Source organism: Watersipora subatra, chromosome 4 (assembly GCF_963576615.1).
Source record: "Watersipora subatra chromosome 4, tzWatSuba1.1, whole genome shotgun sequence".
Taxonomy (NCBI): domain Eukaryota; kingdom Metazoa; phylum Bryozoa; class Gymnolaemata; order Cheilostomatida; family Watersiporidae; genus Watersipora; species Watersipora subatra.
The window spans coordinates 14462381-14534469 of record NC_088711.1 but is presented as its reverse complement, the minus strand read 5'-3'; the positions used below and the strand labels follow the sequence as shown (position 1 = coordinate 14534469).

Here is a 72089-nt window from a genome sequence, read left to right as displayed (position 1 = left end):
ATTTGATCTCAGAACCTTCTCCCGCCTTGCCGCTCATCAGAAGACAAGCTAACCCTTTGAACTACACAGGATACAATGGATTCACTTGGCATATAGTCATTATATGGGTTAAAGGGTTTTAGTGACGTTGCGTGATTCAGTGTTACGCATAATGTCGCTAAAACCTGTTCTCATGTCTCTTATTAGGAGGTTTAGCAGTACGTATACTAGCTTACTCATATTAGCCGATGGCAACTACATTACCTGCCACTGTTTATAAGCTGTTTTTAATGCCCATACAACGCCGGGAATTTGGCTGGTATTATACTAAGTACACAAGTGTATCATGATGTTGACTACAATTTTTACACAGTTGTATCACATAACTTGGCTTTCATTACAGCGATTGTAGTTACTACTGGCTGCTAACCAAGCCTATCAAAGACATCACAGAGTATACTTTTGGGAATAAAATTGACGATGCAACCAACCCTCTAGTTATCTACTTGCCATCACATCGTTTATGGGAGGTAAATTCAAATGCCTGTCCTGTAGTTAGAGACAATCTCATTAGCATGAGCATCAGTGTTAGATTATGACTCGCTGTACATGAGCTCAAGTCCATTAAATGTAATTAAGGTTTTACTGTTATCAGGAATTAAGGTTTCTCACAATGCTGAGTATTTGCAAATTTTGTTAAAAGTTGACTTGCAACGAAATTCACATCACGGTTATTTGATATGAAAAGATTCACCATGTCTTGCTCTGTTGTGTTGTGTTGTGCCGAACTATTACCGACATCGATATAGACTATGCTTTGCACATGCGTAAATAGTCCATGCTCGATAAAATGGCAACTTGACAATTAGAGTATTTATTTAGGGATTTAGCCTGGCCAGGTTTATCATTAATATTTTCATAGTCACAAATACTGCATACACATTCTACCTAACACAAACAGGTAAGACGCAACATGGTGTCTGAAGTGAACTGGTAATAGCCCACTGAATATACTACCACCATCCTGATGCAAACGAGTACAATGCTAATTTAAGCTAATAAAAATAAATAGATAAAAATCTAGTCACAGAAGATCTACAAGACTTATACTAAGCTATGACTCGCAGGTTTGACCCTCCTAATGCACTGTTGTTAGATGAACATCGTGAAGAAGCGTTTCGGGTGTTCAAGAAACAATGGGAGAGATATGCTATAGTAAGTAAATTAAGCAAGGAAGACGAGGACTACCGTTCTGCATTGTTACTATACACAGTTGGTAAACCTGCAGTAAAGCTAGTAGAATCTAATGAAGAAGAACACACAACTGTTTCACAAATACTAGATATTCTTGAGTCATATTGTGTTGGAACAAAGAATGAACTGTACCATGACTTTGTGTTTGGTACTGCTGACCAGAAGGAGGGAGAGGACTTCGACACTTTCTTAGCAAGACTGCACAGTCTGGAAAAAGTGTGGAATTTTGAAAAGTTGAAGGATAGAATGCTGCGCAACAGACTTGTGTTAGGCATTCAAAATAATGACACAAGAAGAAAACTGCTGGCTTCTACTGAGCAAACACTTGAGTCTGTAATTAAGCTATGTAAGAGTGAAGAACGTGGTACTACTACTCTTCGAAAGATACAAGCAGAGGAAGCAGTTAATGTGAATGAAATCTCAAAGAGAAGTCATCGTTCCTTTAAGGACACAAAATCGGCAACTAAGTTGGTGGATTGCAAATACTGCGGCAGGCGGCATGCTGCCAGAAAGGAATCTTGCAAAGCTTTTGGCAAGATTGGCAATTTTTGCAAGGCAGAAAATCATTTTGAAGCTGTCTGTCTTAAAAATAATGCTGGTGTGCATGCATCGACACATGCAATAGCAGGGGAGACTAGTAGTCATGAATCAATAGACCAGATCACAACAAAAAGCAGCTCTCAAAAGGTTTTTGCATGCTTGGTTTTGATAGACTCAGCGCAGAGGCCAAGTTTCAGGTGGACAGTGGCTCGACTGTCAATATCTTGAGACGGAATATGTTACCACAGGGGGTACCAATCACAGCAGACAAAACAATACTAACTTCATGGACTAACAATGTGCAGACAGTCTTGGGTACCGCTAGGATAATGATTCGTAATCCCAAAAACAGCAAAAAGTACAAAGTGACGTTTCATATTGTAGACGAAGAACGATCACTCATTTTAGGCTTAAGAGCTTCTGCGGCTATGGGCATGATAACCATTAACCAAGGAAATATCAATGCTATGAATACGGGTGGTCAGATTGACATCTTGAAAGAATTTCCAGGTGCTTTCGACGACAAGTTAGGTTCTCTACCTAGTGTTCAGCGCTTGAAAGTGGCAGGAGAAGTCAGACCACATGCCTCACCAGTGCGCCGCGTGCCACATGCTATACACACAAAGGTTAAAGCTGAGCTAGATGCTATGGTGAAGAAAAGAGTAATTGAGGCTGTGGATACACCCACTCCTTGGGAAAGCAATATGGTAGTGGCAAAGAAGCCTAATGGCAAGCTGAGGATATGCATAGACCCACAGAGATTAAGTGAAGCGTTGCAGAGGGAATCTTACCTTATGCCCACATTGGAGGATGTACTTCCACAGTTTAAAAATGCTCGACTGTTCTCTGTAGTAGACTTGAAGGCTGAATACTGGCATGTGAATCTTGACGAAGAATCATCTCTACTGACATGCATAAACACACCTTTTGGTCGTTATAAATGGCTACATCTGCCGTTTGGTCTGAAGGTATCTTCTGAGATATTTCAGAAACAACTTTATCGTGCACTGCAAAGTTTAGATGGTGTAGTCTGTGTAGCTGATGACATTGTAGTGATAGGCTGCGGCTCAGACGATGTAAAAGCGCGCATAAATCATGATGCAAGAATGAGATTGCTTCTTGAGCGCTGTGGGGATTTAGGAATTAAGCTAAGCCCAGACAAGGTACAGTTATGTCAGAAATTGATTAAGTTTTTAGGCCACATAGTAACAGACAAAGGGTTACTGCCTGATCCCATGAAAATCAAGAGTGTGGCGAAAATGAAAGAGCCTCAAAATGGAAAGGAACTGAAGAGTTTTTTTGGTTTCCTTGAATATCTATCCAAGTTCCTCACCAACCTAGCAGAGATTGCAGTTCGTCTGCGAGAGGCAAACAATAATGGAATTTGGAACTGGACCAAAAGCTCAAAGTGAGGCCTTTTTGGAAGCCAAAGCACGAGTAGCAGCTGAGCCAGTGATGCTAAAATACTATAATCCAAAGAAAGAGTTGACTGTGCAGTGTGATGCTAGTGACAAGGCTATAGGAGCAATCTTACTACAGGATGATCAACCTCTTGAGTTTAGCAGTCGAGCTCTTCGAAATGCAGAGATCCGGTACGCTATCATCGAGAAAGAACTTCTAGCCATTGTATGGGCCATTGAAAGGTATCATCAATACCGTAAGTCCTCATGCTCAAGCCGCGCGGCTTGTGCTCAAAAACAGATAAATCACGAAAGAAAAAATAATCTTCCAACAAGCCGCATATGCCCACAGACCGCGGCTAATGACAGAGGTTTTGTCGTCCTTGTCCCCTTCGGGAGCAAGAGTGTTGTGACGGATTTTGCTATACCTCCGTCCTCATGAATAAGAAACCAGGTTACATCAGTACATGTGAAAAAATTTTTCTTTTACTTCCAAGTTCGAATTAAAATTCCTAAACCCTTGCATCAAGAACTCACTTGCCATGTCTCAGCTAGATTTTTATTGCACCGTTAAAGGGTGGCACGTTTATGGAAAGATGCCGGTCAAGAATGAAAAGGTGTTAATAACCTATGACTTTGGACTGTGGTAAGTTAAACATGAGCGATAAATTCTTCTTTAGTCTAAGGTATTCCATAAACATGACCTTGAAAATAAACGAGTAGGTCGCCAAAACCCCGTACATAAAAGTGTATCATGACTGCGATTCTATGGTTATAGCGCGGAACTGAGCAATTTATCTGAGTGTTTATCGTGAAGCTGCCCTGAGCCCCACGTAAACATTAACAACTTGGCTTTAGCCGCGGCCTATGACTTTGAACCAGAAGCCGCGCCCAATGACAAGCCGCGTGGCTTGAGCATAAGGACTTACGGTACACATATGGCAGGCACACAACTGTACTTTCAGACCACAGATGTCTACAGAGAATCATGCACAAACCTCTCAGAGATGTCAATAAAAGACTGCAAGGTCTACGTATGCGGCTTCAGCAGTATGATGTTACTGTAACATACCACCCAGGAGCGGAGCAACATATTGCAGACATGCTTAGTAGACACGGATGTCACCTGAATGATCTAGCAGACAATGCAAGGGAGAATGAAACAATAAACTGCCTCACAGAAACTGTTCCAGCCTTAACTGAAACAATAGCTGGTCCATGAAAAAAAGATCTAAAAATGGAAACTGCAAACTGTCCGACTCTACAAGCTGTTATGAAAGTTATAGCGAAGGGGTAGTCAGGAGAGACAGACAGAATAAACATGCTAGCAAAACCATTTCATAGCATGAGAGATGAGATGGCTGTGTATGATGGGCTTGCCTACAGAAGGGAGAGAATTGTGATTCCCAGCTCACTGAGAGCTGAAGTAAAACAAGAACTACACTCATCCCATCAAGGGGTCAAGCCACGCTGAGAAGGGTTAGAGAGTGCCTCTACTGGCCTGGAATGTCGGCTGAAATTGAAGACTTTATAGCCCAATGTGACATTTTTCAAAGATATAGTGCAAGACAACAGAACGAACCATTGATGAGGACAGACTTACCAGATCGTCCATGGCAGATTGTGTCTAGTGATCTCTTCACATGTGGTGAAAAAGAGTATATGGTCACCGTCGATCACTCTAGCAACTTTATTGAAGTAGATAGAGTTGAGTCAAAAGACACTAGAACTATAGTAAAGAAATTCAAAGGAAACATGGCTCGATATGGTCTTACTGAAACTCTTATAACTGACAATGGTCCTCAATTTACATCAGAATTGTTTGAAAAGTTCACTCAAAAGTATGACATTAGACATCAAACCTCAAGTCCACACCATCAACAGGGGATGGCAAGGCGGAATCAGCAGTCAAGACAGCAAAAAGACTAATAACTAAAGCTAACGAAGATAGTACTGATGCCTATTTAGCGCCACTAGCCCGTAGAAACACGCCTCAAGAAGTGCTTGAATACAGTCCATCTCACCGAATGTTAGATCATCGTTGCAGGACAAGGTTGCCAACTACTGCATCATTACTAAGCCTATCAAATCCAAATACTGATAGTGTAAAATCTGCACTTGAACACAAACAATCTGTAGACAAGGCTGTTTATGACCAGCACAAAAAGGAACTAAAACCTCTGCAGGATGGGGATGTAGTTCGGCTTAGACCAGTGACCTTGAGTCAGAAAGTTTGGTGACGTGCTCAAGTCACACAACGTCTGGATGAACGATCTTATATGGTACAACCAGAGAGAGGAGCTCCTATTCGTAGGAACAGAGTGGATATTAGAAAAGTCCCTCATCCAACAAAGTCTGAACCAGAAATACTCAGCATTCCTGAAACAACAACATCAGAACCAGTGATAGACAACTCAACATCTACCAACACTAAAGAGAGGGAGGTATCAGAGGCAACGCCTATCAGAATCACACGCTACGGAAGAACAATCAATCTTCCTCGTCGCTACCTAGAGTAGCGGGCTGTCTTTTGGACAGCGCTGTACATACTATATTTCTCTACTACTTAACTTACATATTATTATATCAATACTCATATCTTACTCAACTTGCTAATTACTAGCGTCGATCATATGGACAGTCAATGGGGAACACAACAATCAATATATAAACAGTTCTCTACATAACAGATAGACTCAACAAATTATTAAGAGAAAGGAGGATGTTGTGGCGAACTATTACTGACGCCAATATAGACTATGCTTTGCACATGCGTAAAAAGTCCATGCTCGATAAAATGGCAACTTGACAATTATAGTATTTATTTAGGGATTTACCCTGGCCAGGTTTATCATTAATATTTTCATAGTCACACATATACTGCATACACATTCTACCTAACACAAACAGGTAAGACCCAACATGTTGTAGGTGCAAAACATGTGGAAAGGTGATTACAAGCTCTTAAAAGCTCATAAACGAACAGAAAATCGCAGCCTCTTTCCAAAACGGCTCAAATGTGATGTAGTTGTGAGAGATGGTTTCTGTTTACACTTTCGTGCAACCTTATTCGTCGAAATATTTTCACAAATTTACTTCACGCATTCATTAAAACCATGTCTATTGTTCTTACGCGTCTGTTTTATTGTCATCGTAATGCTGTCACTTTTAGCAGTGATATCCTATAACTTACCGTAAAAATTGGTTTAATTTTTTAGCCTTAGTTTGAAGGAGTACATATCATTGTCTGATAATCATGATGAGCCTGTCGATCACCTGTGATAATCGAAAAGTGCTGCAAAAATTATTTGCGAAATATTGGGTCACGTGATCAGGTTACGACTTGACGATTGAATAATGCCGAAACAAAACTGTAAAGTAGCGAGCATCTATATTTGATACGGGGTCTTCGGTAAAACCCGAAGTGTATGTCATAAACTAGTGCTACAATAAGTTTTATATTGAGCTTTTTATTGGCATTTCAATTCACGTGAGAACATCACGTGACAAGATAATAACCAAATTTCATGGCTACGCCATTGAAATAAAGAGATTCCAATCTACAGCGGCTTTTCGTTTTTGAGCTTTTAAGAGCTTTTAATCACATTTCCACATATTTGGCACCTTTAACCTAACAGAGTAAGACATGGTAAATCTTTTGATACCAAATAACTGTAATGTGAATTTTAATGAAAGTCAACCTTTAATGTTAGGGTCGCGTGAGAGACGTTATTCCTTTTAAAATAATGTAGCTTTACCATTTATCATTATAATTATTAGAATAACATCAGTTTGCAACACCGCAAATTAGTTTTTTGGAGTTGTGACTACATGCTTTGCGCTCTAGCTTATCAATAATAATATCATTGATGGAAATCAATGGAAATCTGCAATCAACAATGCTGAACTATAACTGGACTCCATCGTATATTATACGATGGAGTCCAGTTATAGTTCAGCATTGTTGATTGCAGATTTCCATTATTTCCCCAACATTATTGACATGTAATATGTGTATGCATATTCAGGGCAACAATTTCAGTAGACAATTTATATAATAATACATCAGGGCAACAAGTTCAGTAGACTGCATATTTGGAGTTGTTATACAGTATGAAAGACAACTCTCAATAAACCTTATGCTGCACGTGAATCTGTTCCTGTAGGCGGGTGATGCAGCTAGTTATGATATGTAATTATGATATGAAACAATTATCTGAAGGGCATTGTTTTATGCTGCAAGCTAAAGAAATGCAAAACCACGAATTACCATTTCATCGGAAAAATGGAAATACCAGCTAGCAAGTGACTCGGCGTTTGAAACGAGGGAATAAAAGTTTTATTTGATTTTGCGGTGATCAGTGATCTGTTGACTGATCAATACAATAATAATAGAGATGATAATAGCTATTTAAACTCTGGAGACTTCGAATATATAGAGAAAAGTGATGAATATGGTCGCTCGGACAATGATAATGCTATATCCACTTGTGCTGTTGTTGTGAATACTAAAAGGGTGCCTCATAATAGCAATTCCAATACAAGCAACACCCGTGCTGCTAGCTCTAATACACTGGTTACTACTACTGAGGGATCAGAATATGGATCATATGTAACCATGTAGGCTTGTAATTGTTGGAAAAGTTTTACTGGCTTAGATGGTGACAAACCTTCATCACTCTACAATTTTTCCTCTCATTCAGTGTCCAATTGCACACCCCCTGCTGATACTCTACCGTTCTTCCTTCTTACTGAGCAACGTAGAAGTAATTTGTGGAAGTTTATAGTAGTAGAATCTAACAAGTATTATGAGTATACGCACGCAGAGATGGGAGTTCTGCAAGCATGGTCCAAACTGCATTTATGGGAAAGTGCTGCAGTGGAGCGACTAAGGGTATTTATTGGACTGTGTTTGAACAACGGTTTGTGACAAGCTCCAAACAATGCAACTTACTTTGAACAAAAAGCATCACAGCCAAAACCATTCAGTAAATTTCGGTTAAGCCACGTATGGTAATTTAATAAAATACCGATTTTATTGAAATTCCAACGAAGAATTACATGGTTTTATGTCGTTTCTGGGAGACTTTGATGCGGCAAAAGGTTAATATCTATGATTACATAATTGGGTGTCAGAGCAGCGCTAACTATTTTTACAGAGTTGTTAGTCTTACGCTGTTAACGACAAAGTAGTTGCCTATCACAAGTTCATTTTAGTTGCAATCTCAACTAACTCAAACCACTGTGTTTCTGAATCATGTATAAGTGATACATACTTTACTGTAATAGTCAATAGTCAGCTATCGATGTTAACTGTTACATCAACAGGCTATGAAGATTGTGTGTTATGGTTTTAGGGTGTAAGCATTAGTGTTGTCGTATGGGATGATGAAGGCTCAACGGAAACATCCGTCATAAGATATGATGAAGTAGACATCTTCCGAATAAACTTCAACAACGCACTTGATGGCGTTGAAAAGATGTACTATGAAGATGGTCTCAGAGGTGATGGTCTTGTGGAACCTTCAACGTAAGTTTAGTGAAGGCAGTTGGATATTTATCACTTTCTGATCTCTCCTTATTTTTAAACTAATAACTTTTTTAACTGCTGAGTTGTGTGTAAAACAATTTTCATCATCGCATCAATTCCTTGCCAGCCTATAGTCCAAGTAAAAAAGGGATAAAAACGAGTGATAAAATGGACCAAGGGAAAAGCTGAAACCTACCACTAACATATGAATGGGAAGACGACTTCTTTCTCACAATGTCATTTTTGAAGCGCGTTTGCCTCATCTGTCAATTTACAGCTGCTTTACCGGAAAATGGAAATGTGGAAAAAAATTTATATAGAAGTAATTCTCAATATACTTAAAAATAATGTGTTTTACATTTTTAGTAGGTGGTAGATCATTTTGATTCAGGTCATTTCATAAGTAGCTCTCAGGCTGATAGGGTATGCGCACCCCTGAACTAGACGAATAGACCTTTTACCTGCTTAGCCATAATGATAATAACTCACCTCTTCCATTGGCCTGTTGCCTGTAGTTTAACAAGTTGTCCTATCTACAGGCAACAATACAACATGTACTATTGCTACATGTACATGTACTACAACATGTATTATTGCTCACATGCCTAGCAAGTACAAACAGGTCTACAGGGAAGTTGCTCCTAATGAGAACAAAGTTAATTTTCCCAAGAATTTTCGCGAAGCTCATAAACTTTATTGCGATTAGACCTCATAAGGTCAGAAACGATCTAAAATATACGTCTGTTAACAATCGTTATTTGGTGACTTGTATATTTAGATTGGTGTTTGCTGTGTCTGGAGACTGTGTTGAACCCACCACAGAATCAACAACTACACACGTGCCAACTACATCAACTACTACTCCAACAACAACCACAACAGCGCCGACCACAACTACTACACCCACAACCACAACAACACCGACAACAACTACAACACTACCTACGACAACTACTCCAGCGCCCTGTACCAACCTTAGCCCTACTCGCCTTGAAATATATTTTGTAAACTTTACAAATCCTGGCGACCTGCGTGCTACCGGACAAAAGTGTGACCATAGTTCTCAACCTAATAAAGATCTTTGTGATCTGACCTTTGACATTTGCGTCAGCAAACTTGGGTTCAGGTAAAGTCTTTTGTAAAAAGCTGTTGCTAGAATTTATATGTCAAGGTTATTTATTAAACGCCTTAGGCAGCCAATGGGTTCATAATGTACCAGAGAAGGTTTTAATGATTTTATAAGATATCACAAACACAAAATATTAAATTGACCATTAATTTTTAGTTATCAGAGAAAGGTGATGTTTGTATGCTTACTTAATGCCCGAGCTCTAAGCTTAACCATAACAGTAAAAATAGTAAGTGAGAGATTTGTCATTGATTCTTTTGATTAGACAAACAAAAGAAACATGAGCACGCAGGTAAAATATCAACTGTGATACTTCACTGAGTGTACCTGCTAACTTACTTCGAATTTCACTTTTATATTAGAACTGATGTAAGAAACATGCAGTCATATCTAGTATACATTCAGTAAATCGAGATACGATGCTCCGACAATTTTCTGAATAGTTTGTGATGTTGTCTGAAATAGATTTGTGAGAGCTCACAAGGATGTCAGTTTTCATCAGAAATGATGAGTTATTTTTTACGCAAATCTTTTGATTACTTGCTGCTCTGATCAGACATTGTGGTTTGCTTACTTACATGTACTTATCTGACCTACTTAATTATATCATTGTGAAACTATCTACTTCTGCCTTAAATAACTGGCTGCCTTCTAAGACAACGTTCTCTTTTTATGAACCAGGAACTGCAAATACTACAGATTCTATACGCCCATTGTCGCAGAAGCTACAAGCATTGACTTTGAGAACCACCCAGCAAATGGATGGACAAATCCCCTTGTTATTGATATTGTTGATCCATGGGAAGTAAGTACATAGCTTACATACACAGTAGTCTAGTGTAAGTAGAACCTTGTGACTATCTTAAAAGCACACCCTTGATCTATGCGAGACATGCCCTGTTTTTTTAGTATAATTATTTGTTATAATCGATGTATGTCAGTTTTACACACGTTTTGTATTGGTTGTAGGGAGTCAATGTTTACATAACTCCATTTGATGATGATAGCGCAGAAAACAAGCGCATCTCTCTCGACCAGATTGATGAGCTCGACTTCACTTATAATGAGAGAAAAAGCAATGAAACTAAAGTAATCATTGAGCGGGGAATTCGAAGAGTAAATAGTACGATGTAAGTTACTCTTTACATGCTTTGATTTATCCTTGACTCGGATAGCCCCAGTAAGGACGGTAGCAGGTAAACTTTGACTATTCCTTAGCTAGCGTACCCCTAGCAAGAACAGTAGCAGGGAGACTTTTTTAGTTCTTAACTAGCATAGCACTAACAAGAACAGTAGCAGTTAGACTTTTTGTTAGTTCTAACTAGTATAGCCCTAGCAAGAACAGTAGCAGGTAGACTTTTGTTATTCCTGGGCTAGAATAGCCTGGCAAGAACAGTAGCAGGTGAACTTTGATCAGTCCTTAGCTAAGACAGCCCTAAAAAGTACTGACGTGGTATTGGTAGTAGATGTGGATTAGTCCTGAGCAGGTAGAGCCTAGCAAGAATGCTTTAAGAGAGTCGTACCCAAAACTGTAACGAAATGGTAGACTGTTAGCCCGTCCAAAACAGTAATGGTAGATTGTTAGCTCGTCCGCAACAGTAATGGTAGACTGTTAGCCCGTCCACAGCAGTAATGGTAGACGGTTAGCCCGTTCTCAACAGTAAATTATACAAAGGGAAGGGTGTGATATTATTTTACAAGCTGTCACTGATGTATGACAAAATACAGTTTACTTTAGAAGTTTTTATATTTACCATATAAGTACATTCCTTTTATTCCAAAACTCATCACTGATCTATTTTTAGACTCACTCTCGCCATCAAAGCAGATTGCCCGATAATACCTGCGTGCGTCAACACTACAGAGAGCACTCTTTGTGATGCAAGTCTGTGTGATGATGCTTTCATAGCTAATACTCTATGCCCTATAACATGTAAACGCTGCAGGGTTGTCAATAATGTTAGTGGGAAGCAAGCAGCAAAAGCAGCACCACAGAAGGCTCAAAAGAAAGAAACGGTACGTCAAGTTTCTTTTATCAAGTCGTTAAGAATAAAATGAACAATTTGCAAGAACACATGCTGAGTAAAATATTCGGAAGGCTTAATTTCATGCATGTTTTTATGGTTCAGATGGAAGTTTTACCGCTATGTGACCAGCTTCAAGATGATGTCTTATGCGTTGCGACGATCTGCTCACACACACAGTTTGCAGCTTCTTGTCCTATTACATGCAATTTATGCCGCCTGCCTGATCATGTCATCCAGAAACGAGAGCTTTCTAGGACCAATGATGAGAATCCGGTAAGCATCTAGTTGATGCTTTATATTCAAGATATCGGGTATCTCATACTTCTTGAAACTTCTGTAAACCTTTTATGGAGGTCACTACTTTTCAGATTACATAAGTCATCATATGTCATTTAACAGGTTGACTCCAACTGTGATGGTAGTGAATAAGCTAGAATAGGGACTGCTGTCTCACCTGTGGAGCACTTGCTGTTTTACCTTAGTCACGTTTTGTAGACTAACAATCCCTTAGCCGGTTTGTGCGGTGTTGTTGTCATCATATGCAATAACTGTCATAAAACCTGTATTTGAACGCCACCTATAATTAAACGCCACCTCTATTTGATCGCCACCTCTATTTGAGCGCCACTTCTGTTTGCCCGATACTATTTGACATTCTTAATCTTCACGAACCCATAGTAGCAAGTGATCCGTAGAAAAGTGTCCACAAGACAGTACTAATAATGACTCGATTACACCAATAACAATTAATTCATTAGTTGTTTTTGTTTGTATTAAAGTCTATTTTTCAGCTGCAAGTCTTTAAGTTTTTTCGTTAGAAACTTTGATTGCTACACCTTAAAAATAATTAGTAACTGTATCAAGCCATTAGTGGTTCCTTTTTAACACGGTTTTGACAATTCAAAATGACAATGACAAAAACGTTTTCGCATTTATGATGGAAAATGTGCTACTACGTATTTTGTGTTGAAAATGGTACCGTAACCTTTTGTATCAAAGTCCAGTTTCCAACACCAATTCTTTAGATTTTCTCGTTGGAAACTTTGATTGCGACACCATAGAAATAATTAGTAACTGTATCAGAATAATAGTAGTTCCTTTTTAACCCGGTTTTGACACTTCGATGTAGATGGGAAAAAGTTTTCGCATTTACGATGGAAAATGTGCTACTACGTATTTTGTGTTGAAAAGGTACCGTAACCCTTTTCTATGACGTTACATCATTATTGCTCCATACTTGTATGTTGAGATACTTATATCTTAGTAAACTAGTTCTTGTATATTCAGCCATGAAAGAATCAGCTATGAAAGGGTTAAATTTATCTTTTCAACATCCTGACAAAGTGTTCAAAAAATACAACACCTCCTTTTTTGAACGTCACCTGTAATAAAGCACCACTTAAAGGGAAGGATTAAAAAATAAAGCGCTATGGCGTAATAATAATGGTTTTACTGCAAATGCACAGTTATTCCCCAGCAAAATAATTTACTGGCGCAGTTGGTACTATGCTTGCCTACTCAGCTGAATCTGTGAGTTCAATTTATGCAAGATGCATTTTCTTTTTTAATCTTCAAGCGCGGCTTCAGATGGACGGACGCGGCTCTTATTATAGTAAAGATTATTGTTTTCTTCATTCCTTTAACAATAAATGCTACAACCTTCACCTTCATCATATCATGCTTGTTAAAGTTGCTAACCGCTTATTATATAATCCCCCAACTCATCGCAATTGAATCTGCTAGTACCCTGGCAGTCTAGTGAGCTGTGAGAGATCATGATGTGTAATAAGTATACACACAATTATTCCGAAATACTGCAGGGTGATTATGGTTGGCAATCGTTAGTGTGCATAGCTGTGAAACAAAATATCTGAGTTTGATTTCTTTGCGAGGAAAATTGTTTCCTAATGCTGTAAGTGTGGCTTGAGGAGTGTCTTTATTGGTCAACGTTTCTTGTGATCTTTTTTAAGAAACAGCATGTTCAAGCATCAGGAAATCCAGCGATAGTCGCTTCATTAGGAGTTATGTTCCTTCTTGCTTTGACAGCTCTTATCGCTGTATGCAAGAGAACGAGGTAAGCAATAGCACTTTTGCTTGATTTGTAATGGGTGAATTGTAGGCATAGTGAGAGTATGGAAATAAAACTAAACTAGTGGAGGTCATCTAGATCACTCTATTGTTAGCTCTACTTGTCAAGGAAAGGCTATCTACAGAAAAAGAGTTTACGCCTGCAATTTTTTTTGAAATTGTATTCTTTGGTATCATTATTTTCTTGCATCAAACTTGATGTCATTATAAGGTTTCGACTGCTTATGTCAGCTTTTGGAGTAACTTGATATATAACAAAGTAGCGAGTATGAAAATTCTCCACGTGTTGAATATGTAGTTCAAAAGCGAAATTACGGTAATAACTGTTCTTATAGTTATTACCGTATGAACTTAAAGTAATAACTGCTTTTACAGTAGTTCAAACATGGCAGCATATATTTGTGAATGAATGTATGAAATAACACGCTATATCATAAAATGTATCACCAGAGGTTCCTTCACAGAAAATCTAAGTGTTTTATCGACTTAAACAGCTACTTATCCTAAACAATTCTAAACAAGGAAATGCTACAGCTGATTGCTCCTGCGTTTTATTAATTGTATGAGACTCAGAATCTGTCTTTCTATATAACCAATGCTTTTGTGGGTGCAAACCTCTTCTGTTCAGTTCATTTCTCTCTTTGTTTCACATTAAATGAATATTTCTGTTTAATTTATTGCTGATGTATGCGCAGTGTCATCATGCATCTACTAAAAGTCTGTAGAAGATAAGACGGAGTTATTTGTTGTAGAAGTGTGAACGCTTAGTAGAAAGCTCGGAAGAACATACATGGATATGATCTCTCTCTGATCCTCTCCTTCTGAATCAGATCTCCAAAGACATCCTACTTTTACTGGACTTCCATATTATACATAAATAAAGCCAAATCATTTTGGCTGTAGTAATAACCTAAGATATTGATATTTGTTTGTATACATAAAAATTTAATGTTATTTCCAACACAATGGTTTACAGAGTCATTCTAATTTATGATTGGTCAATATATAAAACACTGATGAAACGTTTGTATGAAATTTGGATGTTTGTGAGAGGAGCTTTGGTAACTGAGACAACCATACGATGGGATCAGCTCTCTTCTTCAATCTCATTTGCATTCTGTATAGTTGTGCCGATTATCATCTCCAAGTCCTCGATTGCTTGCTGCAAAAGAAGATGGAGGTCACATGCAAACCCACACGCTGGGTGGCTACCACTTCACTATTGCGTCTACTGCACACAACTTTAATACACACACTAGTATGATAATCAGACAACTTGTCACATCTACAACAGTGCTGTCATTAATGGCTGCCAAAGCACTTGTCAAACACCTGTAATATTCTGCTTTGGTCAAAATAAAATGAGGCTTGTGATGCTTTTGTTAAATACTCTCACTGTTCTAACGATACGCCAATAAATTTCGACAACTTACAGCCACTGGTAAGCTAACTAACTCAATGATTAGTCACACTGATCTCACTCTGATTTCATACTGTCACAGCTGCTCACCACATCGTTTATAACTTTATATGATTCCAATGTGATAGTATAAAAATTGTATAAAATCGTGAAGATCTCTTTGCTTGGAGCTACATGTTGTGAACAAGCGCCATGTTGGGAAGCCTAAATTTTAAGCCTTCAGCTACCAAGCTGCCATATGTATGTTAGTTTTCAAACAATTACTGAGTTCCCATGCTTCAAATGGATTCGGAGTTTCTTCCACTCGGAATCACAGAAACAGCAAAATCCGAACGGATTCGATGCCATTTTGCTTCTTGAAATTTGTGCAAAGACAATTGCAGTGAGATTGCTACTCTGATATGACTAATAATGACTCGATTACTCCAATAACAATTAATTCATTCGTTGTTTTTGTTTGTATCAAAGTCCATTTTTCAGCCGCAAGTCTTTAGGTTTTTTGTTAGAAACTGATTGCGACACCATAAAAATAATTAGTAACTGTATCAAGCTAATAGTGGTTTCTTTTTAACCCAGTTTTGACAATTCAAAATGACAATGACAAAAAAGTTTTCGCATTTATGATGGAAAATGTGCTACTACATATTTTGTGTTGAAAATCGTACCGTAACATTTTTATGACCTTACATCATTATTGCCCTATACTTGTATGTTGAGATACTTATATCTTAGTAAGCTACTTTTTGTATATTTAGCCATGAAAGATTCAACAGTAAACGAGTTAAATTTATCTACTCAACATCCTAACAAGGTGTTTGCAAAATATAACACAGTTATTATTATTTTAAAATATAACACCGTTATTATTATAAAATATAACACCATTATTATTATTTTAAAATATAACACCATTATTATTATTATTATTTTAAAATATAACACCGTTATTTGAACGTCACCTGTAATAAAGCGCACTCAAAAGGAAGGGTTGAAAAATAAAGCGCCATGACGTTCTAATAAAGGTTTTACTATAAACGCACAATTATTCCCCATTGTAACAAAATAGTAGACTGTCGCATTTAGTAGTATGCCTGGCTACTCAGCTGAATCTGTGAGTTCAATTTATGCGTGATGCATTTTCTTTTTTAACCTTCAAGCGCGGCTTCCGATGGACGGACGCGGCTCTTATTATAGTAAAGATTATTGTTTTCTTCATTCCTTTAACAATAAATGCTACAACCTTCACCTTCATCATATCACGCTTGTTAAAGTTGTTAACCGCTTATTATATAATCCCCCAACTCATCGCAATTGAGTATACTAGTACCCTGGCAGTCTAGTGAGCTGTGAGAGATCATGATGTGTAATAAGTATACACACAATTATTCCGAAATACTGCAGGGTGATTATGGTTGGCAATCGTTAGTGTGCATAGCTGCGAAGCAAAATATCTGAGTTTGATTTCTTGCGAGGAAAATTGTTTCCTAATGCTGTAAGCGTGGCTTGAGGAGTGTCTTTATTGGTCAGGATTTCTTGTGATCTTTTTAGAAACAGAATGTTCAAGAATCAGGAAATGAATCAAATAAAGTGAATTCCTTCTGATTTTTTTCAGAAACTGAAGGTTCAAGAATCAGAATCAACAACTACGCATGTGCCAACCACAACAACCGTACCAACAACAACAGCCAGGTGTCAAGACAGCATGCCCACAATTATTACAATCAACTTTGTGAACTATTCCAACCCTACTGATTTAAAATCGAGTGGAATACGCTGTGACAGCTTTCCAGGATCGGCCCCGAATGACATGTGTGACATAGTCTTTGAAGTCTGTGTCAGCGATATTGGCAAAGAGTAAGAAAATTTAAATTACATTGTTTTTGTACAGAAAATTAGTTTCGCAATGTTTGTATTAATAAGAAAGCAGTTGGCAACAATAATTTATTTGTCCATTTGCATATTTAATTCTCACAAGTATCAAGCAAAATGAAAACAGAAAACGTATAATAACTGTATTTGTTGAAAATAATATAGTGTTGCTATAGCCAAGATATCATGTTGCAAAACTTAATATATAAGTATAGATCTCAGTGTTAATAAATCTCATTGTAAATCTCTTTTTGTGCACTCTTTGGATAGTTATAGCATTTAAAATCTAGCAACAAAAAATCTGTATCACAGAGGATTTGATCTCGGAACCTCCCCCCGCCTTGCCGCTCATCAGAAGACAAGCTAACCCTTTGAGTTACACAGGATACAATGGATTCACTTGGCATATAGTCATTATATGGGTTGAAGGGTTTTAGTGACGTTGCGTGATTCAGTGTTACGCATAATGTCGCTAAAACCTGTTATCATGTCTCTTATTAGGAGGTTTAGCAGTACGTATACTAGCTTACTCATATTAGCCGATGGCAACTACATTACCTGCCACTGTTTATAAGCTGTTTTTAATGCCCATACAACGCCGGGCATTTGGCTGGTATTATACTAAGTACACAAGTGTATCATGATGTTGACTACAATTTTTACACAGTTGTATCACATAACTTGGCTTTTATTACAGCGATTGTAGTTACTACTGGCTGCTAACCAAGCCTATCAAAGACATCACAGAGTATACTTTTGGGAATAAAATTGACGATGCAACCGACCCTCTAGTTATCTACTTGCCATCACATCGTTTATGGGAGGTAAATTCAAATGTCTGTCCTGTAGTTAGAAACAAATCTCATTAGCATGAGCATTAGTGTTAGATTATGACTCGCGGTACATCAGCTCAAGTCCATTAAATGTAATTAAGGTTTTACTGTTATCAGGAATTAAGGTTTCTCACAATGCTGAGTATTTGCAAATTTTGTTAAAGGTTGACTTGCAACAAAATTCACATTACAGTTATTTGATATGAAAAGATTCCCCATGTCTTGCTCTGTTGTGTTGTGTTGTGCCGAACTATTACCGACGTCAATATAGACTATGCTTTGCACATGCGTAAATAGTCCATGCTCGATAAAATGGCAACTTGACAATTAGAGTATTTATTTAGGGATTTAGCCTGGCCAGGTTTATCATTAATATTTTCATAGTCACACATACTGCATACACATTCTACCTAACACAAACAGGTAAGACGCAACATGGTGTCAGAAATGAACTGGTAATAGTCCACTGAATATACTACCACCATCCTGATGCAAACGAGTACAATGCTAATTTAAGCTAATAAAAATAAATAGATAAAAATCTAGTCACAGAAGATCTACAAGACTTATACTAAGCTATGACTCGCAGGTTTGACCCTCCTAATGCACTGTTGTTAGATGAACATCGTGAAGAAGCGTTTCGGGTGTTCAAGAAACAATGGGAGAGATATGCTATAGTAAGTAAATTAAGCAAGGAAGACGAGGACTACCGTTCTGCATTGTTACTATGCACAGTTGATGAACCTGCAGTAAAGCTAGTAGAATCTAATGAAAAAGAACACACAACTGTTACACAAATACTAGATATTCTTGAGTCACATTGTGCTGGAACAAAGAATGAACTGTACCATGACTTTGTGTTTGGTACTGTTGACCAGAAGGAGGGAGAGGACTTCGACACTTTCTTAGCAAGACTGCGCAGTCTGGAAAAAGTGTGCAACTTTGAAGAGTTGAAGGATAGAATGCTGCGCAACAGACTTGTGTTAGGCATTCAAAATAATGACACAAGAAGAAAACTGCTGGCTTCTACTGAGCAAACACTTGAGTCTGTAATTAAGCTATGTAAGAGTGAGGAACGTGCTAATACTACTTTTTGAAAGATACAAGCAGAGGAAGCAGTTAATGTGAATGAAATCTCAAAGAGAAGTCATCGTTCCTTTAAGGACACAAAATAGGCAGCTAAGTTGGTGGATTGCAAATACTGTGGCAGACGGCATACTGCCAGGAAGGAATCTTGCAAAGCTTTTGGCAAAATTTGCAATTTTTGCAAGGCAGAAAATCATTTTGAAGCTGTCTGTCTTAAAAATAATGCTGATGTGCATGCATCGACACATGCAATAGCAGGGGAGACTAGTAGTCATGAATCAATAGACCAGATCACAACAAAAAGCAGCTCTCAAAAGGTTTTTGCACGCTTGGTTTTGATAGACTCAGCGCAGAGGCCAAGTTTCAGGTGGACAGTGGCTCGACTGTCAATATCTTGAGACGGGATATGTTACCACAGGTGGTACCAATCACAGCAGACAAAACAATACTAACTTCATGGACTAACAATGTGCAGACAGTCTTGGGTACCGCTAGGATAATGGTTCGTAATCCCAAAAACAGCAAAAAGTACAAAGTGACGTTTCATATTGTAGACGAAGGACGATCACTCATTTTAGGCTTAAGAGCTTCTGCGGCTATGGGCATGATAACCATTAACCAAGGAAATATCAATGCTATGAATACGGGTGGTCAGATTGACATCTTGAAAGAATTTCCAGGTGCTTTCGACGACAAGTTAGGTTCTCTACCTAGTGTTCAGCGCTTGAAAGTGGCAGAAGAAGTTAGACCACATGCCTCACCAGTGCGCCGCGTGCCACATGCTATACACACAGAGGTTAAAGCTGAGCTAGATGCTATGGTGAAGAAAAGAGTAATTGAGGCTGTGGATACACCCACTCCTTGGGAAAGCAATATCGTAGTGGCAAAGAAGCCTAATGGCAAGCTGAGGATATGCATAGACCCACAGAGATTAAGTGAAGCGTTGCAGAGGGAATCTTACCTTATGCCCACATTGGAGGATGTACTTCCACAGTTTAAAAATGCTCGACTGTTCTCTGTAGTAGACTTGAAGGCTGGATACTGGCATGTGAATCTTGACGAAGAATCATCTCTACTGACATGCATAAACACACCTTTTGGTCGTTATAAATGGCTACATCTGCCGTTTGGTCTAAAGGTCTCTTCTGAGATATTTCAGAAACAACTTTATCGTGCACTGCAAGGTTTAGATGGTGTAGTCTGTGTAGCTGATGACATTGTAGTGATAGGCTGCGGCTCAGACGATGTAAAAGCGCGCATAAATCATGATGCAAGAATGAGATTGCTTCTTGAGCGCTGTGGGGATTTAGGAATTAAGCTAAGCCCAGACAAGGTACAGTTATGTCAGAAATTGATTAAGTTTCTAGGCCACATAGTAACAGACAAAGGGTTACTGCCTGATCCCATGAAAATCAAGAGTGGGGCGGAAAGCCACAGTTCTAGCCATATTATGGGCCATTGAAAGGTATCATCAATACCGTAAGTCCTCATGCTCAAGCCGCGCGGCTTGTGCTCAAAAGCAGATGAATCACGAAAGAAAAAATAATCTTCCAACAAGCCGCATATGCCCACAGACCGCGGCTAATGACAGAGGTCTTGTCTTCCTTGACCCCTTCGGGAGCAAGAGTGTTGAGACGAATTTTGCTATACCTCCGTCCTCATGAATAAGAAACCAGGTTACATCAGTACATGTGAAAAGAATTTTTTTAACTTTCAAGTCTGAATTAAAATTCCTAAACCCTTGCATCAAGAACTTACTTGCCATGTCTCAGCTAGATTTTTATTGCACCGTTAAAGGGTTTCACGTTTATGGAAAGATGCTGGTCAAGAATGAAAAGGTGTTAATAACCTATGATTTTGGACTGTGGTGAGTTAAACATGAGCGATAAATTCTTCTTTAGTCTAAGGTATTCCATCAACATTACCTTGAAAATAAACGAGTAGGTCGCCAAAACCCCGTACATAAAAGTGTATCATGACTGCGATTCTATGGTTATAGCGCGGAACTGAGCAATTTATCTGAGCATTTATCGAGAAGCGGCCTTGAGCCCCACGTAAGCATTAAAAACTTGGCTTTAGCTGCGGCCTATGACTTTGAACCAGAAGCCGCGCCCAATGACAAGCCGCGCAGCTTGAGCATAAGGACTTACGGTACACATATGGCAGGCACACAACTGTACTTTCAGACCACAGATGTCTACAGAGAATCATGCTCAAACCTTTTAGAGATGTCAATAAAAGACTGCAAGGTCTACGTATGCGCCTTCAGCAGTTACTGATGTTACTGTAACGTACCACCCAGGAGCGGAGCAACATATTGCAGACATGCTTAGTAGACACAGATGTCACCTGAATGGTCCAGCAGACAGTGAAAGGGAGAATGAAACAATAAACTGTCTCACAGAAACTGTTCAAGCCTTAACTGAAACAATAGCTGGTCCATGGAAAAAAGATCTAAAAATGGAAACTGCAAACTGTCCGACTCTACAAGCTGTTATGAAAGTTATAGCGAAGGGGTGGCCAGAAGAGAAAGAGAGAATAAACATGCTAGCAAAACCATTTCATAGCATGAGAGATGAGATGGCTGTGCACGATGGGCTTGCCTACAGAGGGGAGAGAATTGTGATTCCCAGCTCACTGAGAGCTGAAGTAAAACAAGAACTACACTCATCCCATCAAGGGGTCAAGGCCATGCTGAGAAGGGTTAGAGAGTGCCTCTACTGGCCTGGAATGACGGCTGAAATTGAAGACTTTGTAGCCCAATGTGACATTTTTCAAAGATATAATGCAAGACAACTGAACGAACCAATGATGAGAACAGACCTACCAGATCGTCCATGGCAGATTGTGTCTAGTGATCTCTTCACATGTGGTGAAAAAGAGTATATGGTCACCGTCGACCACTATAGCAACTTTATTGAAGTAGATAGAGTTGAGTCAAAAGACGCTAGAACTATAGTAAAGAAATTGAAAGGACACATGGCTCGATATGGTCTTACTGAAACTCTTATAACTGACAATGGTCCTCAATTTACATCAGAATTGTTCGAAAAGTTCTCTCAAAAGTATGACATTAGACATCAAACCTCAAGTCCACATCATCAACAGGTGATGGCAAGGCGGAATCAGCATTCAAGAAAGCAAAAAGACTAATAACTAAAGCTAACGAAGATAGTACTGATGCCTATTTAGCGCCACTAGCCCGTAGAAACACACCTCAAGAAGTGCTTGAATACAGTCCATCTCACCGAATGTTAGATCATCGTTGCAGGACAAGGTTGCCAACTACTGCATCATTACTAACCCTATCAAATCCAAATACTGATAGTGTAAAATCTGCACTTGAACAAAAACAATCTGTAGACAAGGCTGTTTATGACCAGCACACAAAGGAACTAAAACCTCTGCAGGATGTGGATGTAGTTCGGCTTAGACCAGTGACCTTGAGTCAGAAAGTTTGGTGACGTGCTCAAGTCACACAACGTCTGGATGAACGATCTTATATGGTACAACCAGAGAGAGGAGCTCCTATTCGTAGGAACAGAGTGGATATTAGAAAAGTCCCTCATCCAACAAAGTCTGAACCAGAAATACTCAGCACTCCTGAAACAACAACATCAGAACCAGTGATAGACAACTCAACATCTACCAACACTAAAGAGAGGGAGGTATCAGAGGCAACGCCTATCAGAATCACACGCTACGGAAGAACAATCAATCTTCCTCGTCGCTACCTAGAGTAGCGGGCTGTCTTTTGGACAGCGCTGTACATACTATATTACTCTACTACTTAACTTACATATTATTATATCAATACTCATATCTTACTCAACTTGCTAATTACTAGCGTCGATCATATGGACAATCACCGGGGAACACAACAATCAATATATAAACAGTTCTCTACATAACAGATAAACTCAACAAATTATTAAGAGAAGGGAGGATGTTGTGCCGAACTATTACTGACGCCAATATAGACTATGCTTTGCACATGCGTAAAAAGTCCGTGCTCGATAAAATGGCAACTTGACAATTAGAGTATTTATTTAGGGATTTAGCCTGGCCAGGTTTATCATTAACATTTTCATAGTCACACATATACTGCATACACATTTTACCTAACACAAACAGGTAAAGACCCAACATGTTGTAGGTGCAAAACATGTGGAAAGGTGATTACAAGCTCTTAAAAGCTCATAAACGAACAGAAAATCGCAGCCTCTTTCCAAAGCGGCTCAAATGTGATGTAGTTGTGAGAGATGGTTTCTGTTTACACTTTCGTGCAACCTTATTCGTCGAAATATTTTCACAAATTTACTTCACGCATTCATTAAAACCATGTCTATTGTTCTTACGCGTCTGTTTTATCGTCATCGTAATGATGTCAATTTTAGCAGTGATATCCTATAACTTACCGTAAAAATTCATTTAGTTTTTTAGCCTTAGTTTGAAGGACTACATATCATTGTCTGATAATCATGACGAGCCTGTCGGTCACCTGTGATAATCGAAAACTGCTGCGAAAATTATTTGCGAAATAATGGGTCACGTGATCTTGGGGATCGCGTCACGGGTTCCGACTTGATGATTGAATAATGCCGAAACAAAACTGTAAAGTAGCAAGCATCTATATTTGATACGGAGTCTTCGGTAAAACCCGAAGTGTATGTCATAAACTAGTGCTACAATAAGTTTTATATTGAGCTTTTTATTGGCATTTCAATTCACTTGAGAACATCACGTGACAAGACAATAACCAAATTTCATGGCTACGCCATTGAAATAAAGAGATTCCAATCTACAGCGGCTTTTCATTTTTGAGCTTTTAAGAGCTTTTAATCACATTTCCACATATTTGGCGCCTTTAACCTAACAGAGTAAGACATGGTGAATCTTTTGATACCAAATAACTGTAATGTGAATTTTATTGAAAGTCAACCTTTAATGGTAAGGGCCGCGTGAGAGACGTTATTCATTTTAAAATAATGTAGCTTTACTAAAACATTTATCATTATAATTATTAGAATAACGCAAAAATTGGTCTTTTGGAGTTGTGACTACATGCTTTGCGCTCTAGCTTATTAATGATATACTATGGAGTCCAGTTATAGTTCAGCATTGGTGATTGCAGATTTACATTATTTTCCCAACATTATTGACATGTAATATGTGTATGCATATTCAGGGCAACAATTTCAGTAGACAATTTATATAATAATACATCAGGGCAACAAGTTCAGTAAACTGCATATTTGGAGTTGTTATACAGTATGAAAGACAACTCTCAATAAACCTTATGCTGCACGTGAATCTGTTCCTGTAGGCGGGTGATGCAGCTAGTTATGATATGTAATTATGATATGAAACAATTATCTGAAAGGCATTGTTTTATGCTGCAAGCTAAAGAAATGCAAAACCACGAATCACCATTTCATCGGAAAAATGGAAATACCAGCTAGCAAGTGACTCGGCGTTTAAAACGAGGGAATAAAAGTTTTATTTGATTTTGCAGTGATCAGTGATCTGTTGACTGATCAATACAATAATAATAGAGATGATAATAGCTATTTAAACTCTGGATACTTCGAATATATAGAGAAAAGTAATGAATATAGTCGCTCGGACAATGATAATGCTATATCCACTTGTGCTGTTGTTGTGAATACTAAAAGGGTGTCTCATAATAGCAATTCCAATACAAGCAACACCCGTGCTGCTAGCTCTAATACACTGGTTACTACTACTGAGGGATCAGAATATAAATCATATGTAACCACACAGGCTTGTAGATGTTGGAAAAGTTTTACTGGCTTAGATGGTGACAAACCTTCATCGCTCTACAATTTTTCCTCTCATTCAGTGTCCAATTGCACACCCCCTGCTGATACTCTACCATTCTTCCTTCTTACTGAGCAAAGTATAAGTAATTTATAGAAGTTTTTAGTAGCAGAATCTAATAAGTATTATGAGTATACTCACGCAAAGATGGGAGTTCTGCAAGCATGGTCCAAACTGCATTTATGGGAAAGTGCTGCAGTGGAGCGACTAAGAGTATTTATTGGACTGTGTTTGAACAACGGTTTGTGACAAGCTCCAAACAATGCAACTTACTTTGAACAAAAAGCATCACAGCCAAAACCATTCAGTAAATTTCGGTTAAGCCACGTATGGTAAGTTAATAAAATACCGATTTTATTGAAATTCCAACGAAGAATTACATGGTTTTATGTCGTTTCTGGGAGACTTTGATGCGGCAAAAGGTTAATATCTATGATTACATAATTGGGTGTCAGAGCAGCGCTAACTATTTTTACAGAGTTGTTAGTCTTACGCTGTTAACGACAAAGTAGTTGCCTATCACAAGTTCATTTTAGTTGCAATCTCAACTAACTCAAACCACTGTGTTTCTGAATCATGTATAAGTGATACATACTTTATTGTAATAGTCAATAGTCAGCTATCGATGTTAACTGTTACATCAACAGGCTATGAAGATTGTGTGTTATGGTTTTAGGGTGTAAGCATTAGTGTTGTCGTATGGGATGATGAAGGCTCAACGGAAACATCCGTCATAAGATATGATGAAGTAGACATCTTCCGAATAAACTTCAACAACGCACGTGATGGCGTTGAAAAGATCTACTATGAAGATGGTCTCAGAGGTGATGGTCTTGTGGCACCTTCAACGTAAGTTTAGTGAAGGCAGTTGGATATTTATCACTTTCTGATCTCTCCTTATTTTTAAACTAATAACTTTTTTAACTGCTGAGTTGTGTGTAAAACAATTTTCATCATCGCATCAATTCCTTGCCAGCCTATAGTCCAAGTAAAAAAGGGATAAAAATGAGTGATCAACTGGACCAAGGGAAAGGCTGAAACCTACCACTACCATATGAATAGGAAGACGACTTCTTTCTCACATTGTCATTTTTGAAGCGCGTTTGCCTCATCTGTCAATTTACAGCTGCTTTACCGGAAAATGGAAATGTGGAAAAAAATTTATATAGAAGTAATTCTCAATATACTTATAAATAATGTGTTTTACATTTTTAGTAGGTGGTAGATCATTTTGATTCGGGTCATTTCAAAAGTAGCTCTCAGGCTGATAGGGTATGCGCACCCCTGAACTAGACGAATAGACCTTTTACCTGCTTAGGTATGATGATAATAACTCACCTCTTCCGTTGGCCTGTTGCCTGTAGTTTAACAAGTTGTCCTATCTACAGGCAACAATACAACATGTACTATTGCTACATGTACATGTACTACAACATGTATTATTGCTCACATGCCTAGCAAGTACAAACAGGTCTACAGGGAAGTTGCTCCTAATTTTCGCGAAGCTCATAAACTTTATTGCTATTAGACCTCGATGAAGGTCAGAAACGATCTAAAATATACGTCTGTTAACAATCGTTATTTGGTGACTTGTATATTTAGATTGGTGTTTGCTGTGTCTGGTGACTGTGTTGAACCCACCACAGAGTCAACAACTACGCACGTGCCAACTACATCAACTACTACTCCAACTCCAACCACAACAACGCCGACCACAACTACTACATCCTCAACCACAACAACGCCAACAACAACTACAACACTACCTACGACAACTACGCCAGCGCCCTGTACCAACCTTAGCCCTACTCGCCTTGAAATATATTTTGTAAACTTTACAAATCCTGGCGACCTGCGTGCTACTGGACAAAAGTGTGACCCTAGCTCTCAATCTGATAAAGATCTTTGCGATCTGACCTTTGACATTTGCGTCAGCAAGTTTGGCACCAGGTAAGGTACTTTGTAAGAAGCTGTTGCTAAAATTTATATGTCAAGATTATTTACTAAACGCCTTTGGCAGCCAATAGGTTCATAATGTACCAGAGAAGGTTTTAATGATTTTATAAGGTTTCACAAAAACCAAATATTAAATCAACCATTAATTTTTAATTATCAGAGAAAGGTGATGTTTGTATGTTTCCTTAAGACCCAAGCTCCAATGTTTACCATTACAGAAAAAATAGTAAGTGATAGATTTGTCACCGATTCTATTGATTAGACAAACATAAAAGAAACATGAGCACGCAGGTAGAATATCAACTGTGATACTTCACTGAGTGTACCTGCTAACTTACTTCAAATTACACTTTTATATTAGAACTGATGCAAGAAACATGCAGTCATATCTAGTATACATTCAGTAAATTGAGATACGATGCTCCGACAATTTTCTGAATAGTTTGTGATGTTGTCCGAAATAGATTTGTGAGAGCTCACAAGGAATGTCAGTTTTCATCAGAAATGATAATTGACTTATTTTTTACGCAAACCTGTTGATTACTTGCTGCTCTGATCAGACATTGTGGTTTGCTTACTTACATGTACTTATCTGACCTACTTATTACATCATTGTGAAACTATCTACTTCTGCCGTAATTAACTGGCTGCCTTCTAATGACAACGTTCTCTTTTTATGAACCAGGGGCTGCAAATACTACAGATTCCATACACCCATTGTCGCAGAGGCTACAAGCGTTGACTTTGAGCACTACCCAGCAAATGGATGGACAAATCCCCTTGTTATTGATATTGTTGATCCATGGGAAGTAAGTACATAGCTTACATACACAGTAGTCTAGTGTAAGTAGAACCTTGTGACTATCTTAAAAGCACACCCTTGATCTATGCGAGACATGCCCTGTTTTTTTAGTATAATTATTTGTTATAATCGATGTATGTCAGTTTTACACACGTTTTGTATTGGTTGTAGGGAGTCAATGTTTACATAACCCCATTTGATGATGATAGCGCAGAAAACAAGCGCATCTCTCTCGACCAGATTGATGAGCTCGACTTCACTTATAATGAGAGAAAAAGCAATGAAACTAAAGAAATCATTGAGCGGGGAATTCGAAGAGTAAATAGTACGATGTAAGTTACACTTTGCATGCTTTAATTCATCCTTGACCCGAATAGCCCCAGCAAGAACGGGAGCAGGTAGACTTTGACTATTCCTTAGCTAGCGTACCCCTAGCAAGAACAGTAGCAGGGAGACTTTTTTAGTTCTTAACTAGCATAGCACTAACAAGAACATTAGCAGTTAGATTTTTTGTTAGTTCTAACTAGTATAGCCCTAGCAAGAACAGTAGCAGGTAGACTTTTGTTATTCCTGGGCTAGAATAGCCTGGCAAGAACAGTAGCAGGTGAACTTTGGTCAGTCCTTAGCTAAGACAGCCCTAAAAAGTACTGACGTGGTATTGGTAGTAGATGTGGATTAGTCCTGAGCAGGTAGAGCCTAGCAAGAATGCTTTAAGAGAGTCGTACCCAAAACTGTAACGAAATGGTAGACTGTTAGCTCGTCCAAAACAGTAATGGTAGATTGTTAGCTCGTCCGCAACAGTAATGGTAGACTGTTAGCCCGTCCACAGCAGTAATGGTAGACGGTTAGCCCGTTCTCAACAGTAAATTATACAAAGGGAAGGGTGTGATATTATTTTACAAGCTGTCACTGATGTATGACAAAATACAGTTTACTATAGAGGTTTTTATATTTACCATATAAGCACATTCCTTGTTTTATTCCAAAACTCATCACTGATCTATTTTTAGACTCACTCTCGCCATCAAAGCAGATTGCCCGATAATACCTGCGTGCGTCAACACTACAGAGAGCCATCTTTGTGATGCAAGTCTGTGTGATGATGCTTTCATAGCTAATACTCTATGTCCTATAGCATGTAAACGCTGCAGGGTTGTCAATAATGTTAGTGGGAAGCAGGCAGCAAAAGCAGCACCACAGAAGGCTCAAAAGAAAGAAACGGTACGTCAAGTTTCTTTTATCAATTCGTTAAGAATAAAATGAACAATTTGCAAGAACACGTGTTGAGTAAAATATTCGGGGGACTTAATTTCATGCATATTTTTATGGTTCAGATGGCTGTTTTACCGCTGTGCGGCCAGCTTGAAGATGATGTCTTATGCGTTGCGACGATCTGCTCACACACACAGTTTGCAGCTTCTTGTCCTATCACATGCAATTTATGCCGCCTGCCTGATCATGTCATCCAGAAACGAGAGCTTTCTAGGACCAATGATGAAAATCCGGTAAGCATCTAGTTGATGTTTTATATTCCAGAAATCATTAGCAGGGGGTGGGTATCTGATACTTCTTGAAACTTCCGTAAACCATTTATGGAGGTCACTACTTTTCAGATTACATAAGTCATCATATGTCATTTAACAGGTTGACTCCAACTGTGATGGTAGTGAATAAGCTAGAATAGGGACTGCTGTCTAACCTGTGGAGCACTTGCTGTTTTACCTTAGTCACGTTTTGTAGACTAACAATCCCTTAGCCGGTTTGTGCGGTGTTGTTGTCATCATATGCAATAACTGTCATAAAACCTGTATTTGAACGCCATTTATAATTAAACGCCACCTCTATTTGATTGCCGCTTCTATTTGAGCGCCACTTCTGTTTGACCGATACTATTTGACGTTCTTAATCTTCACGAACCCATAATAGCAAGTGATCCGTAGAAAAGTGTCCACAAGACAGTACTAATAATGACTCGATTACACCAATAACAATTAATTCATTAGTTGTTTTTGTTTGTATTAAAGTCTATTTTTCAGCTGCAAGTCTTTAAGTTTTTTCGTTAGAAACTTTGATTGCTACACCTTAAAAATAATTAGTAACTGTATCAAGCTATTAGTGGTTCCTTTTTAACACGGTTTTGACAATTCAAAATGACAATGACAAAAAGGTTTTCGCATTTATGATGGAAAATGTGCTACTACGTATTTTGTTTTAAAAATGGTACCGTAACCTTTTGTATCAAAGTCCAGTTTCAACACCAATTCTTTAGATTCTTCATTGGAAACTTTGATTGCGACACCATAGAAATAATTAGTAACTGTATCAGGATAAGAGTAGTTCCTTTTTAACCCGGTTTTGACACTTCGATGTAGATGGGAAAAAGTTTTCGCATTTACGATGGAAAATGTGCTACTACGTATTTTGTGTTGAAAAGGTACCGTAACCCTTTTCTATGACGTTACATCATTATTGCTCCATACTTGTATGTTGAGATACTTATATCTTAGTAAACTAGTTCTTGTATATTCAGCCATGAAAGAATCAGCTATGAAAGGGTTAAATTTATCTTTTCAACATCCTGACAAGGTGTTCAAAAAATACAACACCCCCTTTTTTTGAACGTCACCTGTAATAAAGCACTACTTTAAGGGAAGGATTAAAAAATAAAGCGCTATGGCGTAATAATAATGGTTTTACTGCAAATGCACAGTTATTCCCCAGCAAAATAATTTACTGGCGCAGTTGGTACTATGCTTGCCTACTCAGCTGAATCTGTGAGTTCAATTTAGGCGTGATGCAGTTTTTTTAAAACTTTAAACGCGGCTTTCGATGGACGGACGCGGCTCTTATTATAGTAAAGATTATTGTTCTCTTCATTCCTTTAACAATAAATGCTACAACCTTCACCTTCATCATATCATGCTTGTTAAAGTTGTTAACCGCTTATTATATAATCCCCCAACTCATCGCAATTGAATCTGCTAGTACCCTGGCAGTCTAGTGAGCTGTGAGAGATCGTCATGCATAATAAGTATTCACACAATTATTCCGCAATACTTCAGGGTTATTATGGGAAGCAATCGTTAGTGTGCATAGCTGTGAAACAAAATATCTGAGTTTGATTTCTTTGCGAGGAAAATGGTTTCCTAATGCTGTAAGTGTGGCTTGAGGAGTGTCTTTATTGGTCAACGTTTCTTGTGATCTTTTTTAAGAAACAGCATGTTCAAGCATCAGGAAATGCAGCGATAGTCACTTCATTAGGAGTTATGTTCCTTCTTGCTTTGACAGCTCTTATCGCTGTATGCAAGAGAACGAGGTAAGCAATAGCACTTTTGCTTGATTTGTAATGGGTGAATTGTAGGCATAGTGAGAGTATGGAAATAAAACTAAACTAGTGGAGGTCATCTAGATCACTCTATTGTTAGCTCTACTTGTCAAGGAAAGGCTAAGTCTACAGAAAAAGAGTTTACGCCTGCAATTTTTTGAAATTGTATTCTTTGGTGTCATTATTTTCTTGCATCAAACTTGATGTCATTATCAGGTTTCGACTGATTCTGGAAGCTTTTGGAATAACTTGATATATAACAAAGTAGCGAGTATGAAAATTCTCCACGTGTTGAATATGTAGTTCAAAAGCGAAATTACGGTAATAACTGTTCTTATAGTTATTACCGTATGAACTTAAAGTAATAACTGCTTTTACAGTAGTCCAAACATGGCAGCATATATTTGTGAATGAATGTATGATATAACACGTTATATCATAAAATGTATCACCAGAGGTTCCTTCACAGAAAATCTAAATGTTTTATCGACTTAAACAGCTACTTATCCTAAACAATTCTAAACAAGGAAACGCTACAGCTGATTGCTCCTGCGTTTTATTAATCGTATGAGACTCTGAATCTGTCTTTCTATATAACCAATGCTTTTGTGGGTGCAAACCTCTTCTGTTTAGTTCATTTCTCTCTTTGTTTCACATTAAATGAATATTTCTGTTTAATTTATTGCTGATGTATGCGCAGTGTCATCATGCATCTACTAGAAGTCTGTAGAAGATAAGACGGAGTTATTTGTTGTAGAAGTGTGAACGCTTAGTAGAAAGCTCGGAAGAACATGCATGGATATGATCTCTCTCTGATCCTCTCCTTCTGAATCAGATCTCCAAAGACATCCTACTTTTACTGGACTTCCATATTATACATAAATAAAGCCAAATCATTTTGGCTGTAGTAATAACCTAAGATATTGATATTTGTTTGTATACATAAAAATTTAATGTTATTTCCAACACAATGGTTTACAGAGTCATTCTAATTTATGATTGGTCAATATATAAAACACTGATGAAACGTTTGTATGAAATTTAAATGTTTGTGAGAGGAGCTTTGGTAACTGAGACAACCATACGATGGGATCAGCTCTCTTCTTCAACCTCATTCGCATTCTGTATAGTTGTGCCGATTATCATCTCCAAGTCCTCGATTGCTTGCTGCAAAAGAAGATGGAGGTCACATGCAAACCCACACGCTGGGTGGCTACCACTTCGCTATTGCGTCTAATGCACACAACTTTAATACACACACTAGTATGATAATCAGACAACTTGTCATATCTACAACAGTGCTGTCATTAATGGCTGCCAAAGCACTTGTCAAACACCTGTAATATTCTGCTTAGGTCAAAATAAAATGAGGCTTGTGATGCTTTTGTTAAATACTCTCACTGTTCTAACGATACGCCAATAAATTTCGACAACTTACAGCCACTGGTAAGCTAACTAACTCAATGATTAGTCACACTGATCTCACTCTGATTTCATACTGTCACAGCTGCTCACCACATCGTTTATAACTTTATATGATTCCAATGTGATAGTATAAAAATTGTATAAAATCGTGAAGATCTCTTTGCTTGGAGCTACATGTTGTGAACAAGCATCATGTTGGGAAGCCTAAATTTTAAGCCTTCAGCTACCAAGCTGCCATATGTATGTTAGTTTTCAAACAATTACTGAGTTCCCATGCTTCAAATGGATTCGGAGTTTCTTCCACTCGGAATCACAGAAACAGCAAAATCCGAACGGATTCGATGCCATTTTGCTTCTTGAAATTTGTGCAAAGACGTTTGCAGTGAGATTGCTACTCTGATATGACTAATAATGACTCGATTACTCCAATAACAATTAATTCATTCGTTGTTTTTGTTTGTATCAAAGTCCATTTTTCAGCCGCAAGTCTTTAGGTTTTTTGTTAGAAACTGATTGCGACACCATAAAAATAATTAGTAACTGTATCAAGCTAATAGTGGTTTCTTTTTAACCCAGCTTTGACAATTCAAAATGACAATGACAAAAAAGTTTTCGCATTTATGATGGAAAATGTGCTACTACATATTTTGTGTTGAAAATTGTACCGTAACATTTTTATGACCTTACATCATTATTGCCCTATACTTGTATGTTGAGATACTTATATCTTAGTAAGCTACTTTTTGTATATTTAGCCATGAAAGATTCAACAGTAAACGAGTTAAATTTATCTACTCAACATCCTAACAAGGTGTTTGCAAAATATAACACTGTTATTATTATTTTAAAATATAACACCATTATTATTATTATTATCATAAAATATAACACCATTATTATTATTATTATCATAAAATATAACACCGTTATTATTATAAAATATAACACCGTTATTATTATAAAATATAACACCATAATTATTATTTTAAAATATAACACCATTATTGTTATTATTATCGTAAAATATAACACCGCTATTATTATTATCGTTATCATAAAATATAACACCGTTATTATTATAATTATTTTAAAATATAACACCGTTATTATTATAAAATATAACACCATTATTATTATTTTAAAGTATAACACCATTATTATTATTATTATTTTAAAATATAACACCGTTATTTGAACGTCACCTGTAATAAAGCGCACTCAAAAGGAAGGGTTGAAAAATAAAGCGCCATGACGTTCTAATAAAGGTTTTACTATAAACGCACAATTATTCCCCATTGTAACAAAATAGTAGACTGTCGCATTTAGTACTATGCCTGGCTAATCAGCTGAATCTGTGAGTTCAATTTATGCGTGATGCATTTTCTTTTTTAACCTTCAAGCGCGGCTTCCGATGGACGGACGCGGCTCTTATTATAGTAAAGATTATTGTTTTCTTCATTCCTTTAACAATAAATGCTACAACCTTCACCTTCATCATATCATGCTTGTTAAAGTTGCTAACCCCTTATTATATAATCCCCCAACTCATCGCAATTGAATCTGCTAGTACCCTGGCAGTCTAGTGAGCTGTGAGAGATCATGATGTGTAATAAGTATACACACAATTATTCCGAAATACTGCAGGGTGATTATGGTTGGCAATCGTTAGTGTGCATAGCTGCGAAACAAAATATCTGAGTTTGATTTCTTGCGAGGAAAATTGTTTCCTAATGCTGTAAGCGTGGCTTGAGGAGTGTCTTTGTTGGTCAGGATTTCTTGTGATATTTTTAGAAACAGAATGTTCAAGAATCAGGAAATGAATCAAATAAAGTGAATTCCTTCTGATTTTTTTCAGAAACTGAAGGTTCAAGAATCAGAATCAACAACTACGCATGTGCCAACCACAACAACCGTACCAACAACAACAGCCAGGTGTCAAGACAGCATGCCCACAATTATTACAATCAACTTTGTGAACTATTCCAACCCTACTGATTTAAAATCGAGTGGAATACGCTGTGACAGCTTTCCAGGATCGGCCCCGAATGACATGTGTGACATAGTCTTTGAAGTCTGTGTCAGCGATATCGGCAAAGAGTAAGAAAATTTAAATTACATTGTTTTTGTACAGAAAATTAGTTTCGCAATGTTTGTATTAATAAGAAAGCAATTAGCAACAATAATCTACTTGTCCATTTGCATATTTAATTCTCGCAAGTATCAAGCAAAATGAAAACAGAAAACGTATAATAACTGTATTTGTTGAAAATAATAGTGTTGCTATAGCCAAGATATCATGTTGCAAAACTTAATATATAAGTATAGATCTCAGTGTTAATAAATCTCATTGTAAATCTCCTTTTGTGCACTCTTTGGATAGTTATAGCACTTAAAATCTAGCAACAAAAAATCTGTATCACAGAGGATTTGATCTCAGAACCTTCTCCCGCCTTGCCGCTCATCAGAAGACAAGCTAACCCTTTGAGCTACACAGGATACAATGGATTCACTTGGCATATAGTCATTATATGGGTTAAAGGGTTTTAGTGACGTTGCGTGATTCAGTGTTACGCATAATGTCGCTAAAACCTGTTCTCATGTCTCTTATTAGGAGGTTTAGCAGTACATATACTAGCTTACTCATATTAGCCGATGGCAACTACATTACCTGCCACTGTTTATAAGCTGTTTTTAATGCCCATACAACGCCGGGCATTTGGCTGGTATTATACTAAGTACACAAGTGTATCATGATGTTGACTACAATTTTTACACAGTTGTATCACATAACTTGGCTTTCATTACAGCGATTGTAGTTACTACTGGCTGCTAACCAAGCCTATCAAAGACATCACAGAGTACACTTTTGGGAATAAAATTGACGATGCAACCAACCCTTTAGTTATCTACGTGCCAGCTCATCATACATGGGAGGTAAATTCAAATGTCTGTCCTGTAGTTATAGACAATCTCATTAGCATGAGCATTAGTGTTAGATTATGACCCGCTGTACATAAGCTTAAGTCTATTAAATGTAACTGAGGTTTTACTGTTATCAGGAATTAAGGTTTCTCACAATGCTGAGTATTTGCAAATTTTGTTAAAGGTTGACTTGCAACGAAATTCACATTACGGTTATTTGATATGAAAAGATTCCCCATGTCTTGCTCTGTTGTGTTGTGCCGAACTATTACCGACGTCAATATAGACTATGCTTTGCACATGCGTAAATAGTCCATGCTCGATAAAATGGCAACTTGACAATTAGAGTATTTATTTAGGGATTTAGCCTGGCCAGGTTTATCATTAATATTTTCATGGTCACACATATACTGCATACACATTCTACCTAACACAAACAGGTAAGACGCAACATGGTGTCAGAAATGAACTGGTAATAGTCCACTGAATATACTACCACCATCCTGATGCAAACGAGTACAATGCTAATTTAAGCTAATAAAAATAAATAGATAAAAATCTAGTCACAGAAGATCTACAAGACTTATACTAAGCTATGACTCGCAGGTTTGACCCTCCTTATGCACTGTTGTTAGATGAACATCGTGAAGAAGCGTTTCGGGTGTTCAAGAAACAATGGGAGAGATATGCTATAGTAAGTAAATTAAGCAAGGAAGACGAGGACTACCGTTCTGCATTGTTACTATGCACAGTTGGTGAACCTGCAGTAAAGCTAGTAGAATCTAATGAAAAAGAACACACAACTGTTACACAAAAACTAGATATTCTTGAGTCACATTGTGTTGGAACAAAGAATGAACTGTACCATGACTTTGTGTTTGGTACTGTTGACCAGAAGGAGGGAGAGGACTTCGACACTTTCTTAGCAAGACTGCACAGTCTGGAAAAAGTGTGCAACTTTGAAGAGTTGAAGGATAGAATGCTGCGCAACAGACTTGTGTTAGGCATTCAAAATAATGACACAAGAAGAAAACTGCTGGCTTCTACTGAGCAAACACTTGAGTCTGTAATTAAGCTATGTAAGAGTGAGGAACGTGCTACTACTACTTTTTGAAAGATACAAGCAGAGGAAGCAGTTAATGTGAATGAAATCTCAAAGAGAAGTCATCGTTCCTTTAAGGACACAAAATAGGCAGCTAAGTTGGTGGATTGCAAATACTGTGGCAGACGGCATACTGCCAGGAAGGAATCTTGCAAAGCTTTTGGCAAGATTTGCAATTTTTGCAAGGCAGAAAATCATTTTGAAGCTGTCTGTTTTAAAAAGAATGCTGGTGTGCATGCATCGACACATGCAATAGCAGGGGAGACTAGTAGTCATGAATCAATAGACCAGATCACAACAAAAAGCAGCTCTCAAAAGGTTTTTGCACGCTTGGTTTTGATAGACTCAGTGCAGAGGCCAAGTTTCAGGTGGACAGTGGCTCGACTGTCAATATCTTGAGACGGGATATGTTACCACAGGTGGTACCAATCACAGCAGACAAAACAATACTAACTTCATGGACTAACAATGGGCAGACAGTCTTGGGTACCGCTAGGATAATGGTTCGTAATCCCAAAAACAGCAAAAAGTACAAAGTGACGTTTCATATTGGAGACGAAGAACGATCACTCATTTTAGGCTTAAGAGCTTCTGCGGCTATGGGCATGATAACCATTAACCAAGGAAATATCAATGCTATGAATACGGGTGGTCAGATTGACATCTTGAAAGAATTTCCAGGTGCTTTCGACGACAAGTTAGGTTCTCTACCTAGTGTTCAGCGCTTGAAAGTGGCAGGAGAAGTCAGACCACATGCCTCACCAGTGCGCCGCGTGCCACATGCTATACACACAGAGGTTAAAGCTGAGCTAGATGCTATGGTGAAGAAAAGAGTAATTGAGGCTGTGGATACACCCACTCCTTGGGAAAGCAATATCGTAGTGGCAAAGAAGCCTAATGGCAAGCTGAGGATATGCATAGACCCACAGAGATTAAGTGAAGCGTTGCAGAGGGAATCTTACCTTATTCCCACATTGGAGGATGTACTTCCACAGTTTAAAAATGCTCAACTGTTCTCTGTAGTAGACTTGAAGGCTGGATACTGGCATGTGAATCTTGACGAAGAATCATCTCTACTGACATGCATGAACACACCTTTTGGTCGTTATAAATGGCTACATCTGCCGTTTGGTCTGAAGGTCTCTTCTGAGATATTTCAGAAACAACTTTATCGTGCACTGCAAGGTTTAGATGGTGTAGTCTGTGTAGCTGATGACATTGTAGTGATAGGCTGCGGCTCAGACGATGTAAAAGCGCGCATAAATCATGATGCAAGAATGAGATTGCTTCTTGAGCGCTGTGGGGATCTAGGAATTAAGCTAAGCCCAGACAAGGTACAGTTATGTCAGAAATTGATTAAGTTTCTAGGCCACATAGTAACAGACAAAGGGTTACTGCCTGATCCCATGAAAATCAAGAGTGTGGCGGAAATGAAAGAACCTCAAAATGGAAAGGAACTGAAGAGTTTTTTTGGTTTCCTTGAATATCTATCCAAGTTCCTCACCAACCTAGCAGAGATTGCAGTTCGTCTGCGAGAGGCAAACAATAATGGAATTTGGAACTGGACCAAAAGCTCAAAGTGAGGCCTTTTTGGAAGCCAAAGCACGAGTAGCAGCTGAGCCAGTGATGCTACAATACTATAATCCAAAGAAAGAGTTGACTGTGCAGTGTGATGCTCGTGACAAGGCTATAGGAGCAATCTTACTACAGGATGATCAACCTCTTGAGTTTAGCAGTCGAGCTCTTCGAAATGCAGAGATCCGGTACGCTATCATCGAGAAAGAACTTCTAGCCATTGTATGGCCCATCGAAAGGTATCATCAATACTAAGTCCTCATGCTCAAGCCGCGCGGCTTGTGCTCAAAAACAGATGAATCACGAAAGAAAAAATAATCTTCCAACAAGCCGCATATGCCCACAGACTGCGGCTAATGACAGAGGTTTTGTCTTCCTTGACCCCTTCGGGAGCAAGAGTGTTGAGACGGATTTTGCTATACCTCCGTCCTCATGAATAAGAAACCAGGTTACATCAGTACATGTAAAAAAAATTTTCTTTTACTTCCAAGTTCGAATTAAAATTCCTAAACCCTTGCATCAAGAACTTACTTGCCATGTCTCAGCTAGATTTTTATTGCACCGTTAAAGGGTTTCACGTTTATGGAAAGATGCCGGTTAAGAATGAAAAGGTGTTAATAACCTATGACTTTGGACTGTGGTAAGTTAAACATGAGCGATAAATTCTTCTTTAGTCTAAGGTATTCCATAAACATTACCTTGAAAATAAACGAGTAGGTCGCCAAAACCCCGTACATAAAAGTGTATCATGACTGCGATTCTATGGTTATAGCGCGGAACTGAGCAATTTATCTGAGTGTTTATCGTGAAGCTGCCCTGAGCCCCACGTAAGCATTAACAACTTGGCTTTAGCCGCGGCCTATGACTTTGAACCAAAAGCCGCGCCCAATGACAAGCCGCGCGGCTTGAGCATAAGATCTTACGGTACACATATGGCAGGCACACAACTGTACTTTCAGACCACAGATGTCTACAGAGAATCATGCACAAACCTCTCAGAGATGTCAATAAAAGACTGCAAGGTCTACGTATGCGGCTTCAGCAGTATGATGTTACTGTAACATACCACCCAGGAGCACAGCAACATATTGCAGACATGCTTAGTAGACACGGATGTCACCTGAATGATCTAGCAGACAATGCAAGGGAGAATGAAACAATAAACTGCCTCACAGAAACTGTTCCAGCCTTAACTGAAACAATAGCTGGTCCATGGAAAAAAGATCTAAAAATGGAAACTGCAAACTGTCCGACTCTACAAGCTGTTATGAAAGTTATAGCGAAGGGGTGGTCAGGAGAGACAGACAGAATAAACATGCTAGCAAAACCATTTCATAGCATGAGAGATGAGATGGCTGTGTATGATGGGCTTGCCTACAGAGGGGAGAGAATTGTGATTCCCAGCTCACTGAGAGCTGAAGTAAAACAAGAACTACACTCATCCCATCAAGGGGTCAAGCCATGCTGAGAAGGGCTAGAGAGTGCCTCTACTGGCCTGGAATGTCGGCTGAAATTGAAGACTTTATAGCCCAATGTGACATTTTTCAAAGATATAGTGCAAGACAACTGAACGAACCAATGATGAGAACAGACCTACCAGATCGTCCATGGCAGATTGTGTCTAGTGATCTCTTCACATGTGGTGAAAAAGAGTATATGGTCACCGTCGACCACTCTAGCAACTTTATTGAAGTAGATAGAGTTGAGTCAAAAGATGCTAGAACTATAGTAAAGAAATTCAAAGGACACATGGCTCGATATGGTCTTACTGAAACTCTTATAACTGACAATGGTCCTCAATTTACATCAGAATTGTTTGAAAAGTTCACTCAAAAGTATGACATTAGACATCAAACCTCAAGTCCACATCATCAACAGGTGATGGCAAGGCGGAATCAGCATTCAAGACAGCAAAAAGACTAATAACTAAAGCTAACGAAGATGGTACTGATGCCTATTTAGTGCCACTAGCCCATAGAAACACACCTCAAGAAGGGCTTGAATACAGTTTAGCTCAGCGAATGTTAGGTCGTCGTTGCAGGACAAGGTTGCCAACTACTGCATCATTACTAAGCCCATCAAATCCAAATACCGATAGTGTGAAATCTGCACTTGAAAAAAAAAACAATTTGTAGACAAGGCTGTCTATGACCAGCACACAAAGGAACTAAAACCTCTGCAGGATGGGGATGTAGTTCGACTTAGACCAGTGACCTTGAGTCAGAAAGTTTGGCGACGTGCTCAAGTCACACAACGTCTGGATGAACGATCTTATATGGTACAACCAGAGAGAGAAAGGAGCTCATGTTCGTAGGAAAAGAGTGGATATTAGAAAAGTCCCTCATCCAACAAAGTCTGAACCAGAAGTACTCAGCACTCCTGAAACAACAACATCAGAACCAGTCATAGACAACTCAACATCTACCAACACTAAAGAGAGGGAGGTATCAGAGACAAAGCCTATCAGAATCACACGCTACGGAAGAACAATCAATCTTCCTCGTCGCTACCTAGAGTAGCGGGCTGTCTTTTGGACAGCACTGTACATACTATATTACTCTACTACTTAACTTACATATTATTATATCAATATTCATATCTTACTCAACTTGCTAATTACTAGCGTCGATCATATGGACAATCAATGGGGAACACAACAATCACTATATAAACAGTTGTCTACATAACAGATAGACTCAACACATTATTAAGAGAAGGGAGGATGTTGTGCCGAACTATTACTGACGCCAATATAGACTATGCTTTGCACATGCGTAAAAAGTCCATGCTCGATAAAATGGCAACTTGACAATTAGAGTATTTATTTAGGGATTTAGCCTGGCCAGGTTTATCATTAATATTTTCATAGTCACACATATACTGCATACACATTCTACCTAACACAAACAGGTAAGACACAACATGTTGTAGGTGCAAAACATGTGGAAAGGTGATTACAAGCTCTTAAAAGCTCATAAACGAACAGAAAATCGCAGCCTCTTTCCAAAACGGCTCAAATGTGATGTAGTTGTGAGAGATGGTTTCTGTTTACACTTTCGTGCAACCTTATTCGTCGAAATATTTTTACAAATTTACTTCACGCATTCATTAAAACCATGTCTATTGTTCTTACGCGTCTGTTTTATCGTCATCGTAATGCTGTCACTTTTAGCAGTGATATCCTATAACTTACCGTAAAAATTGGTTTAATTTTTTAGCCTTAGTTTGAAGGAGTACATATCATTGTCTGATAATCATGACGAGCCTGTCGATCACCTGTGATAATCGAAAAGTGCTGCAAAAATTATTTGCGAAATATTGGGTCACGTGATCAGGTTACGACTTGACGATTGAATAATGCCGAAACAAAACTGTAAAGTAGCAAGCATCTATATTTGATACGGGGTCTTCGGTAAAACCCGAAGTGTATGTCATAAACTAGTGCTACAATAAGTTTTATATTGAGCTTTTTATTGGCATTTCAATTCACGTGAGAACATCACGTGACAAGATAATAACCAAATTTCATGGCTACGCCATTGAAATAAAGAGATTCCAATCTACAGCGGCTTTTCGTTTTTGAGCTTTTAAGAGCTTTTAATCACATTTCCACATATTTGGCACCTTTAACCTAACAGAGTAAGACATGGTAAATCTTTTGATACCAAATAACTGTAATGTGAATTTTAATGAAAGTCAACCTTTAATGTTAGGGTCGCGTGAGAGACGTTATTCATTTTAAAATAATGTAGCTTTACCATTTATCATTATAATTATTAGAATAACATCAGTTTGCAACACCGCAAATTGGTTTTTTTGGAGTTGTGACTACATGCTTTGCGCTCTAGCTTATCAATGATAATATCATTGATGGAAATCAATGGAAATCTGCAATCAACAATGCTGAACTATAACTGGACTCCATCGTATATTATACGATGGAGTCCAGTTATAGTTCAGCATTGTTGATTGCAGACTTCCATTATTTCCCCAACATTATTGACATGTAATATGTGTATGCATATTCAGGGCAACAATTTCAGTAGACAATTTATATAATAATACATCAGGGCAACAAGTTCAGTAGACTGCAATTTGGAGTTGTTATACAATATGAAAGACAACTCTCAATGAACCTTATGCTGCACGTGAATCTGTTCCTGTAGGCGGGTGATGCAGCTAGTTATGATATGTAATTATGATATGAAACAATTATCTGAAGGGCATTGTTTTATGCTGCAAGCTAAAGAAATGCAAAACCACGAATCACCATTTCATCGGAAAAATGGAAATACCAGCTAGCAAGTGACTCGGCGTTTGAAACGAGGGAATAAAAGTTTTATTTGATTTTGCGGTGATCAGTGATCTGTTGACTGATCAATACAATAATAATAGAGATGATAATAGCTATTTAAACTCCGGGGACTTCGGATATATAGAGAAAATCTATGAATATGGTCGCTCGGACAATGATAATGCTATATCCACTTGTGCTGTTGTTGTGAATACTAAAAGGGTGCCTCATAATAGCAATTCCAATACAAGCAACACCCGTGCTGCTAGCTCTATTACACTGGTTACTACTACTGAGGGATCAGATTATGGATCATATGTAACCACACAGCATTGTAGATGTTGGAAAAGTTTTACTGGCTTAGATGGTGACAAACCTTCATCACTCTACAATTTTTCCTCTCATTCAGTGTCCAATTGCACACCCCCTGCTGATACTCTACCGTTCTTCCTTCTTACTGAGCAACGTAGAAGTAATTTGTGGAAGTTTATAGTAGTAGAATCTAACAAGTATTATGAGTATACGCACGCAGAGATGGGAGTTCTGCAAGCATGGTCCAAACTGCATTTATGGGAAAGTGCTGCAGTGGAGCGACTAAGAGTATTTATTGGACTGTGTTTGAACAACGGTTTGTGACAAGCTCCAAACAATGCAACTTACTTTGAACAAAAAGCATCACAGCCAAAACCATTCAGTAAATTTCGGTTAAGCCACGTATGGTAATTTAATAAAATACCGATTTTATTGAAATTCCAACGAAGAATTACATGGTTTTATGTCGTTTCTGGGAGACTTTGATGCGGCAAAAGGTTAATATCTATGATTACATAATTGGGTGTCAGAGCAGCGCTAACTATTTTTACAGAGTTGTTAGTCTTACGCTGTTAACGACAAAGTAGTTGCCTATCACAAGTTCATTTTAGTTGCAATCTCAACTAACTCAAACCACTGTGTTTCTGAATCATGTATAAGTGATACATACTTTACTGTAATAGTCAATAGTCAGCTATCGATGTTAACTGTTACATCAACAGGCTATGAAGATTGTGTGTTATGGTTTTAGGGTGTAAGCATTAGTGTTGTCGTATGGGATGATGAAGGCTCAACGGAAACATCCGTCATAAGATATGATGAAGTAGACATCTTCCGAATAAACTTCAACAACGCACTTGATGGCGTTGAAAAGATGTACTATGAAGATGGTCTCAGAGGTGATGGTCTTGTGGAACCTTCAACGTAAGTTTAGTGAAGGCAGTTGGATATTTATCACTTTCTGATCTCTCCTTATTTTTAAACTAATAACTTTTTTAACTGCTGAGTTGTGTGTAAAACAATTTTCATCATCGCATCAATTCCTTGCCAGCCTATAGTCCAAGTAAAAAAGGGATAAAAACGAGTGATAAAATGGACCAAGGGAAAAGCTGAAACCTACCACTAACATATGAATGGGAAGACGACTTCTTTCTCACAATGTCATTTTTGAAGCGCGTTTGCCTCATCTGTCAATTTACAGCTGCTTTACCGGAAAATGGAAATGTGGAAAAAAATTTATATAGAAGTAATTCTCAATATACTTAAAAATAATGTGTTTTACATTTTTAGTAGGTGGTAGATCATTTTGATTCAGGTCATTTCATAAGTAGCTCTCAGGCTGATAGGGTATGCGCACCCCTGAACTAGACGAATAGACCTTTTACCTGCTTAGCCATAATGATAATAACTCACCTCTTCCATTGGCCTGTTGCCTGTAGTTTAACAAGTTGTCCTATCTACAGGCAACAATACAACATGTACTATTGCTACATGTACATGTACTACAACATGTATTATTGCTCACATGCCTAGCAAGTACAAACAGGTCTACAGGGAAGTTGCTCCTAATGAGAACAAAGTTAATTTTCCCAAGAATTTTCGCGAAGCTCATAAACTTTATTGCGATTAGACCTCATAAGGTCAGAAACGATCTAAAATATACGTCTGTTAACAATCGTTATTTGGTGACTTGTATATTTAGATTGGTGTTTGCTGTGTCTGGAGACTGTGTTGAACCCACCACAGAATCAACAACTACACACGTGCCAACTACATCAACTACTACTCCAACAACAACCACAACAGCGCCGACCACAACTACTACACCCACAACCACAACAACACCGACAACAACTACAACACTACCTACGACAACTACTCCAGCGCCCTGTACCAACCTTAGCCCTACTCGCCTTGAAATATATTTTGTAAACTTTACAAATCCTGGCGACCTGCGTGCTACCGGACAAAAGTGTGACCATAGTTCTCAACCTAATAAAGATCTTTGTGATCTGACCTTTGACATTTGCGTCAGCAAACTTGGGTTCAGGTAAAGTCTTTTGTAAAAAGCTGTTGCTAGAATTTATATGTCAAGGTTATTTATTAAACGCCTTAGGCAGCCAATGGGTTCATAATGTACCAGAGAAGGTTTTAATGATTTTATAAGATATCACAAACACAAAATATTAAATTGACCATTAATTTTTAGTTATCAGAGAAAGGTGATGTTTGTATGCTTACTTAATGCCCGAGCTCTAAGCTTAACCATAACAGTAAAAATAGTAAGTGAGAGATTTGTCATTGATTCTTTTGATTAGACAAACAAAAGAAACATGAGCACGCAGGTAAAATATCAACTGTGATACTTCACTGAGTGTACCTGCTAACTTACTTCGAATTTCACTTTTATATTAGAACTGATGTAAGAAACATGCAGTCATATCTAGTATACATTCAGTAAATCGAGATACGATGCTCCGACAATTTTCTGAATAGTTTGTGATGTTGTCTGAAATAGATTTGTGAGAGCTCACAAGGATGTCAGTTTTCATCAGAAATGATGAGTTATTTTTTACGCAAATCTTTTGATTACTTGCTGCTCTGATCAGACATTGTGGTTTGCTTACTTACATGTACTTATCTGAACTACTTAATTATATCATTGTGAAACTATCTACTTCTGCCTTAAATAACTGGCTGCCTTCTAAGACAACGTTCTCTTTTTATGAACCAGGAACTGCAAATACTACAGATTCTATACGCCCATTGTCGCAGAAGCTACAAGCATTGACTTTGAGAACCACCCAGCAAATGGATGGACAAATCCCCTTGTTATTGATATTGTTGATCCATGGGAAGTAAGTACATAGCTTACATACACAGTAGTCTAGTGTAAGTAGAACCTTGTGACTATCTTAAAAGCACACCCTTGATCTATGCGAGACATGCCCTGTTTTTTTAGTATAATTATTTGTTATAATCGATGTATGTCAGTTTTACACACGTTTTGTATTGGTTGTAGGGAGTCAATGTTTACATAACTCCATTTGATGATGATAGCGCAGAAAACAAGCGCATCTCTCTCGACCAGATTGATGAGCTCGACTTCACTTATAATGAGAGAAAAAGCAATGAAACTAAAGTAATCATTGAGCGGGGAATTCGAAGAGTAAATAGTACGATGTAAGTTACTCTTTACATGCTTTGATTTATCCTTGACTCGGATAGCCCCAGTAAGGACGGTAGCAGGTAAACTTTGACTATTCCTTAGCTAGCGTACCCCTAGCAAGAACAGTAGCAGGGAGACTTTTTTAGTTCTTAACTAGCATAGCACTAACAAGAACAGTAGCAGTTAGACTTTTTGTTAGTTCTAACTAGTATAGCCCTAGCAAGAACAGTAGCAGGTAGACTTTTGTTATTCCTGGGCTAGAATAGCCTGGCAAGAACAGTAGCAGGTGAACTTTGATCAGTCCTTAGCTAAGACAGCCCTAAAAAGTACTGACGTGGTATTGGTAGTAGATGTGGATTAGTCCTGAGCAGGTAGAGCCTAGCAAGAATGCTTTAAGAGAGTCGTACCCAAAACTGTAACGAAATGGTAGACTGTTAGCCCGTCCAAAACAGTAATGGTAGATTGTTAGCTCGTCCGCAACAGTAATGGTAGACTGTTAGCCCGTCCACAGCAGTAATGGTAGACGGTTAGCCCGTTCTCAACAGTAAATTATACAAAGGGAAGGGTGTGATATTATTTTACAAGCTGTCACTGATGTATGACAAAATACAGTTTACTTTAGAAGTTTTTATATTTACCATATAAGTACATTCCTTGTTTTATTCCAAAACTCATCACTGATCTATTTTTAGACTCACTCTCGCCATCAAAGCAGATTGCCCGATAATACCTGCGTGCGTCAACACTACAGAGAGCACTCTTTGTGATGCAAGTCTGTGTGATGATGCTTTCATAGCTAATACTCTATGCCCTATAACATGTAAACGCTGCAGGGTTGTCAATAATGTTAGTGGGAAGCAAGCAGCAAAAGCAGCACCACAGAAGGCTCAAAAGAAAGAAACGGTACGTCAAGTTTCTTTTATCAAGTCGTTAAGAATAAAATGAACAATTTGCAAGAACACATGCTGAGTAAAATATTCGGAAGGCTTAATTTCATGCATGTTTTTATGGTTCAGATGGAAGTTTTACCGCTATGTGACCAGCTTCAAGATGATGTCTTATGCGTTGCGACGATCTGCTCACACACACAGTTTGCAGCTTCTTGTCCTATTACATGCAATTTATGCCGCCTGCCTGATCATGTCATCCAGAAACGAGAGCTTTCTAGGACCAATGATGAGAATCCGGTAACCATCTAGTTGATGCTTTATATTCAAGATATCGGGTATCTCATACTTCTTGAAACTTCTGTAAACCTTTTATGGAGGTCACTACTTTTCAGATTACATAAGTCATCATATGTCATTTAACAGGTTGACTCCAACTGTGATGGTAGTGAATAAGCTAGAATAGGGACTGCTGTCTCACCTGTGGAGCACTTGCTGTTTTACCTTAGTCACGTTTTGTAGACTAACAATCCCTTAGCCGGTTTGTGCGGTGTTGTTGTCATCATATGCAATAACTGTCATAAAACCTGTATTTGAACGCCACCTATAATTAAACGCCACCTCTATTTGATCGCCACCTCTATTTGAGCGCCACTTCTGTTTGCCCGATACTATTTGACATTCTTAATCTTCACGAACCCATAGTAGCAAGTGATCCGTAGAAAAGTGTCCACAAGACAGTACTAATAATGACTCGATTACACCAATAACAATTAATTCATTAGTTGTTTTTGTTTGTATTAAAGTCTATTTTTCAGCTGCAAGTCTTTAAGTTTTTTCGTTAGAAACTTTGATTGCTACACCTTAAAAATAATTAGTAACTGTATCAAGTTATTAGTGGTTCCTTTTTAACACGGTTTTGACAATTCAAAATGACAATGACAAAAAAGTTTTCGCATTTATGATGGAAAATGTGCTACTACGTATTTTGTTTTAAAAATGGTACCGTAACCTTTTATATCAAAGTCCAGTTTCAACACCAATTCTTTAGATTTTTTCATTGGAAACTTTGATTGTGACACCATAGAAATAATTAGTAACTGTAACAGGATAAGAGTAGTTCCTTTTTAACCCGGTTTTGACACTTCGATGTAGATGGGAAAAAGTTTTTGCATTTACGATGGAAAATGTGCTACTACGTATTTTGTGTTGAAAAGGTACCGTAACCCTTTTCTATGACGTTACATCATTATTGCTCCATACTTGTATGTTGAGATACTTATATCTTAGTAAACTAGTTCTTGTATATTCAGCCATGAAAGAATCAGCTATGAAAGGGTTAAATTTATCTTTTCAACATCCTGACAAGGTGTTCAAAAAATACAACACCTCCTTTTTTGAACGTCAATTGTAATAAAGCACCACTTTAAGGGAAGGATTAAAAAATAAAGCGCTATGGCGTAATAATAATGGTTTTACTGCAAACGCACAGTTATTCCCCAGCAAAATAATTTACTGGCGCAGTTGGTACTATGCTTGGCTACTCAGCTGAATCTGTGAGTTCAATTTATGCAAGATGCATTTTTTTTAAACTTTAAACGCGGCTTTCGATGGACGAACACGGCTCTTACTATAGCAAAGATTATTGTTCTCTTCATTTCTTTAATGATGAATGCTACAACCTTCACCTTCATCGTATCACGCTTGTGAAAGTTGTTAACCGCTTTTCATATAATTCCCTAACTCATGACAATTGAGTATACTAGTACGCTGACAGTCTAGTGAGCTGTAAGAGATCGTCATGTGTAATAAGTATTCACACAATTATTCCGCAATACGGCAGGGTTATTATCGTGAGCAATCGTTAGTGTGCATAGCTGCGAAACAAAATATCTGAGTTTGATTTCCTTGCGAGGAAAATTGTTTCCTAATGCTGTAAGTGTGGCTTGAGGAGTGCCTTTATTGGTCAACGTTTCTTGTGATCTTTTTTAAGAAACAGCATGTTCAAGCATCAGGAAATGCAGCGATATTCACTTCATTAGGAGTTATGTTCCTTCTTGCTTTGACAGCTCTTATCGCTGTATGCAAGAGAACGAGGTAAGCAATAGCACTTTTGCTTGATTTGTAATGGGTGAATTGTAGGCATAGTGAGAGTATGGAAATAAAACTAAACTAGTGGAGGTCTTCTAGATCACTCTATTGTTAGCTCTACTTGTCAAGGAAAGGCTAAGTCTACAGAAAAAGAGTTTACGCCTGCAATTTTTTTGAAATTGTATTCTTTGGTGTCATTATTTTCTTGCATCAAACTTCATGTCATTATAAGGTTTCGACTGCTTATGTCAGCTTTTGGAATAACTTGATATATAACAAAGTAGCTAGTATGAAAATTCTCCCCGTGTTGAATATGTAGTTCAAAAGCGAAATTACGGTAATAACTGTTCTTATAGTTATTACCGTATGAACTTAAAGTAATAATTGCTTTTACAGTAGTCCAAACATGGCAGCATATATTTTTGAATGAATGAAATAACACGTTATATCATAAAATGTATCACCAGAGGTTCCTTCACAGAAAATCTAAATGTTTTATCAGCTTAAACAGCTACTTATCCTAAACAATTCTAAACAAGGAAATGCTAGAACTGATTGTTCCTGCGTTTTATTAATTGTATGAGACTCTGAATCTGTCTTTCTTTATAACCAATGCTTTTGTGGGTGCAAACCTCTGCTGTTCAGTTCTCTCTTTGTTTCATATTAAGTGAATATTTCTGTTTAATTTATTACTGTTGCATGCGAAGTGTCATCATGCATCTACTAGAAGTCTTTAAAAGATAAGACGGAGTTATTTGTTGTAGAAGTGTGAACGCTTAGTAGAAAGCTCGGAAGAACATACATGGATATGATCTCTCTCTGATCCTCTCCTTCTGAATCAGATCTCCAAAGACATCCTACTTTTACTGGACTTCCATATTATACATAAATAAAGCCAAATCATTTTGGCTGTAGTAATAACCTAAGATATTGATATTTGTTTGTATACATAAAAATTTAATGCTATTTCCAACACAATGGTTTACAGAGTCATTCTAATTTATGATTGGTCAATATATAAAACACTGATGAAACGTTTGTATGAAATTTGAATGTTTGTGAGAGGAGCTTTGGTAACTGAGGCAACCATACGATGGGATCAGCTCTCTTCTTCAACCTCATTTGCATTCTGTATAGTTGTGCCGATAATCATCTCCAAGTCCTCGATTGCTTGCTGCAAAAGAAGATGGAGGTCACATGCAAACCCACACGCTGGGTGGCTACCACTTCGCTATTACTTCTAATGCACACAACTTTAATACACACACTAGCATGATAATCAGACAACTTGTCACATCTACAACAGTGCTGTCATTAATGGTGTCTGCCAAAGCACTTGTCAGACACCTGTAATATTCTGCTTTGGTCCAAATAAAATGAGGCTTGTGATGCTTTTGTTAAATACTCTCATTGTTCTAACTATAGACCAATAAATTTCGACAACTTACAGCCACTGGTAAGCTAACTAACTCAATGATTAGTCACACTGATCTCACTCTGATCTCATATTGTCACAGCTGCTCACCACATCGTTTTATGTTATTCCGGTGTGATAGTATAAAAACTGTATAAAATCGTGAAGATCTCTTTGCTTGTAGCTACATGTTGTGCACAAGCGTCATGTTGGGATTGGGAAGCCTAAATTTTAAGCCATCAGCTACCAAGCTACCATACATGTTAGTTTTCAAACAATTACTGAGTTCACATGCTTCAAATGGATTCGGAGTTTCTTCCACTTGGAATCACAGAAACTGTAAAATCTGAACGGATTCTATGCCATTTTGCTTCTTAAAATTTGTGCGAAGACATTCGCAGAGAGACTGCAATTCGATGTTACAGAAACACTCACTGTGAATCGATTCAAATTGGTAATACCCAGTGAAGCTCTCAGCAGTGGAGGTAAAATAATTTAGCGCATTTCATCACACTACCACACCGGTATGTTATTACAACTAGTGGCAACGATAGGTTGCTCATACGCTAATGATGAGATAAATACCTTTTTACTTATTTTATTACCTTATTCATTATTTATTTTCTATATGCATAAATCTCAAAGTTTGTCATATATCATTCAGACCAGCTATAGCTATTAGTGTCTAGAAATGAAAAATCTGGCGATAAGCTAACCTATTAAGCTACACGCAATGCAATTGATTCTCTAGCGATATGAGTCGCTATCTGGGTTAAAATATGCATAGCATGGAGCACTAAAGCTTGCTCTCACGGCTCTCATTATCAAGTTTAGCAATTACATGTATTATACAGATACTAGCTTACTCAAATTAGCAATTGGCAATGTCCCAGGCAAATGGCAAGTGACAGGCAACTACATTACCTGTCACTGTTTATAAGCTGTTCTTTAATACTCGTGCAACGCCGCATTCGACTAGTCTGTATATAAATCTCAAAGTCTGTCGTATGTCATCATCTGTTATTCCCTGTCTGTCTATAGCTGATTAAAATCTTGGCATGTAAAGTGCACTTCATACTGGATTCGAACTTCCGAAGATTGCAACCGCAAGCTTGTTGACAAGCTCGCCTAACCACAAGGCTACAACGTTCTTACCATTCCTTAGCTCTTACCATATACTGCATACCTTTTTTGCCATTGCGCACGCTAAATTATTAATTAATGAAGTGTGCCTACGAGTTACGATGACACTGTTATAAAATTTTTTGCTTTACTCTATGAAACACGATGCTTTTTCGTCCTTGCCATATTAGAGCAAACTTGCTTCCCGCCATGCGATATCAACAAAACTTCTTGAAATTAAAATTTCGTGGCTGGTTTACTGACTACGACGAAATAACAAAAATGTCGATATGCTATTTGCCGAAATACTTCCTACAATGCCTGAGAGATAGATATATTGTTCGCTACCTCAGTTCAGCGTTATTCATAATAAACTATAGTAAAAACGGATTCGCAAATAGATCAAATTTGATCAAAGTGATCAAATTTTAATTGGATGTTTGAAGTTTAGTAAAATATACTAAAACTTGCTTTAAGAACATGTATGTGTTTAGTAAGCTAAATTCATTTAAGTTAGATTCAGCATTTATATTACTCGCCTGTCTTAAAGGTAAGAACTCTCCACAGTACGTGCTGCGCGTAGCACATTGTAATGTTAAATTTACTTGCATATCATAACCAATAAATACACTGAAGTTACTGTCGCTAACTATAGTTACTACGGTAACATATTGTTTTGTTATTAATTTTTAATATGTATAACATGCATGTAAAATTTTGATGATTTTTACCAGGTGGACGTTTGCGTTAGATAATTGCTATGAGTTTCTATACCAGTCTATACGTCAATACGATATTTTCGCCTTATGCCAACACTGAAACGAACTACAATCATATAATTGTATACCAAATAATTTTTCATTGTAGTCATAGTAAAACAGACTATATTTAGCCATTACTTGCTAATGATTTCGCATTTACATTTAAACACCTTTACAGTTTTATTTTTCCACTGAATTAATTTCAACAAAACACTTCTTTCATGATATGAGATTTAAAAAATGCAGTTGCTTGAAAACATTTACATTTGTTTTATTTTTCGCTTAACTCAATTGAACTGCACAAAAAACACATTTCTCATGATATGAAGTTTAAAAATTAAAACAGTAAATGTTGAAAGATGTTAAATAAAAATAAATTTTCCCTCCAAAAACTTTTTATTACCCGGGCGACACCAGTCATTCAGTAGTTCATTATACAGCTGAATCTACCGATTCTACAGATTCCCACTGCGCTAGTGCTGATATCTTCCTAGGGTTAACTCTTCTAATATAGAAAAAAGGTTTTAACTAAAAGCAATTGTCATTCATGCGACCTTTGAAGTAATTCTGTTGGTGTTTTGTAATATAGAGGGGTATTAATATTATTAATAATAAAAGAAATTGAGATCAGGTATCCTAACTGAGTTAGTGCAACAAGTGTACAAAGCATGAATTGAAAAGTAACAATGACCCAAAAGTGAAACTACTTAAACAAGTGGTTTTGAGGATTACATCGCTAGTCTTGGAAAAATTGATACTCCGAATCGTTGAAACGGTAGGGTGCGAATTTGTCGGCAGATGTCAACTTCAAATCTGTTCGAAGCATGGAAACCAAGAAAATGTAAGGAGAATGTTTTATGAAAGTGAGTGTCCAATACTTGGTAGACACAAACTGATGACAGTCATGTCAGTGATATTGGTAGACACACACTGATGAGTCATTGTAGACATACACTGATGACAGTCATGTCAGTGATATTGGTAGACATACACTGATGACAGTCATTGTAGACACAAACTGATGACAGTCATGTCAGTGGTATTAGCGGACACAAACTGATGACAATCATGTCAGTGATATTAGCAGACACAAACTGATGACAGTCATGTCAGTGATATTGGTAGACACAAACTGATGACAGTCATTGTAGACACAAACTGATGACAGTCATGTCAGTGGTATTAGCGGACACAAACTGATGACAGTCATGTCGGTGATATTAGCAGACACAAACTGATGACAGTCATGTCAGTGATATTAGCAGACACAAACTGATGACAGTCATGTCAGTGATATTGGTAGACAAACTGATGACAGTCATGTCAGTGATATTAGCAGACACAAACTGATGACAGTCATGTCAGTGATATTGGTAGACACAAACTGATGACAGTCATGTCAGTGATATTAGCAGACACAAACTGATGACAGTCATGTCGGTGATATTGGCAGACAAAAACTGATGACAGTCAAATTGGTGATATTGGCAGACAAAAACTGATGACAGTCATGTCGGTGATATTGGTAGACACAAACTGATGACAGTCATGTCTGTGATACCAACCTTAAAGTTCGTAAGACCTTGCATGTTAGGAGCAGATATTTCTTGATGTATGCAAGACAGATTTCTAGCGAACGTAGCCATTGCTCCTTGTATGTTGTCACCTATGGTCCTGTAACCAGACATACTTCAGCTTTATCAGAAGCTAAATCATACAGAGACATTTAGCACTTTAACAAACCAAATAAGGCATGGTCTTGCATTAGTTATGTGATCGTTGCAAACACACAAAACATAATAAAAACTATTTAAAGAAACTGAAGTTGGTTAAGGAAACGACTTAAAAATGTTATTGTCAAAGACGGATGATAGCTGTTTCTTCTATGTATGACATAAAACTCACACATCACACTGTCACAGCATATAGTATGATAAATACCGACTTACAGCATGCCCAAGTTCTCTCTGTTGATGCTGTCTACTAGGGTGAATATAGTACCTTGTTTTTCCTGAAAATGTCATAGATTTATGAGTGTATACAAACTGTTACATACATTTATTATTTGCATATGTGGGTGTAGGAATTTCATATTAACACGTACATCTATAACTAGTCTTCATATAAATGTCATTAAACTTTCCACCTCATTAAATGCATTGCAATGCTTCCACTAGCCGATCAGACGCTTAAAGGTTCTCAGACTAACAAGTGAGGACAGGAAAACTGTTTGTAGTTTTATAACAACTCTTTTATTCTGAAGATAAGCATTAATTATGAGAGGGACGAGAGATTCCGGTGCTTATAGTAAGCAATAACTGCATCACATATGAACCATGGATAAGCGCATGCGTGGCGATGTGTCAAAAGTTTTGGCCCAAAAGGTCTATAAAATTTTTTAAGATTTCAGGCTATGATAACCAAATGCTAGCCTTAAAACAAACCCGATTAATGAATGATGAAAACTTTTTATTAGATTCATTTGTGGGTCTTCAATAGAGTTATAGTTGTGTCAGTCACATCCCGGAGAACATAACTCCAAGTCTACGAATATATGTAGAACCACGTTCCCCTATAGACCTGTTGTCACATCTAATCTTTGTAGTTGTCACGGCTACTATTAGTTGCATGTAAAAACTTCAGATGCACCCATAACAGCTGAGTCAACAACAAGAGACTAAATATTTGATTCAAAAATGAAATTATAGAGTTCCGGTTCACTGTTAAATTTCACACTAGCAATATTGCAGTATTCATGATATCTTTGCCATTAAAGCACTGTTTAAAAGGGTACATGGCATAACTATGCTATAATAAGCTGTGTTGAGTCAATTTGATGTAGTATAGCTTTAGTGCTACATGTACATAGCAACAATGATACATGCATATAGCAGGAGTACAACGCATATATAGCAATATTCCAAGTATATTGCAGGAATTCCACACTTATATAGATGAAATACTACATACGTAATTAATGCCATATGTACCACATACTGTATAAATAGCAGTAATGTTACACGTACACAGCGGTAATACTGTTGCGGAATGTGATCCACTGAGAGCTGTACTATATATCCATAACAGTGAAGCTGCATTTATATAAGAGAAGTCTGTTGAAATAAAATGTAACAAATAGTAATGAATAATGTAATAAAAGAGTAATACTGTGTATTTGTGGTGCTATCTAGCAATCTCGTCTAAGTGCTGTCCATCTAAGTAGCAACAATGCTGTTTTCAGAGGTACAGATAAAGATAAATACATGCATAAGACATTTTAAGAAGATGCCTAACCTTCACATCGTAGCCGATGCCATGAGCCCTGCACATCTGGAAAAAGACACTGTAATGCACGACGGTGAGATTGGTGTGTCTCAGCTTGGTGCTGTATACGGCATATCTGTCCGGTGTTGGAGGCAGCTATAAATTGGAAACTATCATTCTTTAGCCTTAGATGTTACTAAACATAGACATGTAAAGAAAGTCAGAATGCAGTCTACGGTTACTGCAGAGGCTATCAAAATACAAAGCCAATGCGACGAAGTAGACTTACCTCATCCTCCACGGACTGGTGTCGTCTTCTTCGTTGTCGCCGGCGACTCTCTTGCACTGGAGGAGATATCGTGTATAAGTGGTCCTTGGTGTTGAAGACACCATTGGTCATGAAGTTAACCAGAGTGTTCATAGCTGTACTATCACTGTAGTGTAAGTTCAGGTCAACTGCCCATAGCTCCTGGTCTCCCTAAAACAACAATAAACAAAATATAATGTTCTGTTCTACATATTCTCTAGACTGGTGAAATAGGATGTATGTACATATGTATATGTTTGAGTTTAGTCCTCAGCAAGTGTTGACACAAGATGTAGACCAAGAGCTCTGTTACAAAGACTCATACTTCCATGCAGACTAATAAAAACACTATAAATGGTCAGAAGCTGCAGCTCAACCTCTCCTTACGACCACCAAAGCATCCCTATCTCTAACATCACACGTGAAATATCAGCAAATATTTGTCCGTACGCCTGAAATAATTTCTGACATATTAGGTTTCAAGTTTCTCAAAACACCGTTGGACCGTAAGTGAAAGTAAAGCAATAATGAAAATTAGAATCAAACATGAAAAAACACAAAAATAATTAAAAATTATACATTATATTAATTTAAATTTCATCTAGTCCAAATTGTTGTAAGTCACAACATGTACTTCTACCTCTCACTCTACCTCTGAACTAACACATTGTCAAGCCTATACTTCTGTTCTCATAGTTCTACGGTAAAGCAACAATAAAAATGATTTTATTGATTATTACTTTAGTTTTTTTCATGAAGTTAAGTATCTTTTGATTTAGTTTTTAAATTTTTATATAATTCATTTGTTTTCAAATTAAGAGTAATTACCAAAAGTATTTACTAAGGAATTACCATAGATTTAAACATAGGTTTTTGGGCTGTGGAAGGAATTCAACAAATTTCAACGTATTCTTATGGCAATACATTTTTTACTGATGGCCGCTTTATTAATCTAGTCCTTTCCATTTAATGCTACATTTATTTATCAAAAACCTATTGTAGATTTTTGGACAATAAAGCAATTAAGAAATTTTCTGGATATTATCATAAAAATGATATACAGAAAATTTCCTGTATATTGAAAGTTGTTTAAACTTGCATGAATTTTAACAGCATAACTAGAAGCTTGACTGATATAAACTATTGTTGAACGACTCTATTTCAACTGGTCAACTGCAAGTGAAAACCTGAATTTAACTATAAAAACGTTAAAATCACACCCGTCGTAACTCTCGAGATGTATAGCCACTCACCGTCCTCGCATTGATAAAGGTAACAAAATCAATGACAAAGTGCCCAATCACTCCTCGACTTTTACAAGCTTCAGCTATTCGCCTACTGGCTTTGTTCAGCTCATCTGGCTCGACAGAACACTGTGGAGTTGAGAGGCCCCAGCACCTGCAGTGGATACACCAGCGTTTGTAATCAGTTGTTCCGTATAATGGACAGCTGCTAACGTAATGGTTCCCAACCGGTGGTCCATGGACCTCTAGGGGTCCACAGGAGGTTTTAAGGGGGTCCACAGGCTGGTGCCAGTATTGGTTTTTCTAGCTCGGTATTTACAGCTATTTCTGTCATAGTGGTTGGATCAATGATATAAAACCCTAAAAGGATAGACGACGGCTATCATATGGGCGGGGTTTAATGATCAAAGTCTGTTGGGATTGTGCTAGCCTGAATTTCCGGCTAATGCAATTCCCGCGGGGTGGTCGCTTTGTCTTATTAGGTTTTTGGGTCTAGACTTTTATCACCTATGTCCGTCAATCGCTGGATAGTACCTGATTTCCGGTGAGTAGTACAAAACAACACAACCTGTAACCAGCAAACACGTAATTCTCTCTTTCCCTCTTCAATTTCAGCGATATACTAAGATCCATGGGAATAAAAACATTTCAACTTACTTATTTTTACCAATTTTCAAATTGGTAGGGGTCTTAGTATATGCCTAAATTTAAATACAATTTACGCAATCACCGAACAATCACCGAAATCACGCAAACAATGGCCTTTTTCCCTAGTTTTTGACTAATATTTTTCCACCTATATTATAAAATGGCAAAGTCTTTGGTCAGTGTCACATTGTTTGACCTGGCCAATAAGATGGGACAGCAGCAAAGCTGTGCAGTTTAGTTTTCATACTCACAATCTAAATGTAAAACCAAATTTGGGTCATTTCACAATGGCGACTATTAATATCATGAATGCTTGTTAATGGCAGCTGACTGATCATAATTGTGACAATATTTGGCACTATATTTATTTGACAGCAAAATGAAACCAGCAGATCGGTAAAATGATCAAAGATGTTTATGAAGATAAACCATTGAAGAATTTTGGCCTTCCATGATTCATCCATATCCACAGACAGCCAAATACGCCCTTCGAACTCTGCTCCCATTTGTGTTTACATACTTATGCGAGTCCGCTTTCTCCTCCATGGCTGTTCTCAAATCGAAACAACGAAACTGACTGAGACTTGAAGATGACATGCGATGCGTTTTGTTAACCATTTCCCAAAGATTGAGAATTTGGTGAAAAACAAGAAGTATAATCTATCCCACTAACAAACTGAAAATTAACAGTCAAAACAATTTAGTATAGCATTGCTTTATGTAAGTAAATAAATAGAAACATGTCAAATCTATTGACTCTTATATTATTCTAATTTATAATGTACGCCAATTTAAAATGCATTTTTATAAACACCATATATTATGATGTTTATAAAGAGGTCCATGACTTTTAAATAAAGAGCTCAGGGGGTCCATGGCTACAAGGTAGTTGGGAACCACTGTGCTAACGGGTGAGAAACAGCCCTAATGATATTCCATTATTGTTTCACCAGACGGCAGTTAATAAATAGCTGCCGATCATATGATGGCAGAAGCGATAAATACACGGATCAAAAATAAAATATACATCAGTCTGTCATCTGAAAAAACAGGCCCAGGAGTACACTAGGTATGACACAGTGATAACGCGCAGTGATAACGCGCAGTGATAACAGGCAGTGATAACGCGCAGTGATAACGCCCAGTGATAACGCGCAGTGATAGCGCGCAGTGTTAACAAGCAGTGATAACGCCCAGTAATAACACGAGTATGAATTGCTTATTAACCACAAGATTGTTAAATAAAATGAATAGTATAACTTTCAACCAATCACTGGACAGAACAAAAAGAACAGCAGCCCCTGTATTTATGTAACTTTTGTTTTACTCATACAATGGCAGTCAATTTCTAACTGGTCCATAACTCTATAACGGTTAAATATTTAGCAAATGATTTAATAAGAAAATGGATGAATGGATGATAGCGGATGTGTCAAATGGACTACTGAAGTGTGGGCTTGTAAGCAGATACTACGAAAAAGTATTACCTTCTAAAAAATACTTTGTTCCGGAAGAGAATCCTTTCGATGACAATTTGAATTTAAATGGTGAATAATAGAACTTTGTGTTTGATCCATCTCATGTTGGGAAGTATTATTAGTATTTTACTATTTAATAAATAAGTTCCAATGTCATATCATGTAATTTTGATTTTCGACGGTTTCTTGGTGTTGAATTTTACTAGAACTCGAGTCATGAAAACGTAACCACCATAGAAGTCGTGGATAGACTTTTAAACTTGAAATTTGGTGTCAAATTTTCGACTTATATGCCGGAATTTACAGTAATTGTTTTGGGCGAGCAAGGTTCAAAATGTAAACCTAATATGTGCTACGCTACGACTTATTATTACAAGCTATATTATATTGTTATTACGATTTATGATACATTGAAAGTCTGCCAATTTAAATACAGCTCTGCTGTTAAATTTGTTTTATTACAAAACCATTCAAAATCTCAAATTTTAAGCTACACTGTTGTCTATGATGCCATTAATCATAAAGCAAAATGATAGATCTCCTTTTTTAATGCGTGATTTATGAAGTGAGTGCCAGTGTAGGAGTTGCGATTCCTTTGAAACATGGTTTAAGGGTGATAAAATGATTACCTATAATAACTTTCAGCGTGTATCTGATCTCCAGACGATACATTGCTGATCACCCCATCAGGTTCTATCAGCATATCCACAGTAAGTGCTGTGACAGAATCACTAGGGGGTGTAGCCTCAACCACCCCGCCTACAACAATCAATCATCAATCAACTGAGTCAGTTTGGATACTGTATGAGGTTTGAAATACAGCTGACAACAAACATGGCAAGCGTCACAGGTAGCGGCACACTGCTGAGCTAGCCAGACATAATGATATGACTGCAGTGTGTCACCATCGCATAGCTGCATTAACTTACCTCTGGACAGAAATGCGTTGAGGAAGATTTGCCATGTGCCATAGACCTTTTTATCAAGGGGTATGCAGTGACTTTCCAGAATAGACGCTAACTCGCTGTGAATTTTGTTGAAAATAGGTTCTTGTGCCCATTTCTTGCTCCACTTATCTCCATACATCTCGCACTGCTTCCTCGCCCACATGTAACATCTCAGGTGGTCAGCTATGTGACAGTACGCCGTACCTCTACCTATAGGTGAACCAGATGCAACTAAACTTTCTTGAACAACTCATAGGCTTAAATTTTGTGAAGTATTTATAATATTTTTGCTTTTTGCTGTTGTTGCAAAGAGGGCAGAAGCAGTGGGTCGGAAGGAATGGAAGATGTAACAGGCACAAGTGGAACGCATGCAGAAAATGCAACAATTAAAGTGTGTAGAGTAGACTCAAAAGGTGCAGCTGGCACAACAGGTGCAGTGAACACAGCATCTGTTGTAGACACAGCAAGCGCAGCAAAGACAGCAAGCTAAGAAAAGCCTGTGTACCATCAAACTCATGATCCATTTTGAAGAGCCAGGTCCGAACATCAAGGTTGTCTGTGATGAGTTGAGCCAGCGAGTCATACAGCTGGGGCAGTGTATAAATGTCATACTCTCCAGGTGGAACCGCTACATTGGCGCTACAAGTGGTTATAAATATTATTTAGGTGTTAACTTAGGTGTTAATATTTGTTGAATGCCATGAGAGAATGAATATACGTCAATACATGAAAAAGAGGTCATAACAAGGTAAATTTGCCATTTTGAAGGTAAGGCTACACTCACCTGTGGAAGATTCGTTTAGACCCAGACTTTGTGGAATAAAGATGAGCTACATCTGGTTCAGGGCCAAGAATTGGTACATTCAGAAATTCGGCGACGGACAAGTCGTCCACATGAGGCATGCCTGAAACGATGTAGGCCTCCCGTCCGTGAATGAGTGCTCGGATCCTCTTCAAGGCTTTAGGGCTGTACTTGAGGTGTGTACCGAGACACATGTTATGAGTCTACATGAACAGAGACGACGAGTTTTATGATGAACATTGGCCTTAACCTTTCTGAAGTTCAACCGTGAATTACTCATGACGTATGCACATAAACAGGCACTTGGTGGCGAGTGTCACCTGATATAACACATGTCTACCCACTGCCAAACATTTACGTATACTTACAATATGAAAACAAAAATAGTGCAATTTGATATGCTGATGAAATCTTATTATCTTGAATTGAAAGAAGCTAATTTTACTAGCAATGCATTAGCAAATGAAAATGTTTATGGAACAATGAGCCATAGTTAAGTCGCTACTACCAGTGTCGGGATAAGATGTAAGCATAGTCCACTAGCTCTTCTGTGAGCATTCCGCCATATTTACATTAAACTTCTGCCTTTTCATAGTATATTAATGACTTTGCACATAATTAAACTTTTCTTGCAAAAGCTACAACGCCAAGTCGGACTTTGACCAGACGGCTATTAGGTAGCTGCACACACAGTGCATACGAATATACAAATTTGTTTTGTTTGAAAGTGACTTTAGTCCAGTGAAGTTGGATATAATAGTCTTACTGGAAAACTCTTGATTGCTTCCGGAATGACTATCTTGTATCGGTCTACAAGCTCTGATTGATCCTCGACGTTGCCAGAATCAACAGCTGGTTTGAGGGCCAGGAGTTTAGTATAGTACTGCATGCACTCATCATTTACGGGCACCGGAGACACATATATCACTTCTACGTTTGGATCTACAATAAGAGTTTATAATTTGATCCATTAGAGATCGCTGCCTCTTGATAAAGTCAGCGAGTAATTATGATTGGTTGACTATCAAGTTGGAAACAAATGATTGTTGAAGCACAAAGTGTTATCAAGTACTTATATGATTGACATTAATATTATAACTATATTCCTTGTAACTTTATCAGGGCTGCTGTGTGCGTGTTGTTAATACCTGAGCTGTCTACCCACTGCAATTGCTAATCTGTATATATAAATTGAATGTTTGTTTGTCGTATGTCCAGTTAATAATGATTGGTTAATATGTCAACTGTGAAGATACTATTGGTTACTACTAGCATGCTTGCAGTACCATGCTATGATGTGTAATAATTGTTTGCACAATTAATTCGAAGTGTGGCAAGGTGACTGCTTGGTTTAGTGGTAGCATGCTTCGCTTCACATTCGCTTATCTGAATGTATGGGTTCGATTCCTGGAAGTTGCTATCTTTTTTTCAAAAGCTCTTAGCTGGCTTCTGACAGACAGACGGACAGACACGGCACTTGTTATATTACAGCTTTAGACTAGATTAAGTTACTAGCTTAAGTTACTCCAATTTATTGGATAAAGAAGCTTAGTCAATGGCAACTACATTACCTGCCTCTGTTTATAGTGTTTTAAATCTTAAGCGAATGTGTAGCATAAATAAGGAACGTTTTTCAACAATCTGTTTTAACTATGCCTCGAGCTATCAAAACTTTAAAGTATGTATTTGCCAGACAAACACAGAAGTAAACAAACACCTTCATCTAAAAGTTAGAATGGTAAATGCTGTATATGTTAAATTAAAATAAATTTCTTAAGCAAAAACTTTTTTATTACCAGCGCAACACTGGTCATTCAGTATTTACCAAAATAGTAATTTACCAAATTTAGTTGGTAAATTTAGTAAATTAGTATTTATCAAAATACAATCATTGTCCATTCGACCAAAGCCAGGGTTAGAGAGGAGGATAAAATATGGTTCTGTACACGATTCGAACTCATAACGTTCAGTTTAGTAACCCGACACTTACACTAATTGACCGTCACCTGGTGTTTCAGAATAACTATACAAACCCAATTACTGTAGCTTTATTGCTAGTTAAGGTTACAACTGCTCTAGTTGTGGACACAACTCCCAATGTAAGAAAGTTATCCCACTAATTAAAAACTTAATTTGCCATGATATGGCAGATAATGCTATGAGATGTCAAGAATAAAACAAATAAGTAAAACATAATGCTGCCAACTCATTTTGCATGCAAGAATATTAATCCTTAGCTAATGGTGAGAATAGAGAGACTCTTATAGCATCACAGAACTCACCTTTCACATCACACAGTCTTGCCATCTGTGCATTTTGAATGGTACCAAGGTCATTGATTGTGTCCCTCACCCTTTGTGCATAGCCTAAGGATGGCATGTGAATAATAACTCGCCTGCTGCGCTTTATTTTATGCCATGATCGTGCCATTACCTGTACAAAGTCAATTAGTCTGTTAATATCTGTTAATAACACTAGTCTATGTATATATTTCTCAATGTACGTCGTGCGTCGTATGTCGTCTGCCTGCATTCCGGCTATAGCTATTAAAATCTTGATATTCCACATTCTGATGGCTTTGAACTCACAAAGATTGCATCGACAAGTTTCTTATCCAGACGCTCTACCCCTAAGCTAGAATGGCATAGTGATCACATACGTTTTCATACACCGCATACACCATGCGCGTGCTAATTATTTCAGCATTGCGTCCACGAATTACGATGCTCCTGTTAAAAATATTATGGGACCTAAGTATATGCAATGCGATGCTTCTTCATCTTTTTCGTTAAAGCTAATAATTTATCTCTAACTTAAAATTTGGCGATTTTTGTACCGATTATATACGTTACAAAAATATATAAGTTGCATCGACATTTCGTAGTTTACATACTTGCAACTTGTTTTACATCTACATCTAGTTCGCTACTAATTTATTCCAACTGCTCAGAAGACTTTTTCCCAGCTACATTATGATTTTTGGATTCTGATTTGATACTTTGCGCTCCACAATCATTAAATACGAACACAGATTTTGCTGGTTTGAAAATCTTTTTACGTTATCTCTTTTAGTTCAAATTAAACATCTTTGTTTGTATGAATATTTTTCAATTTGTTATTTAACGGTTATTTTAATAGTGATATAGTGTATTAACAAGTGCAATTTCCTTTCCTCAACAGACAAATATTGTGTCCGTTAAAAACGTGTTTCACAAAAGTTCCTATCAGTGCTCGCTTTGTGTATTAGCTTAAACATCTTTCCTTCTAAACCTAACCAATTAGTAATTTGTAATTAATTTCACATTTTACGACAAACATTTGTAAGATTACTGTAAGATTATCTGTTAGATTATTTGTAAGATTTATCGTGTAAAATTACAAGACAGTATCAGTTATTCCTCGCTCTCTTATATTTACATACATTTACATACTTTGAGAAATATATATATATATATTTACATTCTCTTACTACATTTATATACTTCTTATAACTTTTGAAGTTTATAATATAAGTTTTTAAAGTTTGTTTCATTATCGTTATTATTTCAACCTGCATTTTTTTAAACATAATTTGAGTATCGTGTTTGAAGTTGAAACATTATTCATTTTTCTATTACTGTTATTATTACTTGATTAGTTTCCAATGTTTATTATAAATATTAATTTTTCGTTCAACTATTTTTGGCAGACATTGTTCTAATAAAACTTCAACTACAAAATACTACCATATTCTGTCATATCTTTTTTATTAATTTGTTAAATACATGTATTCTCAAAAGTTACACATTGTCTAATGTATTCAAAGAAAAGAACCTGCACTGATTCATCAGAGGAAAGAGAAGAAAGTCTTAAAAAAGACAGGCTGAGGAAAGCTACTGCTAAAGCTTTGGAAACTGAACAGCAAAGAAACGAACACTTAGCAAAGGCTAGAGAAAGGAGAGCACAACTTCGAGAATTACAGACTGATGAACAATGTGCACAAATTTTTGCATACTAACACTGAAACGAACTGAAATCATAATTGTATACCAACTAACTTTTGATTGTAGTCGTAGCGAAATAGTCTATATTTAGCCATTACTCTCTAATGAGTTTACATTTAAACACCTTTATATTTTTATTTTTCCTTCTATTTTATTTGAACGAACACGTCTTTCAAGGTATGAAATTTTAAACTTACAGTTGTTTGAAAACCTTTACAGCTGTTGTATTTATTTTTAATTTAATTGTCCTGCACAAAACCTTTTCCTTATGACGTGAAGTTTGAAAGTCGCAGTTGTTTGACAAAGTTTTAAAACCTTTACAGTTATTTTTATTTTCTCTCCTAATTTATTTCAACTACACAAAACACTTTTCTCATGATATGTGGTTTGAAAGTTAGATTGGCAAATGTTGTTATATGTTAAATACAAATCAACTTTTTGTCCAAAGACCTTTTCATTACCCGGGCAATGCCGGGTAGCACAGCTAGTCATATGTAATAGATTATACAGTCTGTTACTAACACTAGTCGCACAAAGCCCACAAATACTAAGAATGCAAAATGAACTTTGATTGTTAACAGTTGCACAGAGTTATACTCGATGCCTACCCGAGCTCGCTCCTTGAAGTTATCCAGCTCAACCTGCCTCGTCATTTTCAGCTGCCTCTTCATGGTCGCCATCTTAACATTCATTACCCAAGTGAGAGCAATAACACCAGCAGCCCACTTTCTGTGACGATATTCTAGATAAGCCTTTCGTTGTTTATACATGCGGTACTGAGCTTGTATTCTTGTAGCCGCATGGCTCCGGCCCCCAGAACCTCTGTAGCGCTGGCCCTAAGTGCATATGTACAATTAGTTAGCGTTTGGAAAAAAAAAACATCAATCTTTTATAGACAGCAGCTTTTCAGCAATGTGGTTTGCAAAAAAGCAGTTTTTTTGCATGCTACATTAAAACTAGTGAATCCTTGTGAGAAGTCATCTTACTTGTATGACGGCTATTTGCATAGATGAAGAAGTAGAACCGATGCACACCAATCAGCCTCTATCATTTTAACTGCAGACGCAGCACTTTGACAAGCAGTGTTGAAAAAGTTAACTACCAGTGTAAAGCAGGGCTAGTTTCAACAGCTTGGCAGTTTCATACATATCTTAAAACATTGCATACCATCAATGTGATCCTCGTATGAACACGGTAGACATTTTAACACCTACTGGAGACTGTAAAAGGTTTTTCACATCCTCCTCGTTGACAAGAATAGAAAGAAGCTCAGGGACTGTTGGCTGCAGTTCCAGCTCATACTCAAGCGCAAGGTCGGCGAGCTTGTCTCCATTGACAAAGGCAATAGGAACTGCGTAATCCTGCAGCAGTTTCTCGAGCAAGCGCAGCATAGAAATGATTGGTCCCCACGAAAGGCAGTAATGTTGCCTAAAGGCCATGTATTCATTACTCATCTCCTTGGTGTGTCCGTGCTGAATGGGGAACCGGTGCTGCACGCTCTTATAGTCAGCAGAAATCATGTTAGGAGTAGCGGGTGGGGGCTATAAGAACAGAGTTATCAGCTCTTTAACAACTGCCTTAACATTATGGCTGTCAATAGTACAAGTGTAATACGTCTCGGCAATGTATATTACAAGGTTGCAACAAATATTATATTTGTAATTTTTATGAGAGATGATAGAGAGAGAAATATTTTAGAGCTGTCTCCATATTACTGTAACAAGATTATCTACATAATATGTACTGTTACTAACAGTACATATTGATTTGGATAATATTAATACAGGTTATTAATACAAGGTTAATTGTTGTTATAGTAGTTGAAAAAACATCAATCTTTTACAGACATCAGCTTTTTAGCAACGTGGTTTGCCAGAGAGCAACTTTTTGTATGCTTCCATATCATATTGTGATATGTAATTTAAATATAACAACGTGTAAATATCTAGGTATTTAATAAATCATGGTGGAAGAAAGGAGATGTGATTGAGAGTCATACAGCCATAGAGATGTTTGTGCAGTCAGGCAAAGTCATTAAGTAATAGTTATCTGTAAAGTTGTATGACATAATAAAGTAGTCTGCATAAATATGTCACATAACTAGCATACTATGAAAATAGAGTTAGTTATACAGACATGTCAAATAGATGTAGAATTAGTAAAATAGCCGTAGAGTTGTCTGTGAAACTACACATGCAGATTTAAAGGATTTGTCTTCACAATCACCACAGTTTATAACAAAGCCGAACATGAAACAATGAGCGGAAACAGAAGATAAGTAGTCAATGAATTCTGACGAGAGCCACAGTGCCCACTGGCACCTGCCTCGACTGGAAGGAGACACGGAGAAGAGAAAGAAGTTTTGCCAAGGTCAGTATCGATAAGGGTGTATTTGTCCTGAAGAGTGGATGGAGTCGGTTGATAAGGAACTATGTATGACGGAGGAACATCTGAAGTTTTATAGTTTGGTTTTTCGGTGGACTTACAACCCACCGACCTTGACACCGCTGTTGCCAGCATCTGCTTCGCACGGATGCTCCTTATCGAACGCTACAAATTAGTCTACTATTTGTGAATGATTTTGAACGAATAAAGTGTAAAGAAATCTACAAATAATAAATCTATAAACCAACTAGTAAACAACGGTGCGAGTTCGCGAGCACATTAAACCATAAGAAATAAGCTGACATTCGGTGTGATAACCAAATATCTATAGGGTGCCACTCATCAGTGTTACCTGTTTAAAGAATTCAATAAGCTGCCTCAAACCTGCTTCGCTGTCGATAGGAGGCAGCGAAGGCACTTCACTTTGTTTGGCCGCTGACTGTGGATAAGTTACATGGTTCACCTTAGACATGACTAGTAAAGTAGTCAAACCACCACTAGCAATAAATATCTACCAGTCTAACCCCTGCAGCATAATTAGCTGTATGAATATGTATAGTAGGTAATGTTTATACACAGGTAAATGGATATAAAGTTGGGCTAAAAACCTTAGATTGCATACGAGTACATATATGAGAGCAGTTATATACATAGATATACCTGCTGGAAGCAGATCTAACTGAACCAGATCTGCTTGATGCAGATGACAGACTGCTTCTCAAGTGATCACCTGATGAGAGCAGATTTATATTCGCTCGAAACAAGTTTGTAGTGATTAACTAACAGCTAAGTGCTCTTTATATTATTGTACAATTCACTCTGCTCTTGGTGTATGGAATGCTTTTTCTTTGTTATCCCTTATGAAGCTAGTGTTTCTAATGATAATATATATATATAACGTTATATATATTACACGGTACATATACCGCATATATACGGTATATGTACTCTATATATTTGCGGTATATATATATGCGGTTTATCTATACATATATATTTGCAGTATGCTTATATATATATAAACATATTTAACATACCACAACTATAATATATAGTATATATAAACCGCATATATATACCACAAATGTATAGGGTACATATATCATATATATATATACCGTATACCATATATAATATAAGTATGATTCGTATATGTCACTTATTCATAAATATACATTTGTATTTTTTAATAGATGATTATTGTATAACTAATAAATATGCAGAGTTATAGCATGCTTGCGGGCATTTTAATACGACTTAGAATAGATCGATGCTCATAACTCCACTTTTATTGCACATAAAAAGCTAGTTTTGGCTGCAAACTATAGCAAACATATCAAAGAGTGCAATGAGCTTTTATTTAACAATGTTAAATTTAGATATAAAATAAAAACATGTCTTCAAATTTAGAATGAGTTAAAAATTGAAAATGACAAAAAATTGCAAAGAAGGACACAGGCTATATCATCGCAGGTCAAATGCAAGCAATAGATATCGTCTGGTAGAGATGTTTCTCGGTTTCTTGACGCACATTTATTAAGAGATCCTTGACAAGTTAGAGGTAAGTTAGGAAATTTATCGCATCTAAAAGGTTTAATATCGCTCCACCAAAAAAAGAGGGCAAAATATAGGCGATATTCGCTTCGCCCGTAATAGGGCTAAATTTATTTTCCGAAAAGTCTGATGAGCCATTTGAAAAGTAGCCTTTATTTGAACGCTGTATCCAACTGACCGCCACTATAGAGAAAAGGTTGAAAAATTTACAGGTTTTACAGTACTTTGATTATAAAATATTAGTGGGATACCACCATTAGTTATTTCAATTATGACGCATTCAAAGAAAAATCTTTAACGCTTTGAAGTTAAAAAACGGACATTACGTTTTTTATTTTTAAAGTTTTAGCGCTGTAAAGTTAGAATATGCCTGAAAAATGGCTGCTATTATGTTGTACAGTGTTCCTGAAGAGTATTCACCAAAACGCTTTAAAGTCTTCAAGTAAAATTGTAAACCACATTATGAACAAATCTGAAAACAACGGATAAGATTTAGATCTTAGTGACTTCAAATCAGAGTATAGTTCTGATGATTGTGACGGTCGATCTTCTCAGGTATACAGTCACTAAAATCATGGCAACCACTACAGCGACACTAAAAAAATAATTGTTACTGATGTAAGGGAGTCATTAGTAGTACTATTAGTAGTACTAGTTTGTAGACACTTTTCTACTGACCACTTTCTATTATGGGTTCGTAAATATCAAAGAATGTCAAAGTGTTGGTCAAATAGAGGTGGTGTTTAATTCCGCAGTAGTGGCTTTCTATTAAAGGAAGCAGAGATTTTACTGTGTGTGTATATATATATAATATATATATATATTAGTTAGTAATATATATATATAACTATATAGTTAGTTAGTTATATATATATATATAACTAACTATATAGTTAGTTAGTTAGTTATATATATATATATAGAAGAGAGAATATAATGTACATGTACATCCCTTGTGATAACAACATGAGAACAATATTAGCCAACTTCTGTTACTCATGGCTAATTGAGTTATTCTCTGCACAAACAATAGCATGTATGACAGAAGATAACTGCTTAAACGGATAGTTTGATTCTTAACATACGATGATATGATTTCTAAATACAGTATTGTACATGTATTTCACATGCGTGTACATACATGTACGATAAGAAGTAATTGAAATATGCATGTATGTTCACAAGGAGTAATTGCCATTACACACCCCGGGCTGTAGTTGAAGTTCTAAGGTTTTCTGAGGGACGATGGCCTTCGGCATGTGAATGCTCTTTTGTTTAGGAATCAAAGAGGATTTGTTAGCAGGGCTGGTCGATGCTTCCTGCCGCTCATTCGCTACAATAGAGCTCCCATGAGCGGATGAATCTCCCTTCACACTCCCAGCCAACTTCAATCCAGCTAAGTTATATGAGGCGCTATCTAAAATCCAAAAATGTAAAGCTTGACTTGATTAAGTTCAGAGATGATGACATGAGACATGATTATGCTGAGAAAGAACAGTATGACCTGTTTAAGTTTCAAGGACATGACATGACTAGATTCAGATGACATGCTACAACCTTGTCTGTTTGTACATTTGACAAATCTAAATCGATATTAAATAAAAATAGACTATTTTAGAGTTTTGTTAGTAGATCAGCTAAATTTCAACCCCATTAATACTAGTATTTATTTGTTGCAGTCTAAACCTGACGAGGAGACATTAAAGAGTATTGCTACCTGCAATGACCATCTTCTCATTTCTTCTGTCTTCACTATTGTAAATCTGTGCAAGTTTGTGTTTGACTGGTGACGGTTCAAAGGTAAGGTCTGCTCCAGGAGGAATCAGACCTCTTTCCAGTAAACTCAGTATACCATGTCGAGCATCCTCTTCCGTTATATTTGGTGGAGCCAGCTGTGGATCCTTTCGGTTGGCCATTGGTAAAGAGGCGAGAGGCTCCACATTAGATCCGAGAAAAAGCTTCGACTGCGGCGTTGGCTAAATAATATATTTTTTAAACTTTAGCTTTAGCCAACTTGGTCATAATAAAACAGAATTAAACAGCAGCTAAAATCATTTCATGCAACTTTAGCAACCCATACTCAAACATCTTTTAGTACTTTGCAACATTTTTTTATTTTTAAAATGATTTATAGCTATCCAAACGCTACAACAAATAGTAGTTACCCTACCTGAGTGCCTCGATGATTGTTAATAAGAGGTAATTGTATCCCAAAATTTTCATGCATCGTCTGTCTGTTGGCCTCATTTTGGGGGTTGAGTATTGACTGCTGCGCCATTTTTAGCCTGTGTTTCTCAGCAGGAGTGAACTTATATTGATTTCGGTTTGGTTGGGTTTTGGGTCTGCATAAACGGGAAGCAGCCGTTATAGTGTAGTTACATCAAACAAACATGAGACATCAAATAAAGCTATCTTGAGAAATATTCAGTAACAAGCTGACCTCTCCTTTAATCTAGGAGCCATGGGAGAGCGTGATGGTGTTACACCTTGAGATATTTGCATGTCCCATGTAGGCTCTGTGTATATGCCTGATGCTACAGCACTTTGTTCCTCAAGAGAGGGCAAACATTTTACTTGGTTGTTGATTACATTCAACACACTGTTTGTTTGTTTCTGTAATGCAGGAACATTTATTAATAATGCACAATGATCAAAAACCTGATAAAATACATTCAAGATTTTTGTGACACATTTCACTACCAATTTCTCACCTTCAAACTAGACTCCGTTTTATCTATTGCACTTTCAATAGCAGAGATGTCAGAGTGGCCACTACTCAGCAATTGCTCTTTAAGGTGCAGCAGATCTTCATGAACCTAATAAATGTTGGGTAAGTGTCATAAATTGTGAACACACATATGCAGATGAAAGTTGAACAATAGCATAGAGATGATCAAAACATTGCAATGCCGAGGTGTTTGTTAATGAAATCGTGTGTTGAATACATGACATTGAAATATTTAACAGCAACGAAGAGTTACCTTTATTAAAACATCTCCAAGCTGTTGAGGATCTGTTCCACTAGCAGGAGTACTCATTTTTTCGTGAGAAGGTTTGTAGACTTCAGAAGACATTATTTAAAAAAAATGAATATTTGCATCACCAGATTCGAGGAAAGTTTTGACTGCAAACACAAATAGTAATATGCAACTTTTGACAAAGTGTGAAATTTATTTTTCAACGTCGAACCGTTAATAAATGGAAAAATATTTTATGCGTTTTGCCACCATTATGAGCGGCTGCAACAATAACATAACGATCGATGTTGCTATAGCTCATACTATGACAGTCGGCAAGTGGTAAAAACATATTTTGATTAAAGTT

General features: G+C 37.4%; 3 protein-coding genes and 1 long non-coding RNA gene across 4 annotated transcripts; 2 read left to right on the top strand and 2 right to left on the bottom strand.

Annotated features, from left to right (window-relative positions):
- The first annotated feature begins 26868 nt into the window (after nucleotides 1–26868).
- On the top strand, nucleotides 26869–28009 carry LOC137392763 (uncharacterized). The gene is made up of 3 exons (XR_010978243.1): nucleotides 26869–26946; nucleotides 27638–27761; nucleotides 27926–28009. It is a non-coding gene; the product is annotated as an uncharacterized lncRNA (long non-coding RNA).
- Nucleotides 28010–34530: 6521 nt separating this feature from the next.
- Nucleotides 34531–49728, top strand: LOC137393798 (uncharacterized). The gene is made up of 10 exons (XM_068080488.1): nucleotides 34531–34601; nucleotides 35312–35438; nucleotides 43461–43633; nucleotides 44412–44759; nucleotides 45444–45567; nucleotides 45732–45892; nucleotides 46571–46781; nucleotides 46895–47065; nucleotides 48759–48862; nucleotides 49621–49728. The coding sequence occupies exons 1-10, from the start codon at nucleotides 34555–34557 to the stop codon at nucleotides 49634–49636; spliced, it is 1482 nt and encodes a 493-aa protein (XP_067936589.1). The 5' UTR covers nucleotides 34531–34554; the 3' UTR covers nucleotides 49637–49728.
- Nucleotides 49707–70127, bottom strand: LOC137393797 (IQ domain-containing protein H-like). The gene is made up of 15 exons (XM_068080487.1): nucleotides 69971–70127; nucleotides 66041–66367; nucleotides 65435–65662; nucleotides 63126–63276; nucleotides 61610–61785; nucleotides 60826–61046; nucleotides 60547–60680; nucleotides 60024–60251; nucleotides 59724–59853; nucleotides 56978–57122; nucleotides 55707–55895; nucleotides 55448–55573; nucleotides 54103–54164; nucleotides 53719–53827; nucleotides 49707–50030 (listed from the first exon to the last, which is right to left on the bottom strand). Exons 1-15 carry the CDS (start codon nucleotides 70022–70024, stop codon nucleotides 49956–49958), a joined length of 2355 nt encoding a protein of 784 aa, XP_067936588.1. The 5' UTR covers nucleotides 70025–70127; the 3' UTR covers nucleotides 49707–49955.
- On the bottom strand, nucleotides 70048–71561 carry LOC137393953 (IQ domain-containing protein H-like). The gene is made up of 6 exons (XM_068080667.1): nucleotides 71477–71561; nucleotides 71206–71378; nucleotides 70936–71107; nucleotides 70483–70729; nucleotides 70148–70182; nucleotides 70048–70098 (listed from the first exon to the last, which is right to left on the bottom strand). Exons 2-6 carry the CDS (start codon nucleotides 71265–71267, stop codon nucleotides 70048–70050), a joined length of 567 nt encoding a protein of 188 aa, XP_067936768.1. The 5' UTR covers nucleotides 71268–71378; nucleotides 71477–71561.
- Between the last annotated feature and the right edge of the window lie 528 nt (nucleotides 71562–72089).

What these genes read in the sequence shown, in the direction of transcription:
- LOC137393953 (XM_068080667.1), bottom strand. Translation starts at nt 71,267, where the DNA reads ATGCAAATATCTCAAGGTGTAACACCATCACGCTCTCCCATGGCTCCT. An exon ending in ACAATCATCGAGGCACTCAG is followed by an intron (nt 70,730 to 70,935) that starts GTAGGGTAACTA and finishes CCAACGCCGCAG; the next exon opens with TCGAAGCTTTTTCTCGGATC. An exon ending in TGAGAAGATGGTCATTGCAG is followed by an intron (nt 70,183 to 70,482) that starts GTAGCAATACTC and finishes TTTGGATTTTAG; the next exon opens with ATAGCGCCTCATATAACTTA.
- LOC137393797 (XM_068080487.1), bottom strand. Translation starts at nt 70,024, where the DNA reads ATGCCGAAGGCCATCGTCCCTCAGAAAACCTTAGAACTTCAACTACAG. An exon ending in AATGGATCATGAGTTTGATG is followed by an intron (nt 60,252 to 60,546) that starts GTACACAGGCTT and finishes GTTCACCTATAG; the next exon opens with GTAGAGGTACGGCGTACTGT. An exon ending in CACGCTGAAAGTTATTATAG is followed by an intron (nt 57,123 to 59,723) that starts GTAATCATTTTA and finishes TATCCACTGCAG; the next exon opens with GTGCTGGGGCCTCTCAACTC.
- LOC137393798 (XM_068080488.1), top strand. Translation starts at nt 34,555, where the DNA reads ATGTGTGACATAGTCTTTGAAGTCTGTGTCAGCGATATCGGCAAAGA. An exon ending in CAGCTCATCATACATGGGAG is followed by an intron (nt 35,439 to 43,460) that starts GTAAATTCAAAT and finishes TTATGGTTTTAG; the next exon opens with GGTGTAAGCATTAGTGTTGT. An exon ending in ATATTGTTGATCCATGGGAA is followed by an intron (nt 45,568 to 45,731) that starts GTAAGTACATAG and finishes TATTGGTTGTAG; the next exon opens with GGAGTCAATGTTTACATAAC.